At 34.4% G+C, this 72,089-nt stretch overlaps 2 protein-coding genes across 2 annotated transcripts; one reads left to right on the forward strand and one right to left on the reverse strand.

The window, feature by feature from the left end:
- Positions 1 to 27,831: 27,831 nt before the first annotated feature.
- Positions 27,832 to 30,196, reverse strand: LOC145949321 (putative 12-oxophytodienoate reductase 11). Its single transcript, XM_083062616.1, has 5 exons — positions 30,031 to 30,196; positions 29,620 to 29,760; positions 29,060 to 29,190; positions 28,796 to 28,942; positions 27,832 to 28,557 (listed from the first exon to the last, which is right to left on the reverse strand). The coding sequence occupies exons 1-5, from the start codon at positions 30,099 to 30,101 to the stop codon at positions 27,965 to 27,967; spliced, it is 1,083 nt and encodes a 360-aa protein (XP_082918742.1). The 5' UTR covers positions 30,102 to 30,196; the 3' UTR covers positions 27,832 to 27,964.
- Positions 30,197 to 55,337: 25,141 nt separating this feature from the next.
- Positions 55,338 to 58,322, forward strand: LOC114915306 (uncharacterized). The gene is made up of 4 exons (XM_083062715.1): positions 55,338 to 55,537; positions 56,089 to 56,131; positions 56,266 to 56,322; positions 57,750 to 58,322. Exons 1-4 carry the CDS (start codon positions 55,428 to 55,430, stop codon positions 58,098 to 58,100), a joined length of 561 nt encoding a protein of 186 aa, XP_082918841.1. The 5' UTR covers positions 55,338 to 55,427; the 3' UTR covers positions 58,101 to 58,322.
- Positions 58,323 to 72,089: the final 13,767 nt, after the last annotated feature.

Consider the following 72,089-nt stretch of genomic DNA (forward strand, 5'->3'; position numbering starts at 1 on the left):
GCAATTGAAATTGGACCTTATATCCCTATGACAAAAGATGATGATGAGAAGAGAGAAAAACATTGGAGTGAGTGGAGTGATGATGAAAAGAAAAGAGCCCAATATGACTATAGAGCCAAAAACATTATTACATCTGCATTGTCTATTGATGAATTTTTTAGAATATCACAATGCAAATCTGCTAAAGAAATGTGGGATACTTTGCAAGTCACTCATGAAGGAACAAGTGATGTAAAGAGATCTAGAAAGCATACTCTCATAAGAGAATATGAGTTGTTTAGAATGAACAATGGTGAATCTATTTCTGATTTTCAAAAGAGATTTACACACTTGATAAATCACCTTGTTAACCTTGGCAGGAAATTTGAAAAAGAAGAGTTAAATTTGAAAGTGCTACAATGCTTGGACAGATCATGGCAAGCAAAGGTGACAGCCATAGAAGAATCAAAGGATTTGACCTCTTTGACCCTTGCTACTCTCTTTGGGAAGCTAAGAGAGCATGAGCAAAAGCTGCACATATTTGAAGAAAATGAACAGCAGGACAAGAAGGGCAAAGGAGTGTCACTAAAGGCCTTGAAAAGTGCCAAAGGCAAAGAGGTGTGTGAAGAATCAAGCTCCGATGATTCCGAAACTGAGAACTTCAACTTGCTGGTGAAGAAGTTTAGAAAATTCTTAAGGAAAAAGAAGAATTTCCCCTACAAGTTCAATAAAAAGACCAATAAGAAAGAGGAAGCGAGTACATCCTCTTATAATTTCTTTGAGTGTGGAAAACCGGGACATATAAAAGCTGAGTGTCCAAACCTCTTGAAGAAGCAACAAGAGGAGAAGAAAATGAAGAAAAATGGCAAAGGGAAGAGAGCCTACATTGCTTGGGAAGATAATGACTCAAGCACAACAAGTGATGAATCTGAATTTGAAGAGAACAACTTGTGTTTGATGGCTGGAGCTGACCAAGACACAATTGTAAGTGATTCTGACCTTGAATCTAATCCGGACTATGATCAACTCCAAGAAGCTTTTATACAAATTCATAAAGAGGCTATAAAATTAGATGCCTTGAATTCAAAGCTTAAAAACAAGCTGAAATGGTATGAAAATGCTTTAATTAAAGTTGAACAAGAGCTTGAGGATTTGAAACATGAGCATGAAAATCTTCAAACTATTTTCAACTTTAGTGAAGCTCATTGTGAAACCTCCTCCTTCTCAAAAAGATGTCTGTGAAAATTGCAAGACTTTTGAAAAAGAAAATGCTGATTTAAAAACCACTCTTGCAAAGTTCACAAATGGAAATGAAAATTTGAATATTCTTTTGGGAAAACAAAGAAACACTTTTGATAGGAATGGACTTGGTTTTAATCAAAGCATGCCATTCAAGTCAAAGAAAGGAGCTTTTAAGAAAAACCAAAATTTCAGAAAATTTAAAAGCAATTTCTCTAGAAAAACAACTTGCTATTATTGTTGTAAAAGAGGTCACACAATAAGAAATTGCTACTCTAGGAAATATGGAGTTCCAAATGCAGAAATGGTTTGGATTGAAAAGAGCCAAAGGCTGAGAACTAACCTACAAGGACCCTTCACATGGGTACCTAAATTTTTTCTCTGAATCTTTGTTGTAGGAATGCTTGAGGGCCAAGAACTTACTATGGTATCTTGATAGTGGCTGCTCAAGGCATATGACTGGAGATCCTTCAAAATTCTCAAGTCTGAAATTGAAGAATGAAGGGTATGTTACCTATGGTGACAACAACAAAGGGAGAATCCTTGGTCATGGTAATATTGGTAACTCCTCCTCTCAAACATTGATTGAGAATGTATTGCTTGTTGATGGGATGAAACATAATTTGCTGAGTATAAGTCAACTAAGTGACAAAGGTTTTAAAATTGAATTTGATAATACATGTTGCTTGATATGTGATAAAAAGACAAAGGAAATTAGATTTATTGGAAAAAGAATTGACAACATATACATGCTTGACTTAGAACACTCAATAGCAATTTCTAATACTAAGTGCTTAATAACCAAAGAAGACAATATTTGGCTTTGGCATAGGAGAGCTGCACATATTCACATGGATCATTTAAATAAACTGAGTAGGAAGCAATTAGTGGTAGGATTACCTAAACTTAAGTTTAGTAAGGACAAACTATGTGATGCTTGTCAAAAGGGCAAGCAAGTGAAGGCTAGCTTTAAAAGCAAAAATCATATTTCCACAACTAGACCTTTGCAATTGATTCACATGGATTTGTTTGATCCTTCAAGAACCATGAGTCTAGGTGGGAACTACTATGGTTTAGTTATTGTAGATGACTACTCAAGATTCACATGGGTTATGTTTCTTGCAAATAAAAATGATGTTTTTAATGCCTTTAGAAAATTTGCCAAGCTTGTTCAAAATGAAAAGAATTCAAACATTACCTCTATAAGAAGTGACCATGGAGGTGAATTCCAAAACATTTTGTTCCAAAAATTCTGTGAGGAGCATGGTATAAACCATAATTTCTCAGCACCTAGGTCACCTCAACAAAATGGGGTTGTTGAGAGGAAAAATAGGTCTCTTGAAGAACTAGCTAGGACTATGTTGAATGAGACAAAATTGCCAAAATATTTTTGGGCTGATGCTATTAACATAGCTTGTCATGTGTTGAACAAAGTTCTGATCCGGCCCATATTAAAGAAAACACCCTATGAAATTTATAATGGAAGGAAGCCCAATATTTCATACTTTAGAGTGTCTGGGGGTAAGTGCTTTGTGCTGAACAATGGGAAAGAGCAACTTGGAAAATTTGATGCAAAGGTTGATGAGGCAATCTTTCTAGGATATTCTACAAATAGCAAAGCCTATAGAATCTATAACAAGAGAACTCTAGTTGTTGAAGAATCAGTCCATGTTGTATTTGATGAGACTAACAAACAAGAGACAAGGCAAACTGAAATAGAAGATTTGACTGATTTGCTTGATCAACCTCTATTGGAGAGTGAACCAAATGAAAAGCCTAAAGAGAGTGAATCACATGAAAACACTAAGGATACAAGTGAACAATTGCCTAAGGAATGGAAAACTTCTAGGGACTTATCAATGGATAACGTAATTGGAAATATTGGTAAGGGTGTTTCAACTAGAAGTGCCATTAAGAATATTTGCAATACTATGGCTTTTGTGTCACAAGTTGAACCTAAGAGTATTGATGAAGCACTAAAAGATGAACATTGGTTAATGGCCATGCAAGAGGAACTAAATCAGTTTGAAAGAAATGAAGTATGGGATTTAGTGCCATTACCAGCTGATTATCCAATTATAGGAACCAAGTGGGTTTTTAGAAATAAGCTTGATTAATCAGGAATTATTATAAGAAACAAGGCAAGGCTAGTGGCTAAGGGGTATAATCAAGAAGAGGGAATTGACTATGATGAGACTTTTGCCCCTGTAGCAAGGATAGAAGCCATTAGATTACTTCTTGCTTATTCCTCTATAATGAATTTCAAACTTTATCAAATGGATGTGAAAAGTGCTTTCGTCAATGGGTTGATACAAGAGGAAGTGTATGTGGAGTAACCACCAGGCTTTGTGGATTTTAAAAATCCTAATCATGTGTACAAACTTAAAAAGGCACTCTATGGCTTGAAGTAAGCTCCAAGATCATGGTATGACAGGTTGAGCAAATTTTTGATTGAGAATGACTATGTAAGAGGGAAAGTAGATAATACATTGTTTGTGAAAAAGTTCAAAAATGATACAATGTATGTTCAAATCTATGTGGATGATATTGTATTTGGATTTACCAATGTCTCTCTATGCAAAGAATTTTCTAAGACCATGCAAGGAGAATTTGAAATGTCAATGATGGGGGAGCTTACATTCTTTTTGGGGTTGCAAATCAAACAAATGAATGATGGAATTTTCATAAGTCAAAGCAAGTATTGCAATGAACTTTTGAAAAAGTTTGGTATGGAAGGGTGTAAGGAGGCTGCCACACCAATATCCAACACTTGCAATCTTGACTTAGATGAGAAAGGCATAGCTGTTGATAACTCAAAGTGTAGAGGTATCATTGGATCACTCTTATATTTGACAGCTAGTAGGCCCGATATAATGTTTGTTGTGTGCTTGTGTGCAAGATTTCAAGCTAATCCAAAAGAATCTCACATGAAAAGTGTAATGAGAATTCTTAAATATCTGAAAGGTACAACTAATGTAGGTTTGTGGTATCCAAAGGGAGTCTCACTAAGTCTGATAGGCTACTCAGATTCAGGCTATGCTGGGTGTAGACTAGATAGAAAAAGCACAAGTGGTACTTGTCACCTACTAGGTAGTGCACTTGTCTCATGGCATAGCAAAAAGCAAGCTTGTGTTGCGTTAAGTACAGTTGAGGCTGAGTATATAGCTGCTGGGAGTTGTTGTGCTCAAATTCTTTGGATGAAGCAACAACTAAGAGATTATGGAACTAAATTAAATAAAATACCTGTGAGATGTGACAATACAAGTGCAATAAATTTGACCAAAAACCTAATTTTGCACTCTAGGGCAAAACATATAGAGATAAGACACCACTTTTTAAGAGATCATGTTCAAAGAAATGATTGTGTTGTAGAGTTTGTTGAGACTAGTAAGCAATTAGCTGACATATTTACAAAATCACTACCAAGGGAAAGATTTAATCAATTAAGAATTGAACTAGGGATAGTCAATGAATCTTGTTTGAATTGATTTTAATTTGAGAATGAGTGTATGATTCTTTGAAATAAGTATGAAACATTAATACATAAAAGAGAGTGTTTAAGAAGTGAATTAAACATGGAGAAGTTTGAAAAGTTAAATTTCTAAGAAACAAAACTTCTTTGGAATAATCGATTATCTTAAAATATAATTGATTATTTCAAGTGAGCCCATAATAATAATCGATTATTTGGGTAATAATCGATTATCTGGGAGATGAAGAATTCCAAGAGCCTCTGTAATAATCGATTATTTGGGTAATAATCGATTATCTGGTAAGAAGAATTCCAAGAACCTCTGGAATAATCGATTATTTGGGGAAATAATCGATTATCTAGGAAGGAGAATTTGAAAGGCCTCTGGAATAATCGATTATCTTGAAAATAATCGATTGTTTGGGCGAAGTTAAGAAAAACAACCCTCTGGAATAATCGATTATTCTAAAAATAATCGATTATTTATAGCAGACAGTGTTTTTAAAGGGTTTTACTAATACAAATAATCGATTATTTGTATAAATAATCGATTATTTGTATAAATAATCGATTATCTGCGCAACTTTAGGAATTCCTGAAGCATTTTGAACGGTTTATATGCGCGCCAAACCCTTAACCTCCCATTACTCTTCAGTTAACAAACTCTCTGCACTTAGAAACGTGTTAGGGCATAAGAACCCTCAAACCCTCTCATTTCTCCACATTCTCACATTCTCTGAAACTCCCAAACCCTAACCTCTTCATTTCTCTCATTCTCTTCTTCTCCAACAAGACCCATCCATGGCTTCTTCTTCCAAAAGACCCAAGAAGCTGGAAGTGAGGGGGAGCAAGCATCCTCTGCCCTCAGGGCAACTGATCTCCAAATGGTTTGCGGATGAGAAAACCCAAGAGTATTACTTCGAGTGGTATGTTGGTCGGAGAATCATCCCTCCCAAAACCCTGAAGTTGGAGTGGTTCAAGAATGAAGGGTTTAGCTTTCCAACCCTGCTGGAGCACCAAGAACTTGGGAAGCTTTTGGAAATGGAAGGACCCTACTACCCTGAACTGATCAGGTTGTTTCTTTGCTTTGCAACAAGCAATGAAGGCATCATGAAATCAGTTGTGAGGGGCAAGCTGATAAAGCTTAACGGACCAACCTTGAAGGCAGTTGTCGGCTTGAGCGGCACTGGAAGTGAAATACCTCAACCCTTAAACTTTGGTGATTTTGAGGAGCTGAAGACCTTCAGAGATTGTTAGAGGAATCCTGAGAACACCAACTACAAAAAATTCTTGGCGGGAGGTATGAAGAAGAATTCTCGTTTGATTTCTTTTATTATTTCCTGGATGCTTAAACCATATTTGCACAACCATGCTCAAATGTCAAGGGATGACATTTTGTTAATGCATGTGATTAAAAAGAAAATCAAGATTGATTGGGTATTAGTGGTGAATGACTGTATGTGGAAGGCTAGAAGGAAAGAGGATGGTCCAATTCCTTATGCCTTGTTGCTGTCTAAAATTTTTGAGAATGCAGGGGTAGAATTGACAGGGGAGAAGAAAATTATTCTCCATGCTTCTAAAAAAATTGAGAAATCTTCCTTGCATCACATGGGGATGCTCAAATAGGAAGATAAGTGGGTATTTAAGGGAGATGTACCTCCAACCCCTGAACCGGCAACAGATGAGGATGGCGTTCCATCTCATGATGAGGATCAGCCACCACAGGTGATGGCATCCTAGCTTGCATGAACTTGAGATGATCAACAAAGAATAGGACGCCTTCTCCAAGGATCAAGTTCTTCAAAGGTGGCACAAGGTTTTTAGGGTGGATGATGATGGAATGGACGAAAATGGAGGTTGGGTAGAAGGTGTTTGAGGAAATGCTTGAGAAGGGTACTCTAGGGTTGGCTCACTTCATGATGATGAAGGCCACTTCTAGGGCTGTTTCTCTCAAGGTGGAGATGGGAGGGAGGTGGCCGAATTAGCCAAGGGTGACTAAGGAAAGATATAAAGGCACAAAAGGCTCTCTTTATATTCAATATCCAAAGTATTTACAAGGTGTGGTGCCTAGGGTATTTATAGGAGTGGGAGGCATTTAGGGTGCCAAATGCACGCCAAATGAAACCCAAATTAACCCTAGATGCAACTTGGTGGCCAACGATGGAATCTTTGGGTTTAGTTAGGCTACATCTAGGTGCATGATAAGACCATGCAACTTTTGCCCTCCACTTGGGTCTAAGCCTTTCTAACACCAAAAATAGGTCCAATAGCCTAAAAAATATGTCTAGGTTTTTGTTCCCACCCTAATCAAATACCTTAGCCCAAAAATAAAATCCTATGATCTAAAGCACCCCATAATACAAGGGTAAAATGGGAAATACAAAAGAAAATAAATCCTATGACTAAGATACCCCAAAATACAAGGGTAAAATTGGAAATACAAGTAAAATAAATTCTAAGACTAAAATACCCCAAGATACAAGGGTAAAATAGGAAATCAAAGAAAAGGGCAATATAGGAATAAAAAAAATGCTATGCTAATAAAAACTTAGGAGCTAAGGTCCAAAAGTGGCCTCACTCATCCTATGGCTTTTCAACACTAACCCATTCCTTTTGCTTCCTTCAATACATCACCTCTTGGACTTCTTGGCCTTAGTGTTATTCCATCATTCCCTCCCTCTTGAAAAGGATTTGACCTCAAATCAAGAGGTTCCTCATGGTGGGCATCATGACCAACAAAAACATAAAAATAAGCATTAGAGGTAATAGTATATGATAGAAATGGAAAGTGTATCCTAAGAGGAGTTCTACTAAAAATGCTAAAAAGATTGTCTAAATTAAAAGGACTAGACTCTCTAATGCGAAAGATAGGATCCTCCCCATGTTGAAGTCTAGATGTATAACCAAAACCTAAAAAGGTAAAAAGACTAAAACTATAGCACACTAATGCATTAGTCCTAAAAACTAAAATATCTTGTTGTAGGTACCCAATGTAGTGACCTAGGTATGTACTAGAAAATAAAGAAAACTTAACTAAACAATTACCTAAACAACTTTGTATTGCATTATTTGTTAGATACATGTGAGAAAAAGGTGTTAAGAGGGGTCTAGAAAACTCATATAATCTAAGTTTGTCTTGTAGGGAAGTAACCAAGTTAAGTTTAAATAAGTTTGAACTTCCCTTAAGATCAAAAATAGAAAATAGGACACCATGAGATGTATCCAACAAATCATACAAATCAAAAGTTGGGTGCTTTATGAGGACAACTAAATTAGAAAGAGTCTTAAAGAAAGAAGGCTTATCTTCCTTGGGCACCACCAAGGAAGTAGCACAAGAAGTGGGACTAAGTGAAGTCCACTTCTTCTTCACTAAATCTTAAAGTTGAGATTCTTTTTCTTTAAAAAGGATTTGTTTTTGCATCTCCACTTCATGACTAATGGCAACGTGAGAGAAAGAGTTAAGGTCTTGATGAATGAAGAAAGTCTTTTTTAAATCATTTTCAATGGGAAAGTGACTCTCTTCAAGCATAAGCCCTTTGGAAGAAACATTATCCTCCTTACTCTTCTCTAAGAGTGTTAGTTGTTGTTTTTCATTTTCTAACCACTCTTGAACTTTTTCTATACTTTTCTTTATTTTTTCTTTCTTTTCTATTTTCTTTTCTTTTTCTTTTCTTCTAAGTTCTACCTCTCTTGTTGTATTTTCTTCCTCACGCATACTCCTAGGGACTCTAACTTCTTTGCCTATTTGAGATCTAGTTGGAAAAACCCTAGGTTTGGATCCACTAGTTTCTCTCCCCTCAACTAATTTTGCAAGTAATTGTTTTATTTCCTCCTTATTCCTAGCATTTTCTTTTTCCCTTTTTGTAATTTCTTTCTCTCTTTTTATGTGTTCCTCTTCTTTTTTTCTTATGTACTCTTTTAACTCTCTAATCTCATCTCTAACACTAGACCTAGTACTACAAGAATTATGACCATGTACACTAGAATGAGTACTCATCTTTGATCAAGAAAAGGTTTTCACAAATTTGTTTTCAAAAGGTTGATAAAAAGGTTTTCACAAAGAATGAGTGATAAAAAGGTTTTCATAAAAAGGTTTTCAAGATGCAAGATTGGTATGAAAAGGCCTAAGTATACAAATTGAACTATCAAGGGAGGTGGACTACTAAGAATCACTTAAAAACCAAGTCTTTTCAAGTAAAAATTACTAAGCCTTTTCACACTTTTCTCACAAAACAATTTTTTTTTGCACAAAAGTTAAGTGTGTGTGTTGTGCACGCCCCCCTAGTAGGAAAATGGAGCCTTCTAAACGAAACAAATACACAAAGTAAAGTCCTAGGCAAATATACTACCAAAGCTTTAAAGCATGCAAAGGAAAGCACTTAAAGCATATGTTAGTCGGTTTCCTAGGTGAAGGTTTTCAAATCACCTTCAAACTACACGAAACTACCACCAAAAAAAAAGAAGAGGTTTAAAATGGCCAATTACAACCCAAAATGAAAGAAAGAAAAGGCCAAATACAAAAAGGCCAAAAATAAAACAAGAAAGAAACAAGTAAGAAAAAGAAATTGTTGAATCTCCAAGTCTTCAAATCTCCACCCCTTCACAATGAACACCCAAGGTTAGCCTTTCAATGGTGTTTTCACTCTTTGATTTGGTGTGATCCTCCAAAGTTCCTTGAACTCAAATCGGACAGCCCCTCCACTCAATCCACCAAGAAAGTGTGTGGTGTTTAGAAGCTTTCCTCACCTAGGTCAAGAAGAAAACACAACCCAAGAGTACAAGAGGCCAAGGAAGAAAACTAAAAAGGCATAATTAAAAAGGCTAAACTCAAGTGGATTTGTTGAGACAAACTTAAGAGTAGAAAGAAAGACTCAAAAACTAAAATTAAGGCACATTAACAAAAGGCAAACACACAAAAGAGTAAGTCCTAGAATGGCACTAGAATAGAATTCAACAAGTAGGCTTAAAAGAAAATAATGCACTTAAGGTGTTTGATTAAATGTCTCATAAGGTAAATAAGCATTGTCCAATGGTCCAAGATTAACTCCAAGTGCCAAGGTATGAAAATTTTGGGTCCAAACTCCACAAGTCTAGCAAAGGTTCCCTTTTTCTTTTGTCTTTGATTCTTTTGATTTTGTTTCTTTTGACACTTGACTAGGTCACGGTTTTGAGGTCCAAAAGTCCAGCCAATACTCTTTTTTTTTTTGAATTTTATAGTTCTCCTTTGCTTGGGTTTTACACTTGTGTTTGTTAGTTTGATGAGTAAGTCCTTGGAGTATCCTTTTAGCAACTTACAATGGCTTAAAGAGACAAGTTTTGAGTGTCTTCTTAAGGTTTTTAATGTGCAATGTCCAGCAACAAGAACTTGCACATAAAAGGCATTTTCATACTCAAAACATTAAACAATACATAGGCATGTTAAGGGCACCAAGGAATACACAAAGTGGCCGAAAATTTTAAAGCAAGTATGTGCAAAGAAATTAATCACACATGATATTTTAGGAATGTAGAACATGCTAGAACTAATTAGCATGTATGATTGACTCTCTAAAGCACATCAAGGACTCACGGCCATTTTATCAAACAAGCGGCATGCATGTCATTTTTTGTTCATTTCAAAGGCTAAACAGAAAAACTTGGAATTTCTTTCAAGGTAGTTCAAAGGAAACAAGCTTATGACAAAACCATATGGATTATAAAATGAAAAACATCATTATATCATGCAGCCCAAAAATTTCCAGCAACTCAATTTTAAAGAAAAAATGGTAGGAACCCTAGCAAGGAAGCCTAAAGCACCAAGATGATTCACAAGAATGATGAGGCATGAACCAATACATGAAAAGGAGGAATAAGAATCATGACATATGAAAAGATGATGACTCAATCATGCACAAAAATTTAGACATTCAAGGAGACACAAATGACATGACCGAAAATACCAAAGATGGAAAAGTTAGGGTTGCATTTAGGGTGCCAAATGCACGCCAAATGAAACCCAAATTAACCCTAGATGCAACTTGGTGGGCAACGATGGAATCTTTGGGTTTAGTTAGGCTACATCTAGGTGCATGATAAGACCATGCAACCTTTGCCCTCCACTTGGGTCTAAACCTTTCTAACACCAAAAATAGGTCCAATAGCCTCAAAAATATGTCTAGGTTTTTGTTCCCACCCTAATCAAATACCTTAGCCCAAAAATAAAATCCTATGATCTAAAGCACCCCATAATACAAGGGTAAAATGGGAAATACAAAAGAAAATAAATCCTATGACTAAGATACCCCAAAATACAAGGGTAAAATTGGAAATACAAGTAAAATAAATTCTAAGACTAAAATACCCCAAGATACAAGGGTAAAATAGGAAATCAAAGAAAAGGGCAATATAGGAATAAAATAAATGCTATGCTAATAAAAACTTAGGAGCTAAGGTCCAAAAGTGGCCTCACTCCTCCTATGGCTTTTCAACACTAACCCATTCCTTTTGCTTCCTTCAATACATCACCTCTTGGACTTCTTGGCCTTAGTGTTATTCCATCAACAGGTGGAAGCTGAGCCTGACCGAGAGCAAGAGGCGGAGCCTAAGACATTCTCTCCATTCAAGAAAATTATGATTAATAAGCTTGATGCTGTGATGGAGATGTCTAGAAGGCATGAGTCAATTTATTCGGGTATTCTTGATAGGTTTGCTACCCTTGATCATGAAATTAACCAACTCAAGACTCACCTTGGGATGCCTAAACACTCAGATTGATTAGTGCTCTGTTCTGTTTCAATTAGGAAGTTTAAATTCTAATTTTTTTTTTAATTTCAATTTCAATTTGGTTGTAATCATTTTTAATTCTGGAACAATTTTATCACTTTATGATGTTGAACAATTTAATTTCAGGTGAAATTTGAAGTTTAATTTCTGATATTGTGGTTGAATGATTTTGATTTGGTTGATTGATGCTATGATGCTCTGTTTTTGAGCATTGATATATGGTGTTATTCTGTTTTTGAACATTGCTATATGGATTCTTTGATGATTGGTTAGCATAATTGATAATGTTTTTGAATTCTGAAATTCTGAATTGGGATTATGGATTGTATCTTGTGATTTTGGTTGATAAATTGTTTTTTTTGCTGCTGACTTGATGCTTATGGATTGGATAGTATGATTCAACTTCACAAAGTTTTGTGAATGACCAATACCTCTATTTTGTTAAATCAGTTTTTGGTATTGTTCTGAGCATATAAGGAGTATGCATAAAGCTCATACTGTGTGTTGAGGACATATATAGCTTGATTTGTTTTTGATGATGTCCAAAGGGGGAGAAAGGTTTTGTTTTGGTTGTTTTGCAGGTTTTGAATGTGAAAGAAAAGGCAAAAGAAAAATGAACAAAATGGCCTAAGCTTAGCATGGTTTGTCATCATAAAAAATGGGGAGATTGTTGAGATTGGGGGAGCCTGAGATTGATGAGATCACCTCTAAAGATTAAAAGTTTTGATGATAACAAATATGTGGACCAAAGCTGGACAAGGACATCAACAACTTAGAAGTCAAAAACAAAGTCAAAGAGAAATGCTATGTAATAAGGAGTAGTTTATAAAATTGCTTTGATTGAGTTTATCTTTTGTGTGTGCTGTGTGCATAAGCTAAATCTATATCTAATCTGATTAGGAGTGTATGATGATGAGTTTAAAAGGTTAAGAAGTTATTTTGAGACTTAAAATAAGAGTTTTGAAAACTAACTCAAAATAATCGATTATCATTAAATATAATCAATTATTCCAACAACAGGCAAAAAAGGGTGCCTTGCTGCAATAATCGATTATTTGTGAAATAATCGATTATCCCATAAATGACTCTTTGGAATAATCGATTATCCAGCAAAATAATCGATTAAATTTTTCTTGGTGGATTTCCAGAAAATCTGAAGAACAAAATAATCGATTATTCTTTAAAATAATCGATTATCTGGTTCTGAAAAACTTATAAATAGTTTGACCATTTTGAAACTTCAGAACAGAGTTAGAATTGAGAATCAAAATTAGAAAAATGTGTTTTTGAAGTCTTTGTGACATTCTTGGGAGTTTTATTTGTGAAACCAATAAGGAAAAACGTTTTTGAAAATCTTTGAGAAAAGATCATCATCATCACATTCTTGAAAGGAAAGAGATTAAGCTTTGCTTCTGAATTCCAGGTGAATTCGTTCCTTAATTCTTTGTGAATACTTGTAAATCTTGAGTAGGTTTCTCAAGTGGTAAGGAATTCTTGTAGTGGGTTTCTACAAGGGGTGCTTTCTTGAGGTCAAGAAAGTGGTTATCTTGAATGTAGGAGTATATGCATGTGTGGTATGCTTGTAAACCTTCTTCATTAAGATAGTGGAACAAATTTTGATCAGGTTATGATTGAGGACTGGATGTAGGTCACATGTGGAGTGGTTGAACCAGGATAAATGACTTGTGCAATCTTTTCTTACCCTTATCTTCTACTTTGTGTAATATCTTGATTGTGTATTGAAAAGATTGTTCTTGATTAACATGTTTGCATGAGTAATATTGATTTGAACTGAGTATTACATATTGTTCTATTGGTTAATCAAGAAAGCATATAGGATTCATTCTTCAATAACAAGTCTTTAAACTTCATTGAAAATTCATTTTTAGAAAAGTTTAATTGAAATAAAGATCCTAAATACTTTGAAATTTTTTTAAGTGTCATAGAACCCAATTCACCCCCCCTCTTGGATTGAGCCATTCTTTTCTAACAGTTTGATATTTTAATAATGAAAGATTAAGTTACTCGGATTTCATTAATTATGTGTTTATGGTATGCGGGGTAGAGGGTGTCACAGTCTGTCTACTTGTAGGATCAACAACTGACCCCACAAACTAACACAAGACTTTTTAGTGTGTTTTGTCCTCACTTGCACAATTTCTAGAAAAGTTCCCAAAAGGTCACTCAATCCTAAATTACTACAAGTTAAGCACGCTTAATTATGAAATTCTAACGAGATAAGCAAACGAAAAACATATGCATCTTGTTAGTATAGGTAGTACAAATTAATTCCTTTAAAATCGTGGGAAAACATGATATACATCAGAAATGTGACACTCGTTGCCCCACATACATAATTATACAACAAATGGAGATGAATAAAAATCTTCATAAATAAAATCCAATTCTCTAACCTCATAAGGGTAAAGAGCTCACATTTATAAATCATAAATCATAGTTTAGTGTAGAAATTACAAAAGAACAAAATCAAGGTACTCTAAGCAATTTAACAAGAGTAACATTCTAAGTTAATCCTAACTAAGCCCCGATGTCACATGTCCTATCAGAGCACATCCCACAATGAGACTTAAACCTCATCACCAACATCTTCATGCTGATGATCACCTGCAACACAATAAAAAATACACATAGAGCAACAAGGGTGTGAGAAACATATCACTCTGGTCCAAATGTAGAAATAAATGTTAGGCAACACACACACCTTCATAACAAGTACTACACAAGTTACACATAACCATGCATAACTCTCAAGTTATAAATACATTAGTATAGATGCACATTCACTTATCATGCAATAATTTGATAGACTCAACTCATAAATGCATACATGTGGTGCCATAAGGAAGTTGCACATTTCTCATCACTGGCATGTTGTTACAACAACATACCTGGGGCACGTTCATTCATAGATACATCATTGGTAACCCAAGGTACACCTGGAATAGCTCAATACATCCCTGTCATGTGGCCTAAGAAGCACACCTAGAATAGCTCAATACATCACTGGTGACCCAAGGTACACCTAGAATAGCTCAATACATCACTGGCATACGGCCTAAGTGACACACCTAAAATATCTCATTTCATCACTGGCATGCGACCTAAGCAGCACACCTGGAATAACTTAATTCATCACTGGTATGCGGCCTAAGCGGCACACCTAGAATAAATTATTTAATCACTGGCATGCGGCCTTAGCAACACACTTGGAATAACTCAATACATCACTGGCATGCGACCTAAGAGGCACACCTGAGTCATATATGCACATGATGCATGTCACACATTCACTATTTCATTGAATCAACATTTCACTTATCATGTCTCATCATATCTCATATCACTTGTGACATTTCACATCTTCATAATCATCCCATAAGGTCACGCACATAATGGTTTTCATCGAAAGTTCATGTCCCTATTTGTTCCTCATAGGATTTCCCACAGGAACTCACAGAGCACTGTAATTCATATAAAAACTTATCTATTTTCAAAATTAAACACATATTCATGCTCAAAATCATACAAGGAACGCAACAAAATAGTCAAAAAGCAAGACAGAAAACATTAATAAAGTGCTTGTTTTCATAGGCAGGCAAAGGATTAGGGGCCAATTCTGCTATCAAACTTATCCAATTTCAAAATTAATCACATATTCATACTCACAATCATATAAGGAATGCAACAGAACAATCAAAAAGAAAAATAAAAAACATTCATAAAGTGTCTGTTTCCATAGGTAGGCAAAGGATTGGGGGCCAATCTTGTTATCAAACATATCTAATTTCAAAATTAAACACATATTCATACTCAATATTTATCAAGGAACACAATAGAATACTTAAAAGTAAAAACATAAAACATTTAAAATTTTCTTGTTTCTTATAGGGTTTCCCGTAGTAACCCACAAAGCACTCAAATTCATATAAAAACTTATCTACTTTTGAAATTGAACACATATTCACAGTTAGAATCACACAAGGAATGCAACAGAACAATCAGAAAGAAAAACAAATGTTGTGAGCATGACAATGATATAACATTTATTTTAATCATAGGTGTAACCAAGGGTTAGAATCTTAGGTAGTCAGTGGGTCAATTGTTTGTTTTCATAACAAACTTACATGTATATATAACAGATATAGTGTTAACAAATTGATAACAATGATACACAGAAAAATATTTTCTCTTCCTACTTTCTTGTTGCGTTCTTTCTCCTTTTTGGTTCTTTCTTTTCACCTTTCATGGATGATACCATTTATATGATGATATGGAGAGTCGTATGTTATGGCTTAATTGTTCAATTAATTATGATGTGAGTATGTTGGCATGAAATGAGATGTTGTGTTGAATGTGAATATGATATGATTGTGGTTCCTCACACTTATGTCGGCATGGCAGCCCTTGGGCAAGAGATGCAACAAGGGTGACGTGAGCATGACATAGTGTGGAATGTGTGAGGCAATTAACACGTATGTCAGCGTGACATGACCTTGGGCAAGAGATGCTATAGAGGTGGCATGAGCATGGCATAGTGTTAATTGCAAGATTTGTGATGATTGTGAATGAAATGTGATTGTCGTTCTTCACACTTATGTTGGCGTGGCATGACCTTGGGCAAGAGATGCTACAGGAGTGGCGTGAGCATGGCATAGTGTGGGATGTGTGAGTTAATTATCACGTATGTCAGCGTGGCACGACCTTGGGCAAGAGATGCTACAAGGGTGGTGTGAACATGGCATAGTGTTAATTACAATATTTGTGTGTGGCAATTGGTATGAATTGAATGTGATGTGAATGTGGATATCCTCACACTTATGTCAGTGTGGCACGACCTTGGGCATGAGAAGCTACAACGGTGGCATTGTGACACCCTCTACCCCGCATACCATAACACAAATAATAAAATTTGAATAACATAATATTTTATTATTAAAATATCAAATATGTTCATATAGAGAGCACCACATCCATAACTTAAACAAAATAACATAATCAGCAGAAATTACAACAAAATAAGGCTAAGTTTTTCAAAATAATTTAATAGAAATAACATCCTAATCTAATCTTATCAACGCCCCGATGTCACATGTACTATCAGAGCAAAGCCCAACACAGAAGCATAAGCTTCATCACCAACATCCTCAGCCTCATGTTGATAATCACCTGTATAACAATCAAAGGAAAACAACAAAAAAGAAAAGGGAGTGAGAAACATCTCACTTTGGCTCACAGTGTAGGAATACACACTAGATAGCCAAACAAAAACAAGACATGTATATGTACATAGCATAGATGGATTCACAACAATATCACATTCCACTCATCAAAGACATAAAAATATCAAATTAACATATAACATTAAAATGCACATGTAATGGACACGAACTACATATTATCATGCATGTGGCGCCAGTAACACATATCACATGGCGTATTGCTGCTAGCAATACACGAGAGTAGTCTAGGAGTACATGTTGGGTCACACCCTCTGTGCACTCTCACTAGAAGGACATACTACTAAGGTCTCGTCGGGATAGCTAAGTCGCGCAAGATACAGCCCATGCACACAATGTTAAGTCAGACGAAGCGCATTCGCAATTCCCACCAAGTTTTTGAATATGACAAATATAATACATATTTTTATTACTAACATGAGCATTAGTGTTTCAGTCGGATAACGAAAAGTTTAAACAGTTGAATATGTTCAAGCATAATCTAGCTAGACAAAATGTCAGACGATAGAAAGGCCAGCATCAAAGCTAAGGTTGATTCTCAAATCAAATACAAAGCCTATCAACAAAAGCCTGAGGCATCAGATGCAAATTGGCCAAGGCATCAACATGAAGTGACCATCAGAAAGAGCCAATATAAAAGACGAAGTTATCACTTCCACACTCATACGAAAAGGGTCGTCAAAATCAAATGTAGTATCTTGTAACCAGATGATGTCGAGAATGCTGAAGCACGTTTGAAGTCCGCTAATCACATTGAAAGGAATTATACAAGAAACACAAGAGGAAATCATCGTGAATAAAAAATTGGGCAAGCATGCATTCACAAGTCAAAGCCGAGTGCGTCAAAGAAATGACACCTACTTTTCAGAAAAATACAGCACTGTAGTGGCTAAATTGATGAGAAAAGTACAAATATACCTAGATCATGATTGGAGTCAGATATCGAAGAAATCAACTACACATAAAAGCTCCACAAATACAAGCAAGCATTTAATGCAAGATCAAATGCATTAAATGAGAAGATCTGCATGAACATGAACGAAGCGTCCATCTGCCACAACACAAGCCTACGCTCTAACGGAAAAATTCAAAGCAACGGACAGATTTATCAAAAAGTGTATAAGTATCGAGGCCAAGAAGAAGAAGAATAGAGGAGCTGAGAAAAACGTGCAATACGAAAAAGAAAATCAAGAGCATAAACTATCTTTTTCTTCTCAAAGAAATTCCTGTATATCTGTGTAAAAGCTAAGATAGCTTATCTTAGTGAGTGCTGTCAATAGTTCATCCTCTTTACGAGAGTAACCAAACACTCAGACACCTATCTCAGAAAAACAGGTTACGCACCTTAGTGAGTGTAGAAATTATCCAATCCTCTCTGTTAGAGTAATACACACACTCAAAACCCACAACTACTGTAAAGCCTGAAGAGGCTGGTAGAAATAATACTTGTGAACCAGAAGTAGTTGAGAATACTAGCGTTGGTGAGTGAAGCCGATGGGCCAGGAGTGGTTGAGAGTACTTGTAGAACCAGAAGTGGTTAAGAATACTAGCATCTAGTTGAGGAGCCAGAAGTGGCTGAGAATACTTGTAATCCTTTGTGATTAGTGGAACCTTCTACGGAAGGAAACTAGACGTAGCTCAGTTTGAGTGAACCAGTATAATTGTCTATGCATTTTTTTTACTTTTCAGCATTACATACTTTGCACCTGATCTACTTCATTTTTCAACAAAGCTTTGGACGAAAACTTATTTGACCTTGTTAAAACTATTTTACCAAACGATAACGTTTTCCAGAATGAAAACCAGTTTATTTAATCTTCTATGCTGAAAATTAGTTTTGTTAAAACAAAAATCACTAGACGAAGATTCTACTTAAATTTTCCAAAAGTACTCTTGTGAAATAACTCTAAAATTTTCCTTTGAATCCGAACACACACATTCAACCCCCCGTTCTTTGTGTATTTCCGCTAACCTCACACAATGGGTGAGACTGGGACTTACAAACCGAGCTATCCCCAAGGACTAATCCCCAAGCTTTTACACAAAGGGGCCTTCCTTGGCGGTGTATTCCATATCATACCCTTAAAAACATTTATGCAAATGATGCATGTCAATCATGACTCTATGCATTCTCATATCATATTATCATGTCTCATTTTCATATCGCATCGTCATGTCTCATTATCATATCACATTGTCATGTCTCATTATCATATCACATTGTCATCTCTCATTATCATATCACATCATCATGTAACATTATCACATATCCTCATATCTCATGTCTCATATTCACATTTCACATTATCTCATCATATTCACATAGTCTCCACAAAGCACTTTAATTCATATCAAAACTTTTCTATTAATTTGCAAAAGTAAACACATTGTTGGATTGAGCGCTTACCACTAGGCCAAAAGCTATAGCTGATAGTCAGGGCGCAACTCTTTCTACTTAAGAGCGTAGCAGCCCAAGCGCTATGATTCGACAGTGACTTGGCCCACCTAGCCTCCGCCACGGGACAATTGATGCAACCCGCAACAATCTCCCCCTCAGCAATTGCCCCGCTGGGTATCGAACTCATGACCTTGGCTTTGATACCAATTGTTGGATCGAGCGCTTACCACTAGGCCAAAAGCTGGATCGAACGCTTATCACTAGGCCAAAAGCTATAGTTGATAGTCAGGGCGCAACTCTTTCTACTTAAGAGCGTAGCAGCCCAAGCACCATGATTCGACAGTGACTTGGCCCACCTAGTTTCCGCCACGAGACAATTGATGCAACCCGTAACACATATATTCGTATATCTCATTCAACAAGGAATACAAAAGAACAATCAGAAGGTAAAACAAAAAATATTAGAAATTTGCTTGTTTCTCATAGGATTCCCAGAGGAACCCACAGAGCACTCTAATTTATACAATAAACATTTAAAATAGTACAATTTACTCATACAATTATCTCTTCAAACAATCTCCTCTTACAATCACCAATGCATTCCCTTAAGGTTTCCCATAAGAACCCATAGAGATCTCAAATCATACAGTTATTTACATATAAGAAGAGCAAATAGAAGAAACATATATAATTGGGAAAAACTCCTCATAAATGAGCATACAACAAACATAGGATTGGTGGCCAATCCCACTACCCAACATACATTCCCACACCCATAGTAAGGTTTCTCACTCCCCCTTTACCTGGATAAGAAGGAGATGAAGTTAGAGCGAAATCTGCTTGATCTCCTTCTCTTGGTTCTCCTTTGGTCTTCAGAGAGTGTGTATAGAAGCAATGCTAGAGTCTGCTATTTACAGATTTCAGGAGTGGCCAGAATGACCCGTTTCAAATCCAGAACGATAAATAGTAGTTTTATATTTTAGAAGAAAAAAAAAATTATTTTCTAGAAGTGATAAGCTTAAAATTACAAACATACATATATATATACATATATATGAGGAGGGTTCAAACGACACCAGTGTAACTTTTACTAAGTGTTACACCACTCAATAACTTTATATTAATTTTGAATTTTGAAAATTCAACCGTTAGATTGAAAGTTCATATCTCCTAGATCATATATATCAAATTTTGTTAAATTTGAACAACAACTTGAAGGTAATCAAAGTGTTCATATTTTAGTATATTTTGAAATGTATATATTCACTAGTACAAAAGAGGTGTACTACGTCGGGTATTTTGAGCTTTTTACGTCAGAAAACATACCGACATAAAAGTCGGAGACGTAAATTTTACATCGGACCTGCAAAACCGACGTAAATTTACGTCGGACATTACGAAATCCGACGAAAAAATAGTAAAAAAAACAAAAAAAAACATAAGAATGCAAGCAGAACAGGCCTTTCTACTTGCAGAACCGGCCGTTCTACTTGCAGAACGGGTCGTTCTGCTTGTAGAACAGGTCGTTCTGCTTGTAGAACAGGTCGTTCTGCTTGCAGAACAAGTAGAACTACCCAAAAGAAAATGCCCACTACCTATACAAATAAAACAACCAAAAAATTGAATAAAACAGATAGCCAGAGTAAATGCGAAATAGAAAAGTGCTAACGAAACCTTGATTCATACCTGAGGAGCAGCAACAATGTGCGAATGAGTAACAAAGAGTTCATCCCTCTGCAAAAGACAAAAAAACGATTCAGTAACAAAGGAGAGGGAGAGGGTTTACAGAGAAAAAAACGAAAAGTGATGAAGAGTGAATGCGCGCGGTGTGCCTCGTGCTCTCTTATTCAAATTTGCGTCCTTTTTTACGTCGGACCTGGTAGGGTTCGACGTAAAATGACAAATCTACGTCGGACACAACGTACCTCCGACGTAGATTTGACTCTTTACGTCAGACCCAACCAGGTCCGACGTAAAAAAGTTCTCAAAAATTACAAAAATGCCACCGCGTTTTTTTTACGTCAGATTTTCGTATTTTCGACATAAAAGGGGTGACGTAATATGCTGATTTTCCACTAGTGATTACGTCAATTTTGTTTTATGAGAATGAAGTATCAAATCATTTTAGATTAATATAAAATTTGATATATATGATCTAAGAGATATGAACTTTCAATCTAACGGTTGGATTTTCAAAATTCAAAATTAATATAAAGTTATTGAGTGGTGTAACACTTAGTAAAAGTTACACCGGTGTCGTTTGAACCCTCCTATATATATATATATATATATATATATATATATATATATAATATAGGGGGTTATAATTATACCGGTGTAACTTTTACTAGGTATTACGCCGCTTAATAACTTTATATTAAATGTGAATTTTGTAAATCCAACCGTTAAATTGAAAGTTTATATCACTTTATACGTGTATATCAAATTTTGTTAAAATTGAACAACTACTTGAAGGTAATCAAAGTGTTCATATTTTAGTGTATTTTGAAATGAATATATTACATCAATTTTGTTTTATAAAAATGAAGTATCAAATCATCTTGGATTAATATAAAATTTTGTATAATCAAATAGATATGAACTTTTAATCTAACGGTTGGATTTACCAAATTCATATTTAATATAAAGTTATTGAACGGTGTAATATTTAGTAAAAGTCACATTTAAATTTTACTAAGTATTACACCAGTGAGAGGGGTTATAATTACACTAATGTAAATTTTACTAAGTATTACACCACTCAATAACTTTATATTAAATATAAATTTTGACAATTTACTATATGATCTTAATATTTTTGCATAACTAATATCTTGTTTTAAATTTGATATGAGAATATTTTGATATAATTAGATAAGATTTTAAGTTAGTATTTTATTAATGGTTGATAATTAGAAAATAAAACAAGGATAAATACATCTTTTTAATTTTATATGTTTGATTTAAGGTAAATAAATATATTAAATTAATTAATAATTTATTTAAAATGTTAAAATTTAATTTATAAGTATGTAATAAATAAATATTTATAATTTTATAAATTATAAAATTAAATAATTTAAATTATAATTTTAAATAGAAATAAGTAGATGTTAATTATAAAAGTAAGTACATATAAATAAAGAATAATTAAATATATTATTATTATTATTATTATTCGTAATATAAAATTATTATATATTATTATTATAATACAAGTATGAGATTGTATATTTGAGGATGACTTAAATGAATTAATTTGTACAAGTTGTATTGACAACATACATATACATTTTGGTAGCTTACTCATAAGAACTTCACATTTAAGCGTGCTTGACCTGGAGTAGTACATGGATTGGTGACCTTTTGAGAAGTTTCTAAAAAATTGTGCAAGTAAGGATAAAACACGCTAAACAAAAAAATGTCGTGAAATAAAACTCTTGAGAGGCCAAATATATGAGGGTTGTTACATTAATAAATTTATTAAAAAAAAAAAAAAATTCCGTCGAAAATTTTCGACGGATATTTCTGTCCGAAATTTTCAACGGATTTTTCATCGAAAATTTCTGACGGATTAAATTATTTTTGACGGATTTTTTTTTCCGATGCCATTTTTTTCGACGGATTTAAATCCATCGAAAATTTACTTGTTTTCGACGGAAATCAGCATTTTTCTTGTAGTAAATTTTATGAAAATTACTAAATTACCCTCCATAAAAAGTATGAAAACTAAGGTGTTACAGGCATGGGCATGGCATAGTGTGGGATGTGTGTAGCAATTAACATGTATGTTGGCGTGGCACGACCTTGGACAAGAGATGCTACAGGGGTGGTGTGAGCATGGCATACTGTTAATTGCAAGATTTGTGTGTGGCAATTAGTATTTATGTTGGCGTGGCATGAGATGTTACAGGGTGACGTGAGCTTAACATAGTACAAATTATTTGATGTGATGTATTGGTGTAATTGAGAATTGTGATGTAAAGATGATGCATGATTTATAGAATTATGATATATAGAATTGGTTGTAAATGTTTCATTATGTAATGAGTTAGGATGAGACTACATTGTGGTGTGTTTGTATGTGCTTTACATATAGATGTTTTTTTTTCTCACCGTACAATTTGTGGATGTTTTAGATGAGGAAGATCCAACTATGAGTGACATCTAGAATTCCAATAGTTGAATTGTGGGTGTGCTCTGATATTGTGACATCGGGGCAAAGGATTTCTAGGACATGGATTGTTATATGCATTTGGAGTTATACTTATTCTTTTGAAAACAATTTGTAAACTCTTATGTTTTATTTTCAATGTTTTATTTTCAATTATTTTGGATATTGAAGAACATTTATGAAGGTTTTTATGTGAACCCTTTTATCAATGTTGAAAATTTTATTTCCTTAGTTTATTTACGTTATTAGAATATAAGTGTTAGGGTAGTAAGGGTGTCACATAAAGCACTTACATAAATAAGTGTACCTAAATAATAATAAAAAAATCTCAAATTACAACAAACCGTCGCAATGTTGTCTTTGCGGCAGTTCTAACCGTCGCAATGTAGGCCATATAACCGTCGCAAAATCGTCATTTTCTTGTAGTGAACTACTAGACCTTTACAACTCTTACATATGGATCTTTTTGGACCTTCAAGACCTATGAGTTTTGGTGGGAGCTATTATGGTCTTGTTTTAGTAGATGATTTTTCTAGATATACATGGACATTATTTTTTGCTCATAAAAGTGATGCATTTAAGAAATTTGCCAAACTCATTCTAAATAAGAAAAATGTTAAAATAACTTCTATTTGAAGTGATCATGGAAAGGAACTTGAAAACAAAGATTTTGATATATTTTGTGATGAAAATGGAATTTAACATAATTTTTCTGCACCTAGAACTCCTCAACAAAATGGAGTTGTTGAAAGAAAAAATAGATCATTAGAAGAATTAACAAGAACCATGTTAAATGATTCAAAACTTCCAAAATATTTTTGGGAAGAAGCCGTCAACACTGCATGTTATACTATGAATAGGGCATTAATTAGACCCAATTTAAAGAAAACTCCTTATGAATTTTTCAATGAAAGAAAACCAAACCTTTCTCATCTTCATATCTTTGGTTGTAAATGTTTTGTACTAAACAATGGAAAAGATAATTTTGGGAAAGTTAATTTGATGCTAAATCAGATGAAGGAATATTCCTTGGTTACTCTTTAAGTAGTAAATCTTATAGAATATACAACAAAAGAACTATGACAATAGAGGAATCAATTGATCGGTGTCATACCTGATCAAATAAAATACGAAATTTGTAGTACTAGGAAGTGACTCCTAGATCGTCTCTCAAGGAGCAACAATACCAATCCGAGGTTCATGAAATACAACAAACACACAGTATAGGGGGGGTTTTCAGATTCAAATGAACAATACGTCAACAGTAATCAATAAAACAGTACACTTTCCAACTCAGTTATCACACACACATCATTGGTTCAAACTATTATCTTAAGTCGTTTTAACCCTTGGTTCAATTTCTAGTAATCACTGAACGTCATTACTCTTGTTTTAAATGCATACAAATGAAGCATTAGCATACATTTCATTTCTCTGTTCACAGGATTAAGCAAACCATGAACAGAACATTCAACCCAGATGAACAAATACATTAAGCATGGAATATAGAAGGGTTAGAATACGAAGATGTAGTGAAATAAAAAGACCTCAATGAGCACTAAACTGAGTTAGAAAGTGTTACAAGTTTAGCCTTCCATGGAGGAAGACAAAGAAGAAAACGAAAAACTCAAAGGAAGAAAATGGAAGGGTTCAGTTTCTTAATACAACCAGAGAAGAAACAATGGAAGAAAAACGTGATGAACAGCTCCAGAACAAGGAAAACGTCCAGAAGAAAGAGGAGAACGTGGTCACATCAAGTCTGCCTCCCAAGATCAAAAGTGGTGGCTGCATGGTCAGCCCTAAGACCTAAAAGACACATGGTCAAAACCCTAAAACGAAGTGGGCCTCCTTCCTATCTGTTTGGCCCAAAAAAGACTAAAACAAGGTAAACAAAAATGTAAGTCTATGGCTGATGTGGAAAATTGGTGTTGACATGGCGCTTACGTGGAACTTTATCTCTTGAAGTCCAAAAATAATATCCAAGCCCGAGAATGCTCCACAATTAACCTGAAAATAATTGATAAGAAAAAATTAGACCAAGTGAATCAGAATTAATTAAAATTTGAATTACTGGCCCAGTGAAGCCCAAACAGTGAAACTGTACAATTACTAAGCGATTAAGCGCAAATCAACAATTAAAATAACTACAAAAGATAAATAAATAAGGGAAAATAATGACTCATCATCAATTCATGTTGTTTTTTATGAAACTAACCTCGTTTATCCAAGAAAAGATATTATTGATGATATTATAGAAAGCTTTGAAGACACTCATATTCATTAGCAAACTCAAAAGAACAAAGAAGATGAATGAAGGGAGGATTTTATAATCCAAGAGAATCCGACAAACATGACTCCTCATAGAAAGATGGGTATCTCTTCCAACATATTTCTTTATCAATATATAAAGCACTTACATAAATAAGTGTACCTAAATAATAATAAAAAAAATCTCAAATTACAACAAATTTTGTTTGATTTGTTGACAATAAATTTTAAATTTGTTGCATAATAAAATAGATATGTAATTATAATATTAATAATTTTTCCAACAAATTTATTGTACAATAAATCTCAAATTACATATAATAAATAAATTAAATGCATAACAAACTTGCTACACAACAAATCACAAATTAAACACATAATAAATTTGATATAATTAGTAAAAGTTAACATTAAAAGTAGTAAGTAAAATTTAAGTGGGTCAACCTATCTTAACAAGCCATTTGACTCGGCATGTTAGTAGGTTAAGTAAGACAGTTTGGCGGGTTCGAATATCTATCTTAATAGGCTACCAATTTTTTGTGGGTCGGTCCGTGAATCATGATCCTTTTTTTTAACATCTATTCCAATCTCTCATCGTTAGATAAATTATGGTAGTTCAGATATTTTCTTATTTACAAATTAACAACAGTAATGCTATATTGTGTGTGTACTAACCATAGCAAATCGTTACAACTAAAATGAAATTTTTTAATTATAAAGATAAAAAATAAAGTTTGTGAAAACATATGGATTAAAAAGGTAACTGACCTTTTAATAATAAATACAATGTACAAATAAATATTTAATTAAAATAAATCTAATATAATAAAATAATTAATCACAAACATTTTTGTTACAGATAAAATAATGATATTAATTTTAAATTCAAAATGCCGAAATATGAGATAAAAATATTACAACAAATTTATGAATTATGATAGTCAAAATTAAAAGTTAAGGGGAATATATTGGATTAAATCTTCAAAATATTTTTAAAATTTTTCTTTATTATATTTTTTTTGTAGTATTGTATTAAGATCTTTTTAACATAAAAAATAAATATTGTAGTATTTAATTAATATAATTAATATTTTTTAAAAGTTCGTTAAAATTTGGAGGAATTCAATTAGCATTTTTTTTTCACGCAATAAAATAAAAAATAGTTCTAGAATTTAAAAACACAAATTTCAATTGATTGTTTTAGAGGATGACTTTTGTGAGGTAGAATTTACATATAATTAATCCTTTTTATTTACTCACTTCTTTACTTCAAGAGCACTTTCGAGTTTTTATGTATGTATTTATTGCACGATGCAATCCTATATAAAAATGGTAAAATGGATCAGTCCAATGTGTTTAGGTCTAGCTTGTAATCAACTTGTCAAAAATGGGTTAGGTCAACCCCACCAAGCAACAACAGATTGAATACCTTAGCCAGTCCACAAATAAAATTAAAAGGGAGAAAAATTTACTTATTTATTTTGGATATCTCTCCCAACATATTTCTTTCTCAATATTTAAAGCATCCATATAAATAAATACCTAAATAATAAAATAAATTTTAAATTATAACAAATTTGGTTTGATTTACTGTAAAACAAATTTATTACATAATAAAATAGATATGTAATTATAATATTAATAGTTATTTCAATAAATTTGTTATACAACAAATCTCAAATTACATATAATAAAATAAATTAAATGTATAATAAATTTGCTACACAACAAATCATAGATTACACACATAATAAATTTGATATAACTTAATTAAAGTTAACATTAAAAATAATAAGTAAAACTTAAATGGGTCAATCTATCCTGATAAGTCATTTGATTCGACAGGTTAGTGGATTAAGTGGGACAAATTGATAAATTTTCCCAACTTTTTGAAAATCGACCCGTGAGCCATGACCCATTTTTTCATTTCTAGTCCTCTATCTTTGTGCAAACCTTTAAATAAAAAATAATATTTATAAAGTATTTTTTTTAAATAGAAATAGTTTTGGGATCCAAGCGTAACATGTTTGGTTTAATTGAAACTTTTAAAACCACTCAAATAACATAGTAAGTATGTATATACTAGATCTACACAATTTTTGTAGTTTAATTTTAATGTCAAATGCAATTGAATGTAATTATTTAATATTTTAATAATCATTATATCAACATGTTATGTTGTTATACAATTGACGTCAATAATAAAGATTGAATTTAACATCTATTCCCATTTTTCATCATCAGATAAATTATAATACTTCGGATATTTTAGTATAACAAATTAAGAACAGTAATACTGATATGTTACATTATATTATTTGGTAAAAAATGAAAATCTAGATTAAACAACTTTTAAACATCAAATAATGTAAATCATATATAGAGTAAACATGCACTTCTAATAAATGTGATCCTTAAGCATTGTCTTCAAGAAATGGGTAATCAGTATAACCCACTACGGGATCAGGAGTATAGAAGGTGTCCCTATTGTACTTGTTGAGTGGTGCATCAATTTCAAATCTCTTAGGCAAGTCTGGATTAGCCAAAAATAAACGACCATAAGCAACAAGATTTGTGTTGTCCTCAGCCACAGCCCTATTACCTTCTTCCCTATCATACCCTCCAGCAACAATGAAAGTTCCATGAAAGGCCTTCTTCATTGGTACTAGAGTGTAAGGGCTTTCCTTATTCACTCCAGAAATGTCCCATCTTGGCTCAACCATGTGGCAATAAAGCACACCATGTTTGCTAAGAGATTTGGCCATGTGGAGACCCAATGCTTGAGGGTTGGAGTCAATGCATTCATTGTAGTCTGAAAAGGGTGAAAGTCTCACTCCAACTCTTTCTGCCCCAATTTCTTCAACAACACCTTCAACAACTTCTAATGCAAAGCGGCAACGGTTCTCCAAGGATCCACCATATTTGTCTGTTCTGTCGTTAACTTGATCTTTCAAAAACTGGTCAATTAGAAAACCATGTGCTCCATGAATCTCAACTCCATCAAACCCTATAACCACAATTGTAGTTAAGAATTTAAGACCTTCTAAAATCACAATTAAACATCATCATCACTATCATATTAAAGTGAAACTCCATCATGTACATGATTCCATTATGTTTTCATATTATCAAGAATCCCAAATTCAGAAGAATAAGATGATAACATGCATGTTGAGTAGACTTTCAAGAACCATTTTATTTTTATGTTGAAGATATGCATGTTGTAGTTGGTGTTAGTGATTTACCTGCTTCCATAGCATTTCTTGCAGCAATTCTGAAGTCATTGACAATATAAGGAATTTCATCTATTCTTAACGGCCTTGGTTCCCTGCTATTACCTGACAATGGTTTGTTGGTTGATGAAATTGGAGCTTGCCCATTTGGTTTAAAATCTTCACAGAAAAGTATTCAACATTTGATTAGTTATATTTGTTTTTATAAAATTGACCAAGAAATAAAAATTGAAAATAGATAATATACATGTAAATGTCATCAAATTAATTCTATACCTGGATCTGAAACCCTTCCAACATGAACAATCTGACAAAAGAATATACCACCTTTGGCATGAACAGCGTCTACAACAGGTTTCCAAGATTCGATTTGCTCTCTCGACCATATACCAGCTACGTTTGGATTACTTTATACATATCAAAAGAAGTGTCATTAAATGAAAGAATTTTTTTTATGCGAGAAAAAAGAATAAATTATGACATTTGAATTTTATCATGTTCAATGTTAATATATATACTTATATATATTATAAGTGAGAAATATAAGTATCAGATAATTATAAAAATGACTAGCTAATTCAAATAATCTTAATCAATTAAGAGTATAGTCTGCACAATCAATATTATTTCCTCATCTCATCTTTATTTTATTTTACTTTTACAAAAACTGATCTCAACTAATTATGCTCTAACTATATATGTCCTTATATAATGAACATAAAGTGAAAGATGAAAAGAAACGAAAATTTCAGTTGTATACTTAACATAGATGATTAGATTAATGTGTTCTAAGGTTAAAGAAATGATATATTGCAGTTAATGGAAATGAAAATTACTTTTGAGAAGTGGGTGAAATAGAAGTAGCTTCAGTAATCAGAAGACCTCCCTTGGTAGCTCTTTGGGAGTAATATAGGATAGCATGTGGCTGAGGAACGTTGTTGTAAGACCTTGCTCTAAATAGTGGTGGCAAAACGATTCTGAAAATGCAAAAGCAGCACAATATTATATAAACCCCACAATATATCTCAAATGTTAAAAATTTAATGATTATATATTGAGAATATAAAAGAATTTTATATCGTAAATTAATTAAGTATTATCATTAGAATGTTGTTTAATCATTTTATTATAAAAGTTTGATTCATAATTTGATGATAGTGTAATATATATTTTATATGTAATTAAACATGTTGACATAAAAATAAAAAAATAAAATGATAGGAAAATTAAAGAGCAAAAGGAAGTACCTGTGGGAAAGATTAAAGTTGCCCATCTTGTAAGGAGTAAGGAGAGGGATGAGGTGATTTTGTTGAGCCATTTGTTTGTGTAGATTGTTTTCCTGTTTCTTTCACGATCTTATGCGTTCGATCTCTTAATTTCTTGTTTCAATTTTGATTGTGTTCATTCAGATTGAGTTGTGTAAATATATTTATACTTGTAGTTGTAGGATGCATGCATGTGTTTTGTCAAACAAAGTCAACAACGGATGCTATATATGTATGATGTAAGGGATTGCGTTAATTAATTAATTATTTATGTATTTGAACATCTCCATCAACCTTCTTTCTCTTTTCAGACCAAGTCTTCGTCACACGTACAGAATTTCAATGTCAACCCGTTCTCTTTGTTTGAATATACGATAAATATGATGCAAGGGAGTGCGTTTCTTCACTGTACTTCTCACAAAGGCACGTGTACTTTTTCTCCTGAATAAAAATTCATTTTTAAATGTGCAAATATTTGTTAAAGTAGTATCCGTGAATTTTATAAATACTCATATATATTCATAAATATTCTGAATTTAAAAAAAATTAAAAATATTATAAATAACTTTAAATTTTTATTTGATATTAATTATATTGAAATATTAAAGATAAATAATTGATATTAATTTTTGAATTTGTAATTAATTATAACTTTTCTAAAATATTTAAAATATAAGATAAAAATATAAATATTTAAATAATTTTTTAGCAAATATTTATAAATATAAATACTATCGTTCTCACTGATCCTATTTATAAATAGGTGAAAAAATATAATTATTTATGAGAATTCATTTAAAATATCTATTTATTATTTATGAAAGATTTTATTTTCAAATATCTAAAAGTATGAGATTTTTCATGCACTTTTTCAAAGGCATCATAGTCTACGAGATCACTTTTGCAACATCTCAAAATTCTAGATCCTTCGAAATCACTGGCAAGATATAGCAATCCTGAAATCAGTTATGTTTGAAACATCTCTAAAAGTGTTGATGAGGTGTTTAGAATTTAGACGGTAATGTCTTGTTTGGATTTTGGATTTGGCCTTATAATCATTTTTGGTAGGCAATAATTGAATATACTATTGGGTCAAGACAAGAAGCATAGGGTGGCTAGTGTGCGAAACTTGCACATATCATGTACTGTGCGCGAGTTTTCTTGATTTAATTGTAGTTACATGTTGATTATAATGATGAAATCCTGTCGGAAAGGTTATGTAAATGTTGTTTATTGTGTAGCATGTTGTTCGATTTGCTAATTTTCAAGATATTAGGGGAAACTGGTTTTACACAAGTGCAAAATTTGATATCGTCCTAGACAGGCGAAACTTTAAAGAGAGGTTTCTATCTCAAATCATGTCGAGTGCAAGATCGATGGCAGTGGACATGAGAAAAGAGACTCATCTCGGGTTGGAATCTCATTGGGCGTGGTTGAATGGTGTCACGTGTGAGGAGAGAGACTCGTCTTTGCTTAGGTTTACATTGGGAACTAGAGTTTGTGGCGTCAAGTGAGTCAGGTAAAGAGCTCTCTGCCTGATTGGTGATATAAGATTAAATTAGTTGGTGATATTAATCTACATTATTTCAACTAATTTTTATGAATCAAATTTTAAATGCATAAAAGATGATTAATTTTTAATTTCCTTTCTATTAGTTTAATAAATGTATCGATCGTATTTTACGGTAAATTTAATATAAAAATTGTTCATCATATGTTCTAATAATGATAAACATGATTACTCTATTTTGCGTTTATATTATTTAGATGATTTTTTCCCTATAATTATCTGTTAAACTATTATCTTTCTCCATTATTTTTTTATTTAGTTTTATTTATCTTTGATTAAATTATACTTTTAATCTCCATATAATATTCAATTTGTAATATATATTTTTTTGTATTTTTGATAAAATTTGGTTTTGTTGTGCTTTATAATTTATATTCTTTTCTATTAATTTATGTTAGAAATGAGTTAGATAATTCACAATTTCATTAAAAATCTTAAAAAAATATATTAGTGGTTGATGTTAGTCTTATCTTGGATTATGTTTACTTAATTTAAACTTTATAAAATAAAATAAAAAAACGGAAGAGACCCGTAATTAGCTGCATGATGTTTCTTAAGTATCAGTCGGATCCTTTATATGACTTTTATATCATAATTCATAGTAACTTTACTTTACAGCAATAGATCTCAGCTATATTAAATCATTTGGGGAGCATGAAAAGTAGATTGCCTGTAAAATTACGTGGACATTTTTTTAAATAAATTTATACAAAGAAAACACTATTTTTTTTAATTCTGAAAAAAGTACTATTTTAAGTGTTTTATATATTTTTCATCTCTATAAAATAAACAAATTTAAATTTTTATTATTGTAAAATATTTTCTTTAATTTTAAATAATAAAAATAATCTAAAATTAATAAATTTTCTATACATTATTATTGACATTTGTTAACTATAACACAATCAACTTATAATCCTATTGTTTGATTTGACAATTGTTGCTGAAACTTTTGAGACTAGATTACTCTGAGAGCAGGTTAATTTGTGAAAGGCTAGACTAGTAATAAATAGAGTTGGATTAGGAAAAGTATAAAAGGAATTTTTTTAAAAGGAAACCCATAACTTAAGTTTTTCAAGAACTCTAGAGAGAAGTTAGAGAGGTATTCTCTCATCCTTCTCCTTTCTTTCTTCTTCCTTCTTACTAGAACTTTCCTGTTCAACCATTTTCTCAACTGATCCTAGTAGTTGTGGGCTAGAATTCAAGCTTGTGGAAGTGGAAGATTTAAGTTGGAGTCACACATAGTTTCTTCTCTTCTCTTCTTGTGGATTCAAGTCTCCAAGAGGTAAAGGAAGTTGTGATTTCGAATTTAGGTATGCATTCTGTGATTATGATGATTGGAATGAATTAATTAAAGGTGTTGAGTGATTGAATGATGAAGTTGGGAGAGTTTTTATGGGTTTTGCTGTTCAAAGGGTGTTCGTGGAGGTTCATGCTTGATTCTTGATTTAATTAAAGTTGCATGTTGATTATAATGATGAAATCCTATTAGAAAGGCTATGTAAATGTTGTTTATTGTGTTGCATGTTGTTCGATTAGCTGATTTTCAGGAGATTGGGCAAAATTGGTTATACACAAGCACAAAATTTGATATCATGCCGGGTAGGCAAAACTTTAAAGTAAGGTTTCTATCTCAATCCTGTCGAGCGCAAGATCGATGGCGATGGGCATGAGGAGAGAGACTCATCTTAGGTTGGATTCTCATTGGGCATGGGTTGAATGGTGTCGGGTGTGAGGAGAGAGACTCGACTTTGCTTAGGTTCACGGTTGGATGCTAGAGTTTGTGGCGTTGAGCATGAGTCAAGTAGAGAGCTCTCTGCCTAATCTGGGTCGGGCGTGAGTGTTGCCATGCTAGGCTTAGGGAGTGTGGAGGCACTTTCTACCTAAATAATGTATGGCACGACAGGGACCTCCCTGCCTTAATGGCATCAGGCGCCCAATTAGTGGTGTCAGGCACTAATCGTATGATGAAAAGTTGGTTTTTAAATTTGTTTTACAATTGATGAATGATGAATAAATTGTGTAAGTTGCATTTCAAGATGTTATATCTGCTGATATGTAGTAATTAAGTTGAATATGTTGCAAAGTTGTAAGTTGTTTTAATTGCTTAAGTTGATTTTTGATGTTGTTCAATCAAAGTTATTAATGTTGCAAGGATGTACAATGTTTATGTTGTTTAAGTTAATATGTTGTAAAGTTGAAAGTTGAATGTTTAAAGATGATAAAGTTGTTAAGTTGATAAGCTATAAATATGTGGGTTAGATACATGTCTTAACTACAATACATAGAAACTAGAGAAGAGTTAAAGTTTTCAAACTTAATATACCATAGTGTGGATATACTTTGTGATGCTTCGAGAACCCGATTGAAACCCTTTAGTAGGTAAGTTGATCTTTGAATGGGTAAGTTATTTTTTAGTTGTCTCTGAAGTTAGCGGAAATACACACAGAAGGGAGGGTTGAATGTGTGAGTGTGTGTTTTGAAGGTAGATTTTTCAAAGTTGCTTTGCAACAATATTTTTTTCTTTTGAATGAATAGAGTGTTCAATCACAATTGAAAACTTGTGCAGGCTTGTCTGATTAAAAATTTTGTCTAACAAAACTAATCGTCTACTTCAAGAAACAAGTTAGGTGAGTTAGTTTCCGTTTGAAAGGTTTTATCGTCCAATAAAAAGAATTGTTTCTTAAACAAGATAAGTAGTTGTGTTTTCGTCTAACAATTTATTGAAAAGAAAATGGATGACAACGAAGTGAGTATAGAAAAAGGTATGCACAGATGTTTATACTGGTTCACCTCAATCTGGGCTACGTCCAGTTTCCTTCAACCGAAAGGTTCCACTAATCACAGAGGATTACAAGTATTGTCAACCACATCTAGCTCGTCAACTTGTCGACGCTAGTATTCTTAACCACTTCTGATTCTCCAAGTATTCTTGACCACTTTTGGCCCGTTAGCTTCACTTACTAGGGCTAGTATTCTCAACCACTTCTAGTTCACAAGTATTATCAGCCTCTTCAGGCTTTACAACGAATGAGGGTGTTGAGTGTGTTTGCAACTCTCATAAAGAGGATAAAATAGTTTCTACACTCACTAAGGTGCGTAACCTTAGTTTTATAGGAATAAGTGTCTAAGTGTTGTGTTTACTCTCATAAATAGGATATTAACAACACTCACTAAGATAAGCTATCTTAGCTTTTTACACAGATATACAAGAAATGCTTTGAGAAGAAATGTATCTTATCCTCTTTCGCTTTCTTTTTCTTATTGCACGTTTTCTCTTCTTTTCTATTCTCTACATCTTCTTCTTCTTTTCCTTGATACTTATAGCCTGTTGATAAATTTGCCCGTTGTTTTACCTTGAATATATCCGTTGAAGTGGAGCTTTATGTCGTTGCAGATGGAGGCTTGTTCATTGCTATGTAAATCTTTTCATTTAATGCATTTGATCTTGCATTAAATGTTTGCTTGTATACATGAAGTCCTTTTGTGTAGTTGATTATTTCAATGTCTGACTTCAATCATGATCTAGGCATATTTGTACTTTTCTCATCAGTTTAGCTATCAAGGTGCTGTCTTTTTATGAAAAGTAGGTGTCCTTTCTCTTACGCATGCAACTTTGACTTGTGAATCCACGCTTGCCTATTTTTCTTCTTTTTGTATTCACGTTTGATGTCCTTTTGTGTTTCTTGTATGATTTCACTCGATGTGATTAGTGGACTTCAGACGCACTTCATTACTTTTCGATTGCGTCTGGATACAGGATTCTTTGACTGGTCTTGACTACCCTTTATGTCTGGTCATGAGAGTGATAACTTCGTCTCCTAGTTCATTCGGTTCTATCTAATGATTTCGTCACTTCATGTTGATGTGTGTCCAACTTGCGTCCCATGCTTGACTTAGACTCATACAGTGCTTGTTTCGGTCTTACATTTGATTCCTCATGCTTCAGCTAATAGATTTATCTTATCTTATATTTTGATTAGACCTGAATTGACCTTAGTCTTGATACTAGCTTCTGCCATCGTCTGATGTCTTGTCCAACTCAATTATGCTTGATCATTCTTTCCCTTCATTTTCCTAAACTTATTGTCATTTATCTGAAATACTAATACACATGTTAGCAATAACAATATGTACTATATTTGTCATATTCAAAACCTCGGTGGGAATTGCAAATGCGCTTTTCCTGACTTAACAGTCTCCTCTAAGTTTTGTGTGGTATTCATGTATGGACAAGATTGAGGTACACATGTATAAAGCGACCAATTGAGTAAAGTACCATGTTGGGGACTTAGTCTCTAACATAGTATTAGAGGGTTGTGATATTTGGAGGATAGCCGGTGGACTAATCTCATAGGTGGCTTAGTGGTGTAGACTAATGTTATTATAGGCCTATACCCAAATTGTTCTATACTGACATAATGTAACACCTCGTTTTTCAAAAAAAGGTTTTTTTTATTATTATATGGTATTTAGTTAGAATTATTTTTATAATTATAGAGGAATATTATTTTGTACGTTTTAAATAATTATTATTTTGGATAATTATTTTATACGAATTAAATAAGTATTTTTATTAGTATTTTAAACAATTATTTATATGTTTTAAGGGATAATTTGGGTGTTGATAAATTATATATTTTATTATAAAATTTAAAAGGTTAATTTTATATGATATTTTAATATTAAAATTATATTATTATATTTTTGGTCAAAAATATATTATTATTATTATTATTATTATACAGGAAAACTAGTTTATATAGTATATGTATTTATTTTATTTAATTATTTTGAAGTGGGTCAGAAAAGAAGGAAGATGGGTTGGGATGACCCAGCCCAATGAATTATTTTAAGAAAGATGTCAGACAAAGTTAACACTATCTGCCTCATTTGAAGGATTAGGAAAGAAATAGAGGAGAAATAGAGAGCTCTGAGGAAGAGTGCTGAAGAACATCTCAAATTGCTTTAGGATTATTTTATTTAACACAATCAGGTACGAGGGAAAAAAGATTATTTGTATGCAAAAGTTACATGAGAAAATTGGGTAGAGGAGAAATCCCGTAGAATTATGGATAATTTTATAGTTATTTTTGTTTGAGGAATTGATGATCCATTAAATTTGCATGTATTGAGGATTAGGAATATGCAAACAATTTGTAAATGTTTATAAATGTGGTTACTATATTAGTTGGTAAAATTGATGATTTAGATGATAATTGGATTCATTGGGATGTGCTTTGTAAGTTAGGATTCTTGTAGATTGATGAACACCCTTAATTATATGAATTGACGAGTAATTGAGAGATTTTTCCTTGTGGATGTACCTTGGTATTTTGTGGTATCTTTCTGTGTGATTAACCAAATTAGTTTTTTCTTGTTGGGTTAGAAAGTAGACACTTGGGGCTATAATTTAGATTCTAGAATCGTGTAAAAATGTTAAGAATTGATTAAGTTATGCGAGTTATAAGTTCAGTCCCTTCCAGTGCACGAAAGATTAAGTTTCGTGTTGTTAGCCATCCGAGGTCACCTTAAAGACATTTTTAGGCTTCGTGTTCTTCACAAACGTAGCTTTGGGTATTATATTTTTAATGGATTTGGAATCACTCAAAAAGGATGTCTAGAACTCTAAATATGGCTGTTTTAGTGAACAGGGGTCAAGCTGTCAACATGGATTATATCTGTTGCGATTTTTGACATTTTTAGCTAAGTAGATGATTTTTTTTTAGAATTTCATGTCCTCATAAGAGTTGTAGATGATCCTCTTATATTTCTTTTAAGATAGGTTTGAGCTTATTTGGATGAGTATAACTCTCTGTGTGTTGTTTTCTTTAATAGTTGTCAAAGGGAGATGTATGTTGTTTTGATGTTTTAAGGTGTTATAAAGTGAGTTGAAAAGTTGTTTAAAGTAGTATGATAATAGGTTGTAGTGTTAGTTCATATATGTATAATGATGGGAAGAGATTCATGGTGAATTTCTTGAGGGTCATGTGAACCATTGTTTTGTGTGGACTTATCTATATTGTGTATGTGATGTGGAATTGAGTTATGGACTGTGGTGTGATGTCTTGGCACAAATGTATAAATATTTTATCTGCCGTTTTAGTATTGAATTGATAGCATGATGTGGAGAATGGTATGTTATGGCTTAATTGTTTAATTAATTATGATGTGAGTATGTTGGCATGAAATAAGATGTTGTATTAAATATGAATGTGATATGATTGTGGTTCCTCACACTTATGTCAATGTGACATGATCTTGGGCAAGAGATGCTATAAGAGTGGCGTGAGCATGACATAGTATGGGATGTGTGAGGCAATTAACACGTATGTCAGGGTGGCATGACCTTGGGCAAGAAATGCTACAGGGGTGGTGTGAGCATGGCATAGTGTTAATTGCAAGATTTGTGATGATTGTGAATGAAATGTGATTGTGGTTCCTCACACTTATGTCGGTGTGGAACGACCTTGGGCAAGAAATATTACAGGGGTGGCATGAGCATGGCATAGTGTGGGATGTGTGAGACAATTATCACGTATGTCGGCGTGGCACGACCTTGGGCAAAAGATGCTACAGGGGTGGCGTGAGCATGACACTACAAAAAAAATACTATTTAGTGGGGGTTATTTTACGGAGGTTTTAAAAACCCCCTCAAATTAACATGAGTTGCGGCGGTTTGGGGGAACGCCCAAAATTGTAAATATAGTGGCGGTTTTGATCATATTTTGAGGAGGTTTATGCCCTCCCAAATTTAGATGCAATTTTCCTGAAAATTTTTCACCATTTTCTCCCGCAATTTATTTTCACCCAATTAATGCCTCCAATTTTCACCACCTTTACCTTTTACTGACTCCGCTCCGAGCGCACTGCTTCGTTCATCCGTGCATTGCTCCGAGCGCGTTGCCTGGCTCATCCACTTCCACCGCTCCGCTCAGCCGCGCTGCTCTGTTCATTCGTGCGTGCAGCTTCGCTCATCCGTGAGTCGCTCCTCCCACGTTCTCCTCCCTAGACGACGACATTAGGGCGTATCATCTTCTCAGGTTGGGCCTCATTTCAATAGGGTATGTAGCATCTTCTCAGCTTTGGTTAAAGCCATTTCGAAGGCCTTGATGTGTCAAATAATTTGACAGTCACAATGGTCACAGGGAGATGAAAGCATTACATTTTTCCTTTTCTGTTCATTTTTTTTAGATTCACTTTCACTCTATAGTACAAAGCATACAGTTTTATTTTTAATTTTACCCTCCTTTTGAAATGAGCCCCTGAATTTTGAAGGCTGATTCCCCTGTTGCACAAGCTCGCAGTTTCACCAAGAACTGATGAATTGCTTTAGCTATCTCTGGAGTCACTTTCTAGAAGGTAAAAAACATAACATTAAATTATTTAAAGAGAAACGCATACATCAAACAATGATATAGAGCAAAAACTAATAGTACTTTGCGTTCTTCTTGAAGGGCCTGAAGTTCATCAACTGCTCTACGTACTCTGATTGCTAGCTAGGTATGACTTTTTTATTCTTAAAATTTCTGTGGTTTTGGTTTTGTTAGCTGGTGTGTGTGAATTAATCTAAACTTATAAACAATATTTTATACAAAATATTCATCCTTATACAGTGGATTATTTTGTTTCCAATATTTTATATACATGTAGTTTTTATGCATGATTCAGTGATTATAATTGATGTGTCAATAAGCACTCGTCTAACCTTATATGTTATATGTTATGCTCCATCAAAGTTATCTGGAGTATGGACTTAGTTGTAAAGGTCATCAATTATCTACCCTTCTCATTACATTCAGTGTATCTAGGCTTTGATATTTTGTTAATATAATTATAGTTATGAGAATGAGAAATATTTAAGTGGCTTTGAAATACTTTGTTATCATATTTCACACAGATTTCTTCATGGCAACCCTACTTGAAAACTTGGGTTCTACTCTATAAATTTGATCCATATTTATTTTTTTGTATCATGTTTGGTTGGAAGATAACAAGGTAATTCTTGCTGGTTCTGATCAACTTGTACTTCTAGTATTGGACTATTGGTCTGTGTTTGTGTTAATTATTTGAGATCATAATCACAGTTGAAAGTGGTATGTGATCTTCAAATCGCCTTAAAGATTAGGACTTTATAGTTCAATTCATTCTTTTATTTGATATCAAACCAACTTAAGGCTTGTCCCCGAATGAGGTATTTCACATCTTTTATTTGAAGAATCCTTATTTAGATTACATCTCTCGGTACATGCTGGGATCTTACTTTGTATGCGGTTTAATGTAAATTTCTATATGTAGTTGTTTATTGTGTAGTCTTATTATAGAGGCCTTGATGATTTAGTTATTGAGTAGAATGTCCCGTTCTTGTTGAATACCCAGTTCAGCTCTAGTTATAGCCTTTCAAAAAAATGCCCTGATCTTGTTGAATACCTAATTCAGCTAGTTGTAGTCTCGCAACAAAACGTTCAACTCAAGGGGACCATCTGTTCTACTTACCACTGCCCCAGTTAATGCAACTCTAGTTGTCTTAGTCATCATTCTCCACTTTTCTACCCTCAGCTCTAAATTTGTATGTTACTAATGATAACAGAGAAAAGTAAACTTAAAATTTCATATAAACTATTTAAATCCTTCACCGCAGTATAAAAGGATAAAAGTTTATAATATATATATATATATATATATATATATATATATATATATATATATATATATTAACTTGATGAATTGAAATATACTAGAGTTTTTCTTTTAGAAACTAAACCAATTAAATGTGCTCAACTTGAAGTATACTTTAACTTAAATTCAAATTAAGACAACTTAAACACTTTTAATGTTTGGATTAAGAAAACAATACCTAAGATGGGGAGCTCTATATATGGATTATGGGTTTTCAACACTTGCCTATCTCTCTTTTTCCTGGTGGGTGGGTTTTGGTTTTGGATGTGGTGTTTAGTGTTTGAAGGAGCCATATGTGAAACGAGGCCCAAAAGAATTTGACCAACATTATTTTTCTTATTTCAGCCTAGTGACGTTGGAAGTGGACCTGAATCGCCGTTAGATGCTAGAGGATCATCTGGTGGTAGCAACTTGAATAGCCAGTCTAATATTTAGACCTAGTTTCTTATATTGTAGATTGCTTTAGGTTATCATGGTTTTTGAATTTATAGTGTTGTAAAAACGTAGTTTCTTTTGGTTATATATTGTGGTGTTGTATTTGCTGTCAACTTGGACTTCTGAATTAGCTTTGATTGTTGTTACTCTTTTGTAGTTATGTAACTTTCATTACTATCAATCCATTGTCCATTACTATTACGGATGGAGCAGAAATTTGAATTTAAATTGTCTACTCAATGTGATCTTGTTGTCACAGATATCAAATGTTTGATTACCATTGTTTTTTATGTTGTTATTGTCTTTTTTATTTGACATCTTGTTGTCTATATTATGGGTTTCTATTGATAGTTTGTATTCCCATTAATTTTTTTTTTCTTATAAAAAAGTTAACATTATCTAATGGAATTTGGATTCTGTTATGAGTACCTCCTTATTTTTTTGTATACAGGTTAAATGTAATTTAGATTAAAAAAATAAAATATATTGTGAAATATAAAAAAAAAACATCATTCAGATTGAGGAGGTCAAAAACCCCGCTAAACAATGGAATTTGGATTATGTTATGAGTACCTCCTTATTTTTTTGTATACAGGTTAAATGTAATTTAGATTAAAAAAAATTAAATATATTGAAAAATTAAAAAAAAAATCATTCAAATTGAGGAGGTCAAAAATCCTCGCTAAACAAAACGCCGCAGAATGGAAAAGGTAGCGGAGGTTGGTAAAAATCGCCGCATAATGCTAGTGGCGAACGTAACTGCAGCGTTTTTGTAAAACGCCATTAATTATTTTGAGGGGGGCGAAAACCGCCGCAAAATGAAAAAAAAAACCGCCGCAAAATGACGAATTTTTTGTAGTGTGACATAATGTTAATTGCAAGATTTGTGTGTGGCAATTGGTATGAATTGAATGTGATGTGATTGTGGATATCCTCACACTTATGTCAGCGTGGTACGACCCTGAGCATGAGAAGCTACAGGGGTGGCGTGAGCATGGCATAGTGTGGGACGTGTGAGACAATTAACACGTATGTCGGCATGGCACGACCTTGGGCAATAGATGCTACAGGGGTGGTGTGAGCATGGCATAGTGTTAATTGCAATATTTATGTGTGGGAATTAGTACTTATGTTGGTGTGGCACGACCTTGGGCACGAGATGCTACAAGGGTGGCGTGAGCTTAACATAGTACAAATTATATGTTGCGATGGATTGGTGTGATTGTGAATTGTGATGAAAAGATGATGTATGATTGATAAAATTATGATATATAGAAATGGTTGCAAATATTTCATTATGTAATGAGTTAGGATGAGACTACATTATGGTGTGTTTGTATGTGCTTTACATGATGTTTTCTTTTAACCGTACAATTTGTGGATGTTTTAGGTGAGGAAGATCCGGCTATGAGTAGCATCTAGAATGCCAACAGTTGAGTTGTGAGTGTGCTTTGATATTGTGACATCGAGGCAGAGGATTTCTTGGACATAGATTTTATATGTATTTGGAGTTGTACTTATTATTTCAAAAACAATTTGTAAACCATTAGGTTTTATTTTCCAAGTTTTATTTTCAATTATTTTGGATATTGAAGAACAGTTACTAAGGTTTTATGTGAACCCTTTTACCAACGTTGAAAAATTTATTTCTTTAACTATGTAGTCAAGTGTATCTATTTGGATGCTTTGAATCATCATTTGTCACTCTCTTCCGATTTTCAACTCACACCTACCCTACTTCCTCTTGACTCATCTACTATTCACTTGAATGTTGATGGTTATTGGTTCTTTGATCAATCTCGTTTAGGCTTTGGTGGTCTGATCCAGGACGTATCTGGCTGTTGGTTAGCTGGTTTCTCCGGCAATTGTTCACATGGTGATACTTCTTTACATGAGTTATTGGCCGTTCTGGAAGGTCTCAAGATCGCATGGCATATAGGCTTTAAAATTGTTCAATGTATGATTGACTCCATGGATATCGTGCAGTCTCTTCTTCATAGAGATCAAGCTTACCTACACTCTCATGCTTCTTATCTCCTTGATATTTTCTCCTTGGTGGATAAACCTTGGTCGGTGAACTTTCTTTGGATTGATAGAGACCGCAATTGCAGTGCAGATGCCTTGGCAAAGCTGGGGGCCTTGTCCTCTCCTATTTTTGAGTATTGGATGAGTCCTCCTCCATCTGTACTCAAGTGGCTTCTATTAGATGTAGTTTCTTAGTTTTCTTTTCTTGTTGTCTTTTGTTCCCTCTCACCAAAAAAATAATAATATATGTGTTGGGAGAAGTAAGGGTGTCACACATAATACCATACTTCCTCGTTTAAGTGGCAAAACTTGAGAAATTAATATATCTTATGCTAGTTGTTGTTTCTAGCCTTAATGTTAGCTGTTGTTTTTGGTATTATACTAGTCGTTATGATTTGATAGGGTCATGCCACTTAAATTGCTCGTCACAAGATGTATGAGACCTCCGTAGTTGACATGAGTGACAATGCATTAGATGTGATGTATACGTTGAAATGTTCAATACACACTAAAGTTGATTAAATTGTTATGCTGAAATTGTTGTTATGATGATCTGTTGCATGTTGATATAAGGGTGATGTTGAATATGTAGTAGTCATTGAAAGGTGTTTAATGTTGATTATATGTTAGAATGTTGTTTACAAGTTGTTAGGTTAAATTCTTTTCACAAGCTCTTCCTATGTTTTCCTTGTGGTTGGAACTACAATGATCATACTTGGCATGAGAGTAGGACAGGATTAGCGGGATGACTTGTACAATTTAGAGGCTAGTCACGCTAAAAATTGTCGCAACCCGAAAATTCCCGATCTCGCGACCTATGGTTTATACATCCTTTTAAAAGTCTCGTTAATTAAGGAATGCCCGGACACCAGACTAATTCTTAATTAATGGTTTTGAAAATAGGTTCATGAAGTTGCCACCAATATTTTACTCAAAGCATTGGAAAAAGAAAAGGTTTTTAAATATCCAACAATGGCCTTGATAACCAGAATTGGGTTCGGGGGTCGGTTACGTGTAGGGAAGGTATTAAGCACCCCTACAACGCTCTCAATCGGTACCCTATGTTGAAGTTAACATGATAAAAATTAATAAATTAAATATTGAATCCCCTTTATTAATATTTATTTACATATTTAAAATTTAAATTATACGACTAACCCTAAAATATCTACATGATTGCATTTGTTATAAATAAAAGATAGAGATAAAAATGAGAAATAAAAGATACAGAAGAAGATAGATTGAAATACTTCTTGAACGAGCTCTATTGAATCATCAAATATGGAGAATGTGCTTTGTGGCGACCTTTCACACTACAGTATGCCTCACAAATCCCAAGAAATACAATAGGAGGGAGAGACAAGATAGAGATGAGACACAAATCTCAAAAAAATATAATAGAAGAAAGAGAGATAGAGAATTTCCGTGCTCAAAGGAGTCTTATTCGAAATTTCTCTGGCCGCCTTAGAACTGTGCCTGAGGCTTCTATTTATAGGAATCAGAAAGGGACCAAAACGGCCTGTTTTGGATTCGGAACGGCCCGTTCTAGGCCAGTCGTTATGTGCAAATTACGCACCCTGGAACGGCCCGTTCTAAAGTGGAAAGTTGCACAAAGTTCCCCTTTCCAGAACGGCCCGTTCCAAATTTGACTTGTTTTGGAACGGCCCGTTCTGGTATTGGAACGACCCATTCCAGCCTAGGACTCTTTAGGATTTTAGTCACTTTGGAACGACCATTTCTGATATTAGAATGGCCCGTTCCGGGGTTCAGAACGGCCTGTTTCGATTTTGGAACAGCCCGTTTCGGGCTACTAAAACCACCTTCTTTGGCCTCTAGGCCTTTTGATGTCCTGTGTTGTTATTTTCTTACTTCGGGAGCTCCTTCCCTTCATAATGAAGGTCCGTTTCCTTGTTTGTGTACCCCCAGACGAAATTGGGTGTCTACAGCTGCCCCTCTTTACTTGTCCTTTGGAGTAGCTATGTGTTGCTTTTCCAAAGGCAAGTAAAGACGTAGACATTTCGTTCGGGTCTCCTCCTCGTCTCTTTGGCATTAGTGCTTCTACGTTCCTTCTCTTGGATAGGTGTATTTGCTCGTGTCCTCGCCCTTTAGAGGAGTTGAGTGTTGGTTGCATACTCTATTGGGTAACAAGGTTGACAAACTGTACACCTGGTCTTCGATCTTCAAGTAGATGCTCCATTATTTCTCTTGTGATAGTGCATTCTTTTATTTGTAGCTTGTTGAAGAGGGAGTATTTTCGTAGCTCAGCTTCCCTCACGAATTTGTCGTATATCGGATTGGGAGGTGACTACAGTCTCTCCAGACCTTTCCCTCACGGCTTTTTCGTATACCGGATTGGGATGTGAGTACAGTCTCTCCAGACCTTTCCCTCACGGCTTTGTCGTATACCAGATTGGGATGTGAGTACATTCTCTCCAGGCCTTTCCTTCATGGCTTTGTCGTATACCAGATTGGGATGTGAGTACAGTCTCTCCAGACCTTTCCCTTACGGCTTTGTCGTATACCAGATTGGGAGATGAGTACAGTCTCTCCATACATTTCCCTCACGGCTTTGTCGTATACCGGATTGGGATGCAAGTATAGTCTCTCCAGACCTTTTCCTCACGGCTTTGTCGTATACCGGATTGGGATGCGAGTACAGTCTCTCTAGACCTTTCCCTCATGGCTTTGTCGTATACCGGATTGGGATTTGAGTATAATCTCTCCAGACCTTTCCCTCACGACTTTGTCGTATACCGAATTGGGATGCGAGTACATTCTCTCCAGACCTTTCCCTCACGAATTTGTCGTATACTGGATTGGGATGCGAGTATAGTCTCTCCAGACCTTTCCCTCACGACTTTGTCGTATACCGAATTAGGATGCGAGTACAGTCTCTCCAGATGTTTCCCTCACGGCGTATACCGGATTGGGATGTGAGTATACTCTCTCCAGACCTTTGTTGTATTTTGAGGAAACTGTCGGTGCCCTCATTGGTTTGCTTGACTTATGGTAGATATTGCCCCAAGGATGTTGGGCAGGAGGTGTGTCGTGATACCTCTAATTTCCTTTTTGGCTTTTCTTGTTGGTGTTGTGGGATGAAAGACTGCCCCTAGGTGGATGGGCAGGAGATGTTTGATGTGCCCCTGTGTTGGTGGGCCGAGAAGTGGATGGCTAGCAGGGATTCTAGTGTTGCCCCTGCCACGTGAGTATTGTGATGCCTCTTCAAGCGCATGTTGTGGAGTCCTTTTGATTCATTGATGATTGATTTTTTGATTGTTGATGGATGGTTGTGGATGCCCCATGGTGAGTATGGATGCACATGAAAATGCAAGACAGGAATGGATTGGATTTTTTTATTATATTTATTTCATTATTTTTTTTTATAAAGTGAAGTTATACCCTTTTGTGCACACTTGTGCCCTATGCATGCTATGCAATGATGCCTCTATGCTAATGCTTAAATGCAGATTGATTTTACTTTCAAGAAATTAATCTATGCGCATTGATCAATGAAATGGATTGTTAGCCTTTTAGCCGTGTTGAATTTAGTGTTGCTTTTTTGAACCTAAGGTTTGTGTAGTTCGGCCCTCTCGCTTATACCAAATATGATATGTTAGCCCTTAGATCAGGTGTACCTAGACTCTGTTCTAAGACACCCCCATCTTTTCCTTCTGAGTGTTCACTGTGCATATTCCGTGTATCTCTCAAATTTATCTTAATGCCATGTAGGTCAAGAGGAATGAGAGGAATGGGATATGTACATATATTATTTTGTAAAAGTTTTGTTAGAAAGGATTTTTTTCAAAAATGGTTTATAGAAGAATGGTTGGCCGATGTAGGCTAGTGGTTTAGGCTGATGAACAAGCACATTCAAAGTGAGGAAATCATTTTCCGCGTTAGCTTATTATTTCCTTCAAAGTTAAGTGATGACTTGGGATTGCATATTGATTAAATGATCTTCTCGAGCCGCCTTTCGGTTTTCAGCTCGGGATGCTACTTTGTCCTAACTTTTGCCTAGGTTACTTGAGATGTGTTCCCTAGCAGACATTTTCTTTTTTTCTTTGATCCTCACTTTTGCCTAGGCTACCCTTATTGTTTGTGGGTCTCCTAGCGAACCTTGCCCTAATTTTTGCGCAGCCCCCTTAGTGAGTTTCCTGCCAGGCTTTTGTCTTTACAACATTTGTGATCATCTTTCATTCCTTCATTAAAGGGGGATGTCCCTTGCACTGATTTCATTTGGACTTTTATCCACAAGTCATGCCCAATTTGATTGATCTTTATGTGTTTTTTTATTGCGTATTAAGCCATTGTTTCTAATGACGTCTTATTTCAAATGTACTTGTTCATTTAAGGTTTGTTGACGAGGCTTAGAGTAGATAAAAGGGAGAAGAGAAATGAAGTAGAAAAGTGTATGGCATTAAAATAGAATTTTCAATCTACACGTGCCCATTTAATGTAGCTTGAGGGCCCGGGTATGCCCCAAGTTCGTGATTCGTACACAAAGAAAAAGAAGGAGGTTGCCCCTTAGAGAGGCCTAAGTCATCTAACCGTAGAGCTAGTCCTCCACTTGCATGGATGTGGCGCTTCAGAAGATTTCGTGTAGAGGGAGGGGGTTCAGAAGATCTCGTGTACAGGGAGGTCCTTTGGCTTCTTTTCTCGTAAAGGTATTTTCAACCCATATCTTGAGCCTTTCCTAAGAAGTAGGAATGGGTAGAAGCGATGATAGAGCTTTCCATGGAGTCTTGCTTCTCAAGAGGAACATTCAAGCGGTCTCTCAATTTTCAGCTCGAACAAACATTGCTTCTCGATTTTTTTTATTTTTTATTTTTTATTTTTTGCCTAGAATGCCCTTTGCGAGTTTTCATTCTAGCAGCTTCATAACAAGCAATGCTTCTCTCTTGTTAAAATCATCTTTCAAGAAAGCTCTATTCATTTTGACTTAGTGTTTGAGGGATTCGTCCCCCTAAAGTTCTATTCCCCTTGGATTTCACGGTTGTACGACACGGCTTTATCCTTTTAGGGCAAGAGTTAGCATCTTGATGATTGTGGATTTCTTTATCCTAAACTCTTTATACATGGCTCACTTTCCATTACTTCCGATTAACGCACATAGGTTGATTTCTCTTTTTATTCTTATTTATTCTTTTTTTTCAAGAACGATATGTTCTAAATGAATGCAATGCAGAATGAAGAGAAAGTTGAGAATAATAAATATCAGTCTCATTGATTTGTTTATTTGTGAATGCTCAAATAGATTTTGACAGTATTATCATATCAAAGCAAAGGCCCAACCATAGTATTTTTTTTTATAAAATCGATTTGGACTTTGTCGTATATTAGAGCATTCACTTTTCTTAACTTTCTCTACATGTTGCTAATACCTAATCTTAACCTAGAATGCATGCCATTTTTGTTTTTGCCTAAACTTTATCATGTTTTGATTAACTATGAGATATGATGCATGATACGAATATACATATTTTTTAAAGGTATTATACATATATCTTTTTTGGAAAGGAAACTACTTATATGATGCTATGATATGATGAACTAAGAATGTACAAAAGGGGTATAAATTTGTCTATTTTTTTATATTTTTATTATCAATTTGCTTGTTTTAAAAAATTAATCCACTCTTATTAGAACAAATAATGCAAACAAATGCACACACACATGCTCAATCAACATACACTCGCGAATAGTCACGTTTAAATCCTTGGTCTGTGGTCCTACAAGAAAAGTGCATTGTATAGGACAGTTCTAATCTCACTGGTCTTAAGGCCCCCAAGGTGCCCCCATTATAGGGACCCGGTATCTCTGTCGCCGTCACCTGACAAACTCTAAGGTCTATCGCAGTATTTCGAGCTAGAGTAACCGGTTATCACTTTGAGTGTGATTTTCGACAAGGCTCGCAGGCTCCAAGGCCAAACTTGGGCCGGTCGTATGTCAACCACTCCCTATGTTTAATACTCTCATGCCCCCGGGTGTAGGAGGAACTGTTGTGTGCAAAGGTTTGTGTGCAATTTATTTCAAACATATGCAGAATTTAAACAGGCAAACAGATATTAAAGCCAAACAAATAAAGCAAACAAAGTAAAGGGGAAAAATATTTAAATTAATATTTTTATTTTATTAACTTCATCAATTAAATGGGCCTGACCCTTTTTAAATGTCCCTAGTGGAGTTGCCATCTGTCGCAACCCAAAAATTTCCGATCTCGCGACCTATGGTTTAGACATCCTTTTAAAAGTCTCATTAATTAAGGAATGCCCAGACACCAGACTAATTCTTAATTAATGGCTTTGAAAATAGGTTCATGAAGTCGCCACCAATATTTTACTCAAAACATTGGAAAAAGAAAAGGTTTTAAATATCCAACAATGACCTTGATAACCAGAATTGGGTTCGGGGGTCGGTTACGTATACAGAAGGTATTAAGCACCCCTATAGCGCCCTCAATCGGTACCCTATGATGAAGTTAACATGATAAGAATTAATAAATTAAATATTGAATCCCCTTTATTAATATTTATTTACATATTTAAAATTTAAATTATACGACTAACCCTAAAATATCTACATGATTGCATTTGTTATAAATAAAAGATAGAGATAAAAATGAGAAATAAAGGATACAGAAGAAGATTGATTGAAATACCTCTTGAACGAGCTCTATTGAATAATCAAATATGGAGAATGTGCTTTGTGGCGACCTTTCACACTACAGTATGCCTCACAAATCTCAAGAAATACAATAGGAGGTAGAGACAAGATAGAGATGTGACACAAATCTCAAAAAAATACAATAGAAGAAAGAGAGATAGAGAATTTTCGTGCTCAAAGGAGTCTTATTCGAAATTTCTCTGGCCGCCTTGAGAACTGTGCCTGAGGCTTCTATTTATAGGAATCAGAAGGGGACCAGAATGGCCCGTTCTGGATTCGGAACTGCCTGTTCTGGGCCAGTCGTTATGTGCAAATTACGCACCCTGGAACGGCCCGTTCTAGAGTGGAAAGTTGCACAAAGTTCCCCTTTACAGAACGGCCCATTCCAAATTTGACTTGTTTTGGAACGGCCCATTCTGGTATTGGAACGACCCGTTCCAGTCTAGGACTCTTTAGGATTTTAGTCACGTTGGAACGGCCCGTTCTGATATTGGAACGGCCCGTTTCAGGCTTCGAAACGGCTCGTTTCGATTTTGGAACAGCCCGTTTCGGTCTACTAAAACCACCTTATTTGGCCTTTAGGCCTTCTGATGTCCTATCTTGTTGTTTTCCTGCTTCGGGAGCTCCTTCCTTCATAACGGAGGTCTGTTTCCTTATTTGTGTGCCCCCAGACAAAATTGAGTGTCTACAGAAATGGCTAATTTTTTTGATGGCTACTCTTATATAATTGGATTTCGTATAGATATTGATCGACACCTAGGTTTATTTTGCACCTAATATTGTATTTTGTATATGGCATGTATATATATTTGATGCTAGTTACTAGTTGTAGTATAACCTTTCACTACAAGAATTTCGCGGATTAGCGAGCGAGGGATATAAATCCAAGCTATTTCCTCGCTAATTAGCGAGGGACTGGCGAGGAATACTGTAACACCCCAATTTTCAAAAAGGTTATTATTATTATTATTATTATTATTATTATTAGATGGTATTTGGTCATAATTATTTTAATAATTATAGAGGAATATTATTTTGTACGTTTTAAATAATTATTATTTTGGACAATTATTTTGTACGTATTAAATAAGTATTTTTATTAGCATTTTTAAATAAATATTTATATGTTTTAAGAGAAGGTTGATTTTATATGATATTTTGTTATTGAAATTATATTATTATATTTAGGGTCAGAAATATATTATTATTATAGAGAAAAAATATTTTATAATATACATGTATTTATTTTATTTAATTATTTTGAGGAAAATTAGAAGTGAGTTAGAAGAGAAGGAAAATGGGTTGGGTTGACCCAGTCCAATGGATTAATTTTAAGAAAGGAGTCAGGTGGTGTTAACCCTATCTGCCTCATTTGCGTTCTGAAGGGTTAGGGAAAAAAAGAGGAGAAACAAAGAGCTCTAAGGAAGAGTACTCAGGAACGATCTTAGATCACACCAAGACCATTCATCTTCTGCTCATCCAGGTACGGGGATGGGTTTCTTCATATGTGAATATAGGGGTGTTCGGGTAGTGAGGGCAATCCCTAAGTCCCTCTAGGAACTCTATTTAAAATTCTGAACGATTATCTGTGCAATCGATGTTCTAAATTCTTAATTCATTTGGAAGAACTTATTTCTTGAATTGTCTTTGAATTCCATTGGGGCTTTCTTGTTAATTCTTTATCCTTAAATTTGATGACTTGAATTTTATGTGTTAAGAAGAGTTTAGACTTTTTTTTTGTAAAACCAATGGAAACCAATTTTTGAGGCTTGAGATGTGTATGGATTGATTTGGAACGTATGAAGAATATAAATGGAGTTAAACTGAACCAACGGGGTGTAGAAGTAGTGAAAATTGGTAAAAACCTTGTTGGAACTCGTAAAACGCAGGTTTAATTTCACAGAGGGGAGTCTGGGCAGAGATTTGGGCGCTCAGCGCCAGTTTTGGGTGTCGGGCGTCGGGACCCCGACATACGTTTGTAATTTTGCGATATCTTTCTGTGTAGTTATCCAAATCGAGTGCCGTTTGTTTTGTTAGAAACTAGACATCTGGGGCTACCATTTAGACACAAGAATCGTGTAAAAATATTAATATTTGATCAAGTTATGTGAGTTTCAATTTGAGCCTTCCAATCTGTGTGCGAACCACAACATCAATTTTTGTGAGCCCTGAATGGTAACCTAAACGACTTTATTAGGATTTGTGTTCTTCATGAAAGTTGTAGATATTGATGTTAGGATTCTAATGGAGTTGGGATCACTTAGAAATGATATGCATATCTCGAGTTATGGTTAAATTATTAACTGAATGTCATAGATATTGTGATGTGTGTGAAGAAGTATGTGAAATTTGTGATCTATGATGTTGATAACTTAATGATAGGTACCTAGCATGTGAGGATGATATTGCATGGATTGTTATTGACATGTGATGATGTTATATAATGGAGATGCATTAATTATGAGTTACGTGGGATGCATGAGTTGCATGAGACTTATGAGTTGCATGTGGTGCTTGAGAAGCCAGACGTGGCTATATTGCATCGGACCCTGGGCCCAGAGAGGGGTTGAGACAGGGGGGACCATGACGGGAGGCATTCCATGCGTGGGTCGTTGGGTGTTTAACTGCGCAGCTCACTGGCCACAGAGGGTTTAACGGTGGGTGGATTGCCTTTGCACGGGCCGCTGGGTGTTTAACCGTGCAACATACCGGCCCTGGGAGGGTGTGAGAACGGTATGCCCGCATTGGCAAAAACTAAGGGAATTGACGAGGTACGCCCATTGTGCGGAGTTCCAAGTTGAGACTCTTAGGAGAGGAGATGTGTATGAGCATATAGTGAGCATGTGTATGAAAGCTTGTATGATTGAAAAAAATGATGTTTGGTAATTATATGAGATGTATTTGTTGTTTATATTTAATGATGATATTTTGGTGCACGGTGTGGGGTGGGAATTGGGTAGCTCTATGTTCATATATGATGTTATCTATCTCTCACCGTCCTGTTTTTATGTGGTTTTCTTTTAGGTGAAGATGAAGGCACTCATAGTGTTGAGTTCTAAAGGGAAAGGGTTCTGCTCTGATAGGATGTGACATTGGGGCATGAATTTAGGATGCTTTAGTTATGAATTGTTATTTGTCGTTTGAGGAGACTTATTTTTAGGAGTTTTATATTCACCTTATATTTGTAAATTCTGGATCCCTTTCATTTTTCTTTAGAGACCTTGATAATTTTCTTTTAAGAGTAAAACTTTATTATTATTATTATTATTATTTCTATTTATTTCAAGACTTGTGAACCTATGAGTTTTTATTAAAATATGTGGACCCTTCTTGATGTTATATTTATTGAATTATTCTTATTGTTGTTACTTATCTATTATGGGGTAGAAGGGTGTCACAAATACAGTTCCTCTCTAATCCCTTGCTAATTAGCGAGGAAATAGCTTGGATTTATATCCCTCGCTAAATTCCCTCGCTAAATAGGATCATTTTGCGACCAACCTTCATCTCCTCGCAAATCCATAGCTAAAGCTAGTGCTTATTTAGCGAGGAACTTAGGCCCTCGCAAATCCCTCGCTAAATTATGAGCCAAAATATAAAAACGAATTTTTCATCTAGCGAGGGAGTTTTCTTGTCGCAAATCCCTCACTAATGAGTTATAAGTATAGCCCTCGCAAATGCCTCGCAAATCCGTCGCAAATTAGTGAGGGAAAAGGTCTGTCGCTAATCCCTCGCAAATAAGAGATTTCGTTGCTAGTAGAATTTGAAATTCAAGTATTTGTAAAATTTCTTGAAATAGTAGAATTTCAAATTCTCCAGAAAAAGTAAGAATTTGAAATTCCTCATATTTTTTTCTTTTTATTTTACATATATATATATATATATTTTATCTTATTTGTTATCTCTTCAATTTTTAATTATTGAATATTTATAAATATTTTTAAAATTATTAAATATTATCTGATATTAATTTTAAAAATTATTAAATATTATCTAACATTATCTATTAAATAAAACTATTGATTAAATAAAACTATTGATTAAAAGATAAAATATGCAAATTTTTAGACTTAATTTATTGAATAAGAAATTCAATATATAACGTAATTATATTCATTAAATAACTCTTTTAAGTGTTACTTTTGAAGTAACTGAATTTTCACTCATATATATTTTTTAAAACACACACACTGTGAAGTCCCACATCGGTTAGGAAGGAGAACGAAGCATGCCATATATATGGGTGTGGATACCTTCCTTGTGTGGACGCGTTTTGGGGTGGCATGCGTGCCATTGCCAGAAGCAAAACCGTGAGGGCTGCGGCCAAAGCGGACAATATCCACATGCGGGTTGCTGGGCTGTTACATTTGGATTGTGAAGTCCCACATCGGTTAGGAAGGAGAACGAAGCATGCCATATATATGGGTGTGGATACCTTCCTTGTGTGGACGCGTTTTGGGGTGGCATGCGTGCCATTGCCAGAAGCAAAACCGTGAGGGCTGCGGCCAAAGCGGACAATATCCACATGCGGGTTGCTGGGCTGTTACATTTGGTATCAGAGGCGGGACCCGAACCGGTGTGCCAGCGAGGGCGCTAGACTCCCTTGAGGGGGGTGGATTGTGAAGTCCCACATCGGTTAGGAAGGAGAACGAAGCATGCCATATATATGGGTGTGGATACCTTCCTTGTGTGGACGCGTTTTGGGGTGACATGCATGCTGGATTGTGAAGTCCCACATCGGTTAGGAAGGAGAACGAAGCATGCCATATATATGGGTGTGGATACCTTCCTTGTGTGGACGCGTTTTGGGGTGACATGCATGCCATTGCCAGAAGCAAAACCGTGAGGGCTGTGGCCAAAGTGGACAATATCCACATGCGGGTTGCTGTTACACACACACACATATATATATATATATATATATATACCATAAATTTTAAATATAATTTATATGTTTACAATATGAATTTAGTCCGTATATGTTTTGTTTTCTTAATTATGATAAATTAAAATATTTTTGTTTGTTTTGATTTATATATAAAGGAAGTTTTTTTTTTCTAAACACATATCACGATTGTTTAAAAAACGTTTTTGCTCAACATGTTTTTTTTACTCTATCTTTTTTAATAAATTTAATTTAATTTACCTTCTCTCCATAACTCTCTCTCTCTATATATATATATGTGTGTATTTTCTTTTCAATAAAATACATGAGATTTAAAACAAAACTAATTGCATAGAGTAAATATTTCACTTCATTTTTAATGTATTTTAAATTTTTTTCAAATACCAATATTTTATTATTTTTAAAACTAAAACAACAACTTATTACTATGTATAATTTTTTTCTTATATTTATCTTTTTTAATATTATTTTGTAATTTAAAATAATATGATATTAAAATTATAATAATATATCTTTTTGTATATTTTTATCAGTATTATTTCTATTTAGCTTATTGTTATTTTTAATTATAGTTTAAATTAAATTCATTTATAAAGATAAAAGTTATTTAAATTTATCAAATAAAAAATTTAAAATATTTATATTTAACAATATAATATGTTTAAAAAATTATATTAACTAATATTTTAAAACTCGTATATATCAATTTTTTTTCGACATTTTGTGTGAATCTTCTTAGGTGCTGGTACATAGCAATTAAACTAATTTTATTTAGTTGGTATTTGAATTAGTTTATTTTGAAGAAATACTTTTTTTAAAAGGATATTTTAAACTACTAAAATAATCTTAAGCTTTAAAAAAATATTTTAGATTTTTTTATTAATAAATATTATACCTTATTTCTAATTTGAAAACATTGCTAATGCAGAATACCAAAGGTATTGATCTGTTTGAGAAGAATCGCACTACACTTTTTTTTACAAAAAAATATATATTTGAGGGGGGGTTTAGGGTATAGAAGTAGAAGAAAAATAGAATAGAGGGTGTGGAAAACCTAGTGGAGTTGGGTGAGAATGGGAATAGCAGGTAGGGTTGGAGATTATGCTTTCAAGGCATTCACCGCCACACTCGGAATCGCCACCATTTACCTCACCGCCACCTTATCCGTCAACGTTTAGAGTGCATTACTCTCTTGGCACAATGCTCAAACCGTAATCTCTCTCCATTTTTTTGTTATCTCTCTGTTACTCTGCTTATTGCGTTACTCGCTTCAATCAATCTAGGTTTTATGGTCCGTGCCTGTGATTCGTATTGTTTGGACGCCTTTCTATTCATTGCATGATTGTTTTCCAATCAATTAACACTTCCTGCATCAATTCGTTCCTGCCTATAACCTAGCATGTTGTTTCCGCTTTTCCTCGATTGTTTCTTTTTTCTGCAATTCTTGTTTTGTTCAATTTCTAAAAGGTATGTTCTAGCTTTTTGAGGATATGTAGGGGGATAAATTATTTGTTGTTTCGTGTTATATAACGCTGTTTTCTATTCAGACTCAGATTAACCGATCTTCTACATTTCTCTCTGCAATGCATTCTGTGATTATTGTTTTGGTAGAAATCTTGAATCTCATGTCAACTTTGCGTTGTGTTATTTTCAAATGCTAGCAAAGTTTAATTTTAATTTTAGTTTAGTTCACAACTCTGACATGTATTCCTGGGATTATACATTAAATTGATACTAAGATTCAGTTACTTGATCTTCCTAGAATTATTGAAGGTGCTTCTGAAGGCAAGGGATGTGGGAGGCAGGTGAAACTAAAATTTCTCTGTCCCGAGTAGAATGTGATGTTTGGTTCTTTTCATTGAATGCTTTGGAAAGCATGGCTTCCTTATTATTAACAGCGCAGGACTTTTGTTTTCTGAATTTTCTCTGATTCTCTCAGGTTATTGTTGTTGCTAAATCTTCAGACATAGTACTGATGGTTCTTGATGCTTCCAAAGTAAGTGCCATTTTCCATATTCTAATGCAGTCTTTCACTCTGTTGTTACTATTGCTAGTTGATAAAATGGTACGTTGGTTGTTGCAGTAAATTATATTCTAACAAGGGATAATAAATAGCTAACATATTGTCGACTAATTAAACATTATCATTAAAGAAACCCTTTAAACGGGCCCAGGAGCTAAACTAGTGGTCTTTTTATTTAGAAATTTACTCACTGCCACTTTTAATTTTTCTTTGTAAATATAAACTCACTTGCATAACAAAGTTCCATTATGATTAATTTTTTGATTATATATACATATATATTTATCATTTTTCCATTACAATTATTATGAAGATAATGAAATTATAACTTTATTTGATCAATAAATTGATTTGTTCAAATATTTGTGCCACTATTATTTGAGTAATTCTTTCATATTTTAATCTCTGTTATCAATTGTCATGTAGTTATGTTAACTATAGATTTCCTGACACTACTACAAAATCGAAACTCAGTATAAAAGCATAAAAAGAAAATTAATGATTGTTAAATTGTCAATTTTGAAAACAAAAATGTTTCTATTAAGTATAGTTGTTGGATGCAATTTTTGGAGATTGGAGAAAACATGATATTATCTTAAAAAACAATTAAATGATAAATCAAAGTGTTTTACATTGAAACTAGCATGTCATCTTTATTTTATATAAGAAACATATTTGAAGTTTACAATCTTGAGACTCTTTGATTTAGAATCAACATAAATTAGTTGATATAAAAAGATTTAAAGGAAATAGAATTTGCAAAATAAAAAGAAAGAGGTGACGAGGAGAAAAAAGAAGAGGATATGAGAGAAGGAAAAAGAAAAGAAAAGAAATCTTGATAGACTTAAAGCATACAAAAATAAAAACATAAAATTTGTACACATGAATCAAAATGTAAAAATAATATAGAAACTAAAACATAAAACACAACACACATAAGCATCTTGGTATCAATCATCGTTAACTACTTTTATCGGGCAAACACTTAAATACTTACTTAAAAACTAGAATGGGTAGTTAAACTTAAACTTATCAACTTAGATCTGGTCAACATTAAAGCATAAGAGTCATGGAAGTTTTTTAAAAACTTAAATGACTTAAAAAGTAATCACAACACATTATATTAAATCTTGATCACTTCAAATGTTATTGTGATTTACTTTTTACTCGCATACAAAAGACCCTCTCATTAAATATATCCTTATATACGTTGACAATCTTTTGTAGACTAAAAGGTTCTTATCGTGAAGTGTATAACAAAGTTCACAAAAAAAATGATGGTGAATTTGTCTCAACTAGGGCAAAGAAATTTATTGTATGTTGTTTTATATTTTAAGATTGATTATGTACTTTTTTAACCTCTTGCTATTTCACTTATTTTTTTTATTTATTATTTGTAGGAAACATATGAAGAATCAATGACACAAAAATATGGAGAAGACACTTCATCTCATCCTGTAATTGATTTTGATCTTTGGTTAAAAGTTGCAGGTGAAAACAAGAAGAAAAGAGTGCATGGCATGGGACATAACTTGGATCTTGGAACTAGTAGCTCTACCCAAGCTTCATCTTTAGAGGTTGCAGGTTCCTCTACAAATCTTACGCCTATGACAGAAGAACGGGTCACTATAGTTATAAATAATGCATTGGCTTCTTTTTTGCAAACACAATTACCAGAGATGATGAGGAAAATAATTCAGACAGTTCAACCATCAACAACACCATCAACCAACCAACATAGGGAGGATTAAGGACGAGATGATGATTTTACTAGCTTAGGTTGATTACTATTTAGGATGACTCGTTATTTGACTTTTCTTTTTGTAAGACATTAATTAGTTTGGGTTTCTTTAAGATAGTATGCACAAGTTGAATTTTGTAAGACATTTAACAATTTGGTTTTGTAAGAGATATTGTTACATGTAACTTTTATTTTAAATCATGCTGAATTGAAAAAAAATTATGTAGTTGAATTAAGTGGTATATCTACAGGGATTCATGAGAGAATAATGTGTATATATAGATAAATTAGGAAGGTTTTGCAAGATATTAGCGAGAGATTAGCGTGGTATTCGTGAAAGAACTCAATCCATATGCTTTGATGGATTTGCGTGGGATTAGCGAGGGATTTGCGAAGGACATATTTGCGAGGGATTAGCGAGGGATTAGCGAAGGACATATTTGCGAGGGTTTAGTGAGGGATTAGCGAAGGACATATTAAATGCAATTAGCGAGGGAATTTAGGTTCTACGTTTGCGAGGCGACAGTGATAAATTAGCGGCACAAATTTACGACGGACTAGCAAAGCTAGTTGCGAGGGAAAAGCGAAGGAATGTAGCGAGGGAATTGCGAGGGATATGCATCCGTCGCTAATTAGCGACTTGAATTTAGCGAGGGAAAGATCTCTCGCAAATCCCTCGCTAGTCCCTCGCTATTCTGTTTAGCGAGGGATTTGCGAGGGATCTTTCCCTCTCTAATTCCCTATTCTGATATATGTCGTTTAATTTTCCGCTACGCAATAGTTGTTCAGTAATAATATAATGACTTGTTGGATCATTACATTAATTATTTATGTATTTAATTATAAGTTAACTGAGATTATTTTAAGTGACACTTATTAGTACTTTCAGTATCAATTGACTTTTATTTTTATTTTTAAATTCTTTCTATAAATTCCATTTATTTATTTATTTATTTTTAAATAAGTATTTAAAATCAAAACTTTTAGTTATTCAAATTTTGCTAGAATGAAAATCAAATAATTTTGTTTTACAATAGATGAAACCAAAATAAGATTATTTTATAAACACAAAAAAAAAGATCTCAAATTTTAAAGATATAAAAATTAAAGAATTTTTTTTACATCACCAAAATCAAAATTCATTTATCATAAAGAGACTAAAATTATATTTAACAAACTTCTTTAATTTATATATAAGAATAATAATTTTACCAACTTTTAAAGATAAATTATAATAGTTTTAAAAAAATTAAACAAAAGATAACAACATCATTCAATTGTTAAATAATATTCTAGTGTAAGGTCGTCAAACGAAGCATATAGTCTGTCTCTATGCATTAAATGAATGCCTCTAAATGAGACTAACCTTAAAATTTCATTAAATGTGTTATTTCTTAAAAGATCAAACAAGAAAGATGTCTCCAAACTATCAAAAGTTGTTAAGGAAGAAAAAGAGAAAATATATGTGAAAAGCAAAAAGCAAAATCTCAAATATCACGGAAAAAACTCTACAAAAGACTGTTTTGCACTGGCTTCAACTATTATCCACTAACATTACTTCTGCCATGCTCAATTTAGATGGAAATGGTGATAGGTAGCTTGCTAGATCAGATAAGAGATACATACTTTACTGAAAGGCATTTAATGATCGTATTAATTGCATCAAAAATTATCTCTAGGATCAACGAAGAAGATAGACAAAGTAATGGTAATAATGTATATTGAATATGAACACCTATATATTAATTAAGCCACGAGTTATTATTTAAACACAAATTTCAATTAATTGTTTTAAAGGATAAGTTTTGTGAGACCTTTTAGTAAAATTTACATATAATTAAATTTTCAATTTACTCACTTCTTTACTGCAAGAGCACTTTCCAATGAGTTCATTGCAAGCTACCATGTATGTATTTAATGCACATTGTAGTCCTATATAGAGATGGTAAAATGGGTTAGCCCAACGTGTAACACCCCAGTTTTCATACTTTTTATTGAGGGTAATAAGTAATTTTCATAAATTTATAAGGGTGATTTAGTGTCCCAGAACGGGTCGTTCCCAAATTAGAACGGTCGTTACAAATTACTAAAACAAGGGTGATTTAGTATCCCAAAATGGGTCATTCCCAAACTAGAACGGGTCGTTCCAAACTACTAAAAATGCCTATAACCCTAGTTGGGAACGAGTCGTTCCAAACATGGTATGGCTTAAAATGCAACCCTAGAACAGGTCGTTCTAGATGTGAATTTTACACATAATGAATGAGTCCAGAACAGGCCGTTCCAAATTCAAAACGGGTCGTTCCGGCCATGCCTAATGCCTATAAATAGCATGCTCTGACACTCCCAAAAGCACACTTTTTACTTCTAACTTCTTTTCTTTCACACTCTCTGAAGACCAAGGGAAACCCAGAGGAGGAGACCAACCAAATCCTGCTTAGTTTCAGCTATTGCTTATCAAGGTATGAGGGAAAAGGGAATTATTTGTATGCAAAGTTACATGAGGGAATTGGGTAGAGGAGGAATTCCGTATGATTATGGGTAATTTTATAATTATTTATGTTTGAGGAATTGATGATGCCATTAGATTTTGCATGTATTGAGGATTAGGAATATGCAATTAATTTGTAAAAATGATGTGATCTGGGAGAGAGAACGAAATTGTAGAAAAGTGTCTGTGAGATAGGTTTTAGAAAAATTGGGGGTTTTACTATTTGAGTTAAGATTCTATTAAATTGGTGATTCAATTGAGTATTATATTAATTTATAAATTGTTAAGTCAGACGAAGAAACTCCCAGTAAGGTTTTGAATGAGATAAATATAATGTGTATTGTTATTTCTAACAAGTGTGTTAGTATTTTAGAAAAGACATTAGTACAGGCAAACTGAAGAATAAAGAATATACATGTATTATCGTCTACACCAGAACCAAGAGATATGAGCTAAGCACCGGATAAAGGTTGATCAAAAGAAGGAAATACATCAGACGAAGACACCCACAAATGCAAACACAAAGGAAATAAAGGACAAGAGCACGAGCAACCAAAATGAAGGGAAAAAGCTAACAAGATGTCAGATGAGGAGATAAAACGATCAAACAAAATCAAGCCCAACACAAGAAGAAAAGTAATGAAGCCTCAGATGATACAAGACCATGGACGACGGACAAAACTAAGTCAAAGCATCCTAGACGGAGTCAAAAGCTTGCACAGCTGACCAGACAGAGACTTAAATACACAGACAAAAACCAAGAAGGCTGGATTGCGTCTGAAGTCACAACGAGAAGAACTACCTAGCATCCACACTCTTAGAAGAACACATGAAGTCATCAAAATAGAAGAAGAGAGAAAAGCAAAATGGACTAGCTCGTATCCACAAATCAAAGCTGCATGTGTTAGAGCAAGTACACCTACCAGTCAGCAAAGGACAACGCCTCTGTAGCTACAATACCAAGAAAGTACAGAGATATCTATGTCATGATTAATGTCAGATATAGAAGCAAGCAAACATTAAATGCAAGAATCCATGAAGCCTGTGCAAACTAAATAAGAGAATCAGATGATGGCTAGTCAAGCATCGAAACTAGGTCTGCTCACGGACGGAAGAACATTCAACAAACACCAGATGAGGACTACTACTAGAAAGAGACATTGGAGTATTAGAAGAAAAGCCAACGCGAGACCAAACTTGGAACAAGAAAAGCTGTCGCAAACATCAGATGAAGCTAGATGGTCAACTCTGTTAAAAGAATAATTAAGGCAAGGCACATCATGAGAACTAGACAATTCAAGCTAATTGAATAGAAAAAGTACAATATGTGCACCAGACGACTATGAGTCCAATATCATATGGAGGTGTATCAAGAACAGCCTCCAGTGCAACATGAAGAAATGGACCAAGCATGAGACAAAGATGAGAAGAAAAGTCAACTATGCATTAGACGAAGGACAACACAGACGGAAAAACACTCCAGGCGGAAACAATGTTTGTCTATTCACATTGTTGACCAGATCAAAAGAAAATTCAAAGCATTAAACTCAGACGCTGAGACGAAGGTCAATATTAAGATGCACAGAACCAACAGACAAAGACGAAGACTTCCACGCAAGCAATTAAAGAATCAAGTCTCAAGAAACAAACCAAGACATTGTCTATGACCACACAAAAGCTCTCAACATAAAATGCATGATCTAAATAAAGAAATGAAGAAGAAGAGAAGAACGCAAAAGCAAAAGCATGCATGTGTTAGAAAAAGTGCGTTACTTTTTCAGATAAGGACAACGGCTATATTGTTGCATGATCAGAAAAAGACAAATAATTCCTAGGTCTCAGATAAAGTCAAACATTGCTGCCAACAGGACAGAGAAGAATACACGCAATGTCTAAAAATAGGAAGCAACATTTAATGCAAGATCAAATGCATTAAATGAAAGGATCAAACTAGTCATGAACGACTATATCAGCTTCAACGGATACTTGCAACGGGAAAATTTCTACGAGACCATATATATATATATATATATATATCACTACTTCAAACCTTGAATGGTTGGCTTTTCGAATACGAACAAAAAGTGATATCAAGCCCATATAGCAATGAAGCCAGAGACAGAGCATATAGAGTCAAATGTACCTTAGTTTATTTCTCTCTGTAGACTAAGGAGTTATAAGTGTAACATAGGAACGTGTACCTTAGGGAGTGTAACAAGTTTATGTATCCTCTCTATGAGAGTAAACCACACTCAATCGTTGCAAAAACTAAGGATGCAAACCTTAGTGAGTGTATCAACCCATGTATCCTCTCTATGAGAGTAACCTAAACACTCAAACCAAACTTGCCTAGTTGATATTTTTAAAGCCTGAAGAGGCTAGGGAAAGAATACTTTTAAAGCCTGAAGAGGCTAGGGAAAGAATACTTGTAGAGCCTGGAGAGGCTAGTCAAAGAATACTCAGTGCTAGCCAGAAGTGGCTGATAAGAATATACTAGCGCTGGTGAGTGAAACTGACGGGCCAAGAGTGGTCGAGAATACTTGGGGAACTAGAAGTGATTTAAGAATAGTAGAGCTGGTGAGTGAAGCTAGCCAACCAGGACTAGTTGAGAATACTCGTGACCAGGAGTGGCCGTGACCTGAGTGGTCTAGAATACTCGTGACCAGGAGTGGTCGTGACCTGGGTGGTCTATAATACTTATTGTACTCCATTTCATATCTAGTAGAAACCTTCAATTGAAGGAGACTGGACGTAGCTTAGTTGAGCAAACTAGAATAAAAATGATTGCATTGTTTTATTTATATTTCAGACGCAAACTCTTCTTAATTGACAAATCATGTTGAAAACTTCGTCTACAGTATATTCTTCATTAAAACCATTTTTCTAACAAAGACGCAAATTTTTCTTAACAAATATATTACACTGAAAAGTTTTATCTACTATTTATCCTTAAATGAAACTATCTTGAAAAGGAAAATGCAAGAACTTTAATCATAATTGTTATATGAACCATTTTCCTTCAGTAGACTATAAATCTTTCAAACGCAATGACCTTGTGTTAAGCAAACTCTGCATAACCATCTGGTATGTAGTGCATTGGACGAAGAACATTATTCTTGCAAAAATGATTTAAAATTCCTTCTTACACACACACACACATATTCAACCCCCCTTCTATGTGTTTCATGTATAACTTCATAAATGTTATTGTTATATTATATGGTAAAAATTGATATCTAGATGTGGATTCATGATGAATTTCTTGAGGGGTATGTGAACCACTATTTTGTGTGGACTTATCTATTTTGTGTATGAGATGTGGTGTTGAATGTGAATGTGATGTGACTGTGGTTGCTCACACTTATGTCAGGGATGTTACGACCTTAGGTAAGTGATGCTACAAGGATGGTGTGACTCTGTGCATAGTGTGGGATGTTTGAGACAATTAACACATATCACTTATGTCAAGGATGGCACGACCCTTGGCAAGAGATGCTACAGGGATGGTGTGACCTTGGCATAGTGTTAATTGTAAGATTTGTGATGATTCTGAATGTGATGTGATTGTGATTCCTCACACTTATGTCAGGGATGGAACGACCTTGGGTAAGTGATGCTACAGGGATGGCGTGACCATGGGCATAGTGTGGGATGTGTGAGGCAATTAACATGTATCACTTATGTTAGGGATGGCACGACCTTGGGTAAGAGATGCTACAGGGATGGCGTGACATTGGCATAATGTTAATTGTAACATTTTTGATGGATTGGTATGATTGTGAATTGTGATTAGAATATGATGCATGATTGATAGAATTAGGATATATATATATATATATATATATATATATAAATGTTTGTGAATATTTCATTAAGTAATGAGTTATGATGAGATTATGTTGTGGCTTTTCCTGGTGTGCTTTACATATAGATGTTTTCTTTTCTCACCGTACAATTTGTGGATGTTTTAGGTGAGGAAGATCCGGCTATGAGTGGCATCTAGAATGACAATAATTGAATTGTGTGTGTGCTCTGATATTGTGACATCGGGGTAGAATATTTTTAGGACATGGATTTCTATATGTAGTTAGAGTTGTACTAATTATTTTTAAAACAATTTGTAAACTCTTATGTTTTATTTTCTAATTTTTATTTTTCAATTATTTTGGATATTGAAGAAAATGTATGAAGATTCTCATGTGAACCCTTTTACCAATGTTGAAAAATTTATTTCCTTAGTTTAATGACATTATTACAATATATGTGTTAGGGTAGTAAGGGTGTCACATTTAGTGGTATCAGAGCTAGGTTGATCCAATTGACCGTGAGTTATGAGTGCGCTATGCTTGTTTAGTAGATGAATAATGAAATGAATTGATTGTGGAACTTATTGATATGCTAGTGTGATGATTGACTAAGTTTTTTGTTTATTTAATCATAGTATAATTGTTAACTTTTCTGTGGATCAGAAGAGTAATGACAGGAGGTAGGAATGATCGTGCGATCACTGATGCTCTGCAAGCGATGACTCAGGCTCTTGGTGCTTTGAACCAACGACCAGAGGTAGATTGGCTGGAGAGATTCCAGCAAAAGAATCTGCCAAGCTTCCATGGGGGTTATAACCCTGATGGAGCTGCTGACTGGATTTTTGAGGTTAAAAAGATATTCCAAGCTTTGTGATGTCCTTTGGTGTAGAAGGTGACTTTGGCTGCCTTCATGCTTTCTAGAGAGGTTGGGGTCTGGTGGCAAGGTGATTTGCAGAGAATGATGGTTGCAAGTACCCAAGTGACCTAAGAGAATTTCAAGCGGCTATTCTTGGAGAAATAATGTCTACGAGATGTGAGACATAAGAAACAGGTGGAATTCCTTGAGTTAAAGCAAGGAGAGGATTCTGTGGCTGAGTATGTGACTAAGTTTGAAGACCTGGTTAGATTCTGTCCCATGTATGATGGTGTGGGTAATGAAGAGGACAAGTGTGTGAAGTTTGTGAGTGGTATTCGCCCTGAGATCAAACAAGTTTTCAATTACCAAGGGATCAATCAATATCATGAACTGGTAAACAAGTGTCGAGTCTATGATGAGGACAACCATGCTAGAGTAACTCATTATAAGAGTGGAGGACCCATGAAGAATCATAATAAGTTTGGTTCATCTAGTAAGGGTAAACCTTACACCAAGTCTGTTGGGGATTCGAGTTATAAAGTTAATAATCAAGGTTTTGTGCAACAAAAGAGCCAAGCTCCAATGGCTAGCCAAACTTCTAGAGAGGGAGTGTGGGTTCTGTTCCACACAACAATTACTTCAGTTGTGGGAAGCCAAGTCATAGGGCACTTGAGTGTCGGATGCTAAGAGTAATAACATGTTTCCACTGTCGAGAAAAGGGATACAAAGCTAATGAATGCCCCAAGAACAGGAAAGGAACAATAGAGATTGGAGGGAGCGCTAGCAAACCTAGGGCAACAGGAAGGGTGTTTTCCTTGAGTGGTGCTGAAGCTACTCAATCCGAAGACTTAATCTAGGGTATGTGTTTCATTAATGGAACTCCTCTAATTATTTTGTATGACTCTAGTGTGACTCACTCTTTCATATCACATGCGTGTGTGTGCAAGTTAAAATTACATGTTTCTTCCTTGTCTTTTGAATTAATAGTAGAGACACCAACTAGTGGTTCAGTTTCTACTTTTGATGTTTGTTTAAAGTGTCCTTTGAGTATTAATGGTAGAAATTTCATGGTTGACTTAATTTGTTTGCCTCTAAGTCAGCTAAATGTTATTCTAGGTATGGACTGGTTATCTTTCAATCATGTCCTTTTGAATTTTGCTGATAAATCTATTATTTTTGGCGAGCTTGTTGAAAAGGTGAGTAAGGACTATTTGCTTGCCAACCAAGTTAAGATATCTTTGTAAGAGGATGCCCAAGTGTACATGTTGTTTGCTTCTTTGAATTTTGAGAGTAATGTTTTGGTGAATGAACTGCCTATTGTGTGTGACTTTTTGGATGTCTTCTCTAATGATATGTCTAGCTTACCACTTAAAAGAGAAGTAGAGTTTTCCATAAACTTAGTACCAAGAATAGGACCTATTTCTATTGCACCTTAAAGGATGTGATCACCTGTAGAGTTATGGGGCTTAAGAATCAAATAGAGGACTTGTTGGAGAAGGGGTTTGTGAGGCCTAGTGTATCTCCTTGGGGAGCACCGGTACTCTTAGTTAAGAAGAAGGATGGTTGCATGAGATTGTGTGTAGATTATCGCCAATTGAATAAGGTAACCATTAAGAATAAGTATCAATTGCCTAGGATAGATGACCTTATGGACTAGTTGGTGGGTGCTTATGTATTTAGTAAAATTAACCTTAGATCGGGGTACCATCAGATTAGAGTTAAGTGTGAGGATGTACCCAAGACAACATTTAGGACTCGATATGGACATTATGAGTATCTAGTAATGCCTTTTGGTGTGACGAATGCTCCTGTAAATTTTATGGATTACATGAATCGAATTTTTCATCCGTACTTGGATAACTTTGTAGTTGTCTTCATAGATGATATACTAGTTTATTCCAAGACTAAAGAGGAACATAAGGAACACTTAAAGGTAGTACTTCAAACCCTCAGGGAGAGACAACTTTATGCCAAGTTGTCTAAGTGTGATTTTTGGCTAGATGAGGTGAGTTTCTTAGGACATGTGATTTCCAGTGGGGGTATAATAGTATATCCATCTAAAGTTGAGGCAGTGCTTAAGTGGGAGGCACCCAAGTCAGTTAGTGATGTTAGGAGCTTCCTTGGATTGGTTGGGTACTATAGAAGTTTCATAGAGGGATTCTCTAAGTTATCATTACCCTTGGCAAGTTTAACTAGGAAGGGAGTTATGTTTGTATGAGATAGTAAATGTGAGAATAGTTTCCAAGCTCTTAAGGAGAAGTTGACTAGTGAACCTGTTTTAGTGTTGCCTGACCTTAGTAAGACTTTTGTGGTTTATTGTGACGCTTCTAAGATGGGTTTGGGTGGAGTGTTAATGCAAGAAGGAAAGGTTGTATCTTATGCATCTAGACAATTGAAAATACATGAGAAGAATTACCCTACTCATGATCTTGAATTAGCAGCTGTGGTATTCACACTTAAGATTTTGAGAAATTATTTGTATGGTTCAAAATTTGAGGTGTTTAGTGATCATAAGAGTCTTAGGTATTTATTTGACCAAAAGGAATTAAATATGAGGCAGAGAAGATGGTTAGAGTTCCTTAAGGACTATGATTTTGATCTTAGTTATCATCTGGGCAAAGCCAATGTGGTGGCTGATGCTTTAAGTAGGAAATCTTTGCATTTGTCTTCTCTTATGATTAGGGAGATGTACCTTTTGGCTCAATTTAGAGACTTGAGTTTGACTTGTGAGGTAACCCCTAGTAGTGTGAGACTAGGTATGACTTGAGTGACTAGTGATTTGTTGAGGGAAATTGGAAAAGCACAGTTAGTGGATTCATTTTTAGTGGCTAGACGTGATGCTATAGGACAAGGTATTAAAGGAGAATTTACTTTCAGTGTAGATGGAGTGTTAAGATTTAGAGACCGAGTGTGTGTGCCTAGTGACCCTACACTTAGACGTTTGATCCTAGAGGAAGGTCATAGGAGCAAGCTTAGTTTTCACCCAGGAGCAACTAAGATGTATCAAGACCTTAGGAAGGTATTTTGGTGGCCTAGGATGAAGAAAGACATAACTAAATTTGTGAGAGACTATTTAGTGTGTCAGAAGGCTAGGATAGAACATTAGAAACATTCAGGACTACTTTAGCCTTTGAGTATACCTGAATGGAAGTGGGATAGCATTTCTATGGACTTTGTAGTTGCTTTGCCTAGGATTGTGAGATGGCATGATTTCATTTGGGTTATAGTTGATAGGTTGACTAAGAGTGCATATTTCTTACCTATTAACATTAGGTATTCTCTAGAGAGATTGGCTAGACTATATATTGATGAGATTGTGAGATTGCATGGGATACCATCTAGCATAGTGTTAGACAAAGACCCTAGATTCACCTCTAGGTTTTGGGAGAGCCTACAACGAGCTTTAGGGACCCAACTTAGACTTAGTTCAGCTTACCACCCTCAAACTGATGGTCAGACTGAGAGGACTATCCAATCCTTAGAGGATTTTCTCAAAGCCTGTGTGTTGGACCAAAGAGGTAGTTGGGATAGTCTTTTACCTTTAATAGAGTTTACCTATAATAATAGTTATCACTCTAGTATAGGTATGGCACCTTATGAAGCCCTATATGGTAGGAGGTATAAGACCCCTTTGTGTTGGTGTGAGCCGGGTGATAATGTTATCTTAGGACCTGAATTGTGCAACAAACCACCGATAAGGCTAGGATGATACAAGAGAGGATGAGGGCAGCTCAGAGTAGACAGAAAAGTTATGCTGACAGGAGGAGGAAGGACTTGGAATTTGAAGAAGGTGACCATGTGTTCTTGAAAGTCACTCCATGGACTGGGGTTAGCAGGGCATTGAAATACAGAAAACTTACTCCTTGATTTATTGGTCCTTTCCAAATTTTAAAAATAGTCGGTAGTGTTGCCTACCGAATTGCCTTGCCTCCTAATCTGTCAAATCTTCATGATGTTTTCCATATCTCCCAACTTCGGAAATACATCCATGATACTTCGCATGTGATTGAGTCGGATCATCTTGAGGTTAAGGAAAACCTAACAATGGAAACTACTCCGGTGAGAGTCGAGGACCGAATGGTGAAGCAACTTAGAGGTAAGGAAATTCCTTTGGTGAAGGTAATTTGGGGAGGAGCTACACCTGAAAGTGCTACTTGGCAGCTAGAGAAGAAGATGAAAGCACCATATCCGTTTTTATTTGCATCAGGTAATTTCGGGGACGAAATTTCTAAAAGGAGGGGAGAATTGTAACACCCCAATTTTCATAGTTTTATTGAGGGTAATTTAGTAATTTTTATAAATTTATAAGGGTGATTTAGTAGCCTAGAATGGACAGTTCCAAACTACTAAAACAAGGGTGATTTAGTAGCCCAGAACAGGTTGTTCCCAAACTGGAACGAGCCTTTCTAAACTACTAAAAAGGCCTATAACCCTGGTTGAAAACGAGCCGTTCCAAACATGGCCATTGTGGGTTAAAATGAAACCCCAGAACGGGTCATTCTGGTTTAAGAATAGGTCGTTTTGGATGTGAATTTTACACCTAACGAATGAGTCTAGAACGGGCCGTTTCGGATTCAAAACGGGCCGTTCTGACCATGCCTGATGCCTATAAATAGCACGCTCTAGCACTCCCAAAAGCACACTTTTCACTTCTAACTTCTTTTCTTCTACACTCTTTGAAGACCAAGGGAAACCCAGAAGAGAAGACCAACCAGATCCTGCCTAGTTTCAGCTACTGCTTATCAAGGTACAGGGGAAAAGGGAATTATTTGTATGCAAAGTTACATGAGGGAATTGGGTAGAGGAGGAATTTTGTAGGATTATGGGTAATTTTATAATTATTTCTATTTGAGGAATTGATGATCCCATTAGATTTTGCATGTATTGAGGATTAGGAATATGCAATTAATTTGTAAAAATGATGATCTGGGAGAGAGAACGAAATTGTAGAAAAGTGCATGTGAGTTAGGTTATGGAAAAATTGCGGGATTTATTATTTGAGTTAAGATTCTATTAAATTGGTGATTCAATTGAGTATTATATTAATTTATAAATGTTATTGTTATATTATATGGTAAAAATTGATATCTAGATGTGGATTCATGATGAATTGCTTGAGAGGTATGTGAACCACTATTTTGTGTGGACTTATCTATTTTTTGTATGAGATGTGGTGTTGAATGTTAATGTGATGTGACTGTGATTCCTCACACTTATGTTAGGGATGACACGACCTTGGGTAAGTGATGCTACAGGGATGGCGTGACCCTGGGCATAGTGTGGGATGTGTGAGACAATTAACACGTATCACTTATGTCAGGGATGGCACGACCGTGGGCAAGAGATGCTACAGGGATGGCGTGACCTTGGCATGGTGTTACTTGTAAGATTTGTGATGATTCTGAATATGATGTGATTGTTGTTCCTCACACTTATTTCAGGGATGGCACGACCTTGGGTAAGTGATGCTACAGGGATGACGTGACCCTAGGCATAATGTGGGATGTGTGAGGCAATTAACACGTATCACTTATGTCAAGGATGACACGATCTTGGGCAAGAGATGCTACAGGGTTGGCGTGACATTGGCATGGTGTTAATTGTAACATTTGTGATGGATTGGTATGATTGTGAATTGTGATTAGAATATGATGCATGATTGATAGAATTAGGAAATATATAGAAATGTTTGTGAATATTTCATTAAGTAATGAGTTATAATGAGATTATGTTGTGGCTTTTCTTGGTGTGCTTTATATATAGATGTTTTCTTTTCTCACCATACAATTTTGGATGTTTTAGGTGAGGAAGATCCAGCTATGAGTGGCATCTAGAATGACAACAATTGAATTGTGGGTGTGCTCTGATATTGTGACATCGGGGCAGAAGATTTCTAGGACATGGATTTCTATATGTAGTTGGAGTTGTACTAATTATTTTTAAAATAATTTGTAAAATCTTATGTTTTATTTTCTAATTTTTATTTTTCAATTATTTTGTATATTGAAGAACATTTATGAAGATTCTCATGTGAACCCTTTTACCAATGTTGAAAATTTTATTTCCTTAGTTTAATTACATTATTACTATATATGTGTTGGGGTAGTAAGGGCTTCACACAACGTGTTTAGGCTTGGCCCACAATCAACCTGCCAAAATGGGATGGGCTAGTTCATCAAACAAAATTGGGTTGAATGCCTTGGTCAGTCTACCAAAAAAAAATTGAAAAGGGAGAAAAATTTGCCTATTTATTTTGGGTATCTCTTCCAACATATTTATTTCTCAATATATAAAGCACTTACATAAATAAGTGGACCTAAATAATAAAAAAAAATCTCAAATTACAAAAATTTAGTTTTATTTGTTGTACAATAAATTTTAAATTTGTTGCGTAATAAAATAGATATGTAATTATAATATTAATAGTTTTCCAACAAATTTTTTGTACAATAAATATCATATTACATATAATAAAATAAATTACATGCAAAAAAAACGTGCTGCACAACAAATCAGAAATTACATACATAATAAATTCGATATAACTTAATTAAAGTTAACATTAAAAATAATAAGTAAAATTTAAGTGGGTCAACCTACCCCAACAAGCCATTTGACTTGGCTTGTTGGTAGGTTAAGCAAGACAGGTTGGTGGGTTAGAATATATAACTTAGGCAACCAATTTTTGGTGGGTCGGTCCGCGAATCATGACCCATTTTTTTTTCCATTTCCAGTCACATGTCTTTGTGAAAAACTTTAAATTAAAACAAATGGTTATTGTAACACCCTAATTTTCATAAATTATATTAACGTATTTTAGAAATTATTTTAATAGTTTGTATAAAT

This window comes from Cajanus cajan, chromosome 8, assembly GCF_000230855.2.
Source record: "Cajanus cajan strain Asha chromosome 8, NIPB_CcT2T_4, whole genome shotgun sequence".
In the NCBI taxonomy this organism is placed as follows: Eukaryota; Viridiplantae; Streptophyta; class Magnoliopsida; order Fabales; family Fabaceae; genus Cajanus; species Cajanus cajan.

Coding starts and splice junctions, on each gene's coding strand:
- LOC114915306 (XM_083062715.1), top strand. CDS start 55,428: ATGCTTTCAAGGCATTCACCGCCACACTCGGAATCGCCACCATTTACC. Junction 55,538..56,088: donor CTTGGCACAATGCTCAAACC/GTAATCTCTCTC, acceptor TGATCTTCCTAG/AATTATTGAAGGTGCTTCTG. Junction 56,323..57,749: donor TGGTTCTTGATGCTTCCAAA/GTAAGTGCCATT, acceptor TATTATTTGTAG/GAAACATATGAAGAATCAAT.
- LOC145949321 (XM_083062616.1), bottom strand. CDS start 30,101: ATGGCTCAACAAAATCACCTCATCCCTCTCCTTACTCCTTACAAGATG. Junction 29,191..29,619: donor ATTTCACCCACTTCTCAAAA/GTAATTTTCATT, acceptor ATATGTATAAAG/TAATCCAAACGTAGCTGGTA. Junction 28,558..28,795: donor AAGAAATGCTATGGAAGCAG/GTAAATCACTAA, acceptor TTGTGGTTATAG/GGTTTGATGGAGTTGAGATT.